At 50.0% G+C, this 57213-nt stretch overlaps 9 protein-coding genes across 9 annotated transcripts; 5 read left to right on the forward strand and 4 right to left on the reverse strand.

Moving 5' to 3' along the window:
• Positions 1-1655: 1655 nt before the first annotated feature.
• On the forward strand, positions 1656-3650 carry UCRPA7_3600 (putative aaa family protein; the record flags this gene model as incomplete). Its single annotated transcript, XM_007916101.1, has 1 exon — positions 1656-3650. One exon carries the CDS (start codon positions 1656-1658, stop codon positions 3648-3650), a length of 1995 nt encoding a protein of 664 aa, XP_007914292.1.
• Positions 3651-4056: 406 nt separating this feature from the next.
• UCRPA7_3601 (putative ribosomal protein s5 protein) lies at positions 4057-4800 on the forward strand (the record flags this gene model as incomplete). Its single annotated transcript, XM_007916144.1, has 1 exon — positions 4057-4800. The coding sequence occupies one exon, from the start codon at positions 4057-4059 to the stop codon at positions 4798-4800; it is 744 nt and encodes a 247-aa protein (XP_007914335.1).
• Positions 4801-5998: 1198 nt separating this feature from the next.
• UCRPA7_3602 (putative proline-specific peptidase protein) lies at positions 5999-7002 on the reverse strand (the record flags this gene model as incomplete). Its single annotated transcript, XM_007916128.1, has 2 exons — positions 5999-6207; positions 6276-7002. The coding sequence occupies 2 exons, from the start codon at positions 7000-7002 to the stop codon at positions 5999-6001; spliced, it is 936 nt and encodes a 311-aa protein (XP_007914319.1).
• Positions 7003-12444: 5442 nt separating this feature from the next.
• UCRPA7_3603 (putative fad binding domain-containing protein) lies at positions 12445-13590 on the forward strand (the record flags this gene model as incomplete). Its single annotated transcript, XM_007916132.1, has 3 exons — positions 12445-12681; positions 12735-12806; positions 12856-13590. The coding sequence occupies 3 exons, from the start codon at positions 12445-12447 to the stop codon at positions 13588-13590; spliced, it is 1044 nt and encodes a 347-aa protein (XP_007914323.1).
• A 259-nt stretch (positions 13591-13849) lies between these two features.
• UCRPA7_3604 (hypothetical protein) lies at positions 13850-14464 on the reverse strand (the record flags this gene model as incomplete). The annotated part of the gene is made up of 1 exon (XM_007916149.1): positions 13850-14464. One exon carries the CDS (start codon positions 14462-14464, stop codon positions 13850-13852), a length of 615 nt encoding a protein of 204 aa, XP_007914340.1.
• Positions 14465-16330: 1866 nt separating this feature from the next.
• UCRPA7_3605 (putative polysaccharide synthase protein) lies at positions 16331-16722 on the reverse strand (the record flags this gene model as incomplete). Its single annotated transcript, XM_007916116.1, has 3 exons — positions 16331-16375; positions 16426-16582; positions 16637-16722. The coding sequence occupies 3 exons, from the start codon at positions 16720-16722 to the stop codon at positions 16331-16333; spliced, it is 288 nt and encodes a 95-aa protein (XP_007914307.1).
• A 155-nt stretch (positions 16723-16877) lies between these two features.
• UCRPA7_3606 (putative glycosyltransferase family 2 protein) lies at positions 16878-17779 on the reverse strand (the record flags this gene model as incomplete). The annotated part of the gene is made up of 2 exons (XM_007916154.1): positions 16878-17694; positions 17748-17779. The coding sequence occupies 2 exons, from the start codon at positions 17777-17779 to the stop codon at positions 16878-16880; spliced, it is 849 nt and encodes a 282-aa protein (XP_007914345.1).
• Positions 17780-22041: 4262 nt separating this feature from the next.
• UCRPA7_3607 (putative alcohol dehydrogenase protein) lies at positions 22042-23244 on the forward strand (the record flags this gene model as incomplete). The annotated part of the gene is made up of 4 exons (XM_007916165.1): positions 22042-22106; positions 22163-22229; positions 22286-23185; positions 23236-23244. 4 exons carry the CDS (start codon positions 22042-22044, stop codon positions 23242-23244), a joined length of 1041 nt encoding a protein of 346 aa, XP_007914356.1.
• An 11039-nt stretch (positions 23245-34283) lies between these two features.
• Positions 34284-36146, forward strand: UCRPA7_3608 (putative histidine kinase group protein; the record flags this gene model as incomplete). The annotated part of the gene is made up of 1 exon (XM_007916174.1): positions 34284-36146. The coding sequence occupies one exon, from the start codon at positions 34284-34286 to the stop codon at positions 36144-36146; it is 1863 nt and encodes a 620-aa protein (XP_007914365.1).
• Between the last annotated feature and the right edge of the window lie 21067 nt (positions 36147-57213).

Below are 57213 nucleotides of genomic sequence, written 5' to 3' on the forward strand. Positions count from 1 at the left end.
AAACACTCAGAGATCCCTCCAGAGTTGCGACGCAAGATCTGGAGATTAGTGCCCAGAGCCCAGCGCATCTCAGGTCGTTTTCATCATCGGGTAAGAGCCAGGTAAATGTGAATTAGCATGGCTCTCTTCTCCTGCACAACAAAGAGACAGCACGACATCGCTGCCTTGATATCTCCAAAGCCCGCGACCAGTTCTTCCAATTCACCATACCGGTAGTGTCGCGCATTACCTGTCAACCTGTCAATAACAGTGGGCTAATTGGCCGGATCATCAAGGCACTATCAAGTAGAAATACACAGTGCGTTCGTCATGAAGCCAAGACCTGATCCTGTTCGCCGTTGTGAATGTTGATCGTTGAATCCTTCGATTGCCAATGACCATTAGGGTTGTTTGCCTTGTGTAGGCAGCACTGCTTCCTCCAAAACAGCCAGAGCTCCCTAGTCTAGGTCGGTAGTCTAGAGCTCAATTTCTGAACGCCACGTGAAAGGCTGCTACAAGCTTGATTAGGCTATGATATTCTCCCATCGTCGTCGACTAGCCGTGCCATAGCAAGGCCTGACCCTGCTGCCCAAAAACCCTGCATTATCTTGCCCTGTGACTGCAGTGGTTTGAGGTCGCATAGATCAAGTTGTTCTTGATGTTAGCGAAGATGGAGGGAGCGCGGCATTGCTTTCACAAGAAACGTTAGGGGCAATCGGTCCAGGCAGGCGTGCATGCATGCATCAAGCAGCCCCCAGTTAGACGCCTCCCAAGGCTTAAGCTAGGCAAAGCTAGGGTAATGAGCGTACTGTGTTACAGTAGCCGTACAGTAGCTCCCGGTGGCTCCCTCCCGCTCCGCCTCTCGGTTCCAGGGTTTGCCACTCAAGCCTCTCCGCAAAAGACCCCCACCATGACCTAGAAAATAGACATGGACAGCACACTTCACACAGCGCAGCGCAGCACATCACAACACCTAATAAACACCCAACCACAATCTCACACTGCAACATAAGCAGGCATGCATACATGCATACAAGCGGCGAGAGGCTCCTTGAGGCGGCCTCATGAAGAGCCTTACGACTATCCCCCCTGGTTCTAGACTAACTCACTTAGCGTTGACTGCCTGTTGGGTCCCCATTGGGCGTTGCTGTGGGGTATACCTACCTAGGTAATGTTATGTGCCGTATGGGATTGACAGCCGCCTGCTCAGGCACTGCTACACTAACGTTAGCCCCAAGCTCATGGCCGCCGCCTCCAGAGCTGGAGACGAAGGCAGCAGCCCGCCAGACATCTGCGCGGGCGGAGAGTGACTCACTGCCACAATCAATGAATGAATGAATAGACGGATGGATCGATGGCAAAACCCGGTATGACAAGTGGATGGGCCAGCCAGTAGGAGAGCTGCTGGTCAACAGGCATGAGGCCAAAACGTCTATCCATTCGCAGAGCAGCCAAGTGGGCGAGGTGAGACCAGGATAAGGTGAGATGCCCGCCTGCATACTGTATGGATATGGAGACCTACCGCTACCCACATGGCTGTGCAGATATCGCTGTCAACTTGATACTTAAAGGCCCGCCAGCCTCGCCGTTGGACTCCTGTCTCCTCTAAACCTCTCACTTCTTCATCCTCAAGGCAGTTTCATCTTATATATGATCCCGCACATACACACGACACAATGACTGCCAACTCCACTTCCTCTCACGAGCCCACCAAGGGTGGCTCGGAGCCCGTCACCAAGAATGGCGAGGCAACCAACAGTGCCAAGGACACCAACGGTACCACCGAGACGGAGACAGTCACCGAGAAGGCGGCCGAGACTCCTGTTGCCGCCGGGTCCATCAGCACCGTCAAGAACATCTACAAGTCTGCCAAGGATAAGGACGGCGACTGGACCTGGACGGAGAAGTACCCCGAGGACGTCGAGGAGGCGGCCGAGAACGAGGAGACGGAGAAGTTCGCCGTCCTCGTCCGCAACATCAAGAGCCAGGACAGCCGCAAGAAGCTTGAGGCCCACTCCATCGTCATCCAGTCTCCCTGGCTGAAGGACGCTCTCAGCGAGATCCTCGCCGACTACCCCGGTGTGGCATGCGAGCTGAAGCGCCTGGTCTTTGAGGCTCCCTTCGCTCCTTTTGTGCACCGGTGGGCAGAGTTCACCGAGTACATTGAGCGCAAGGACCTGGAGACCACCACCAAGGAGCACCTCGTCATCCTCCACGATATTCTCAAGTACGAGATCGGCGACAGCATTAAGGCTTTTGAGGACTACGTGCTCAACGGCGTTATCACCTTCGAGCACCTGTGGATGATCTTCCAGCCCGGCTCCATCATTCTCTCCGCTCACAAGGGACCGGTGTCTGCTTTTGAGCTCGAGGAGTCCGAGTACATGTCAAACCAGTGCGGCAAGTTCCTCCGCCTGCGCGCCGACTGTGTCGACTACAGCGGAAAGAACTTCGGTCGATACACAGAGCGGATCGACATCCCAGAGTTCCTCGGAACAAAGAAGATCACCGGCCTCAACGCTTTCCCGTGGGCATTCCATGAGGAGAGAGACGCCATCCGCGCCGCCTTGATCAAGCGAGGCAAGGTGTTTGAGGACCTGGCCGGCCACCACTACAAGGCTTACAACGGCCCCGCCATCACCTGGGACCGAGAGGGCAACGAGGTCCAGATCAACGTGTCGGGCCGGATTGTCGTTGATATCAACAGCTTCAACCGGTTCTCTCCGTACCGTAAGAGGTACACCAGCGAGTGGAACGCGAAGGACCTGGAGAGGCTCACCACATACAAGCAACAGCATGGTCTGAATAAGGGCAACCTGAGGCTGACGCCCTACCACCAGATGCTGGCGCGTTCGAGGACTCGTGGCTACAGCTTGACGCTGAAGAAGTGGCTTGACTTCTTTGTCGAGACCGTAGGCGAGATCAAGTGGAACAACAGCGCCTTTGAGAAGCTCGTCCTCCCTGAGGACCAGAAGGAGCTCATTCTTGCCTTCTCCGAGTCTCAGCTGGAGGGCTCTGCCTTCGACGATGTCATCTCCGGAAAGGGCAAGGGCATCATCTGCCTGCTGTCCGGTCCTCCAGGTGTCGGTAAGACACTAACCGCTGAGGCGGTTGCCGAGAACCTCAAGGTGCCCCTGCACACTCTCAGCTCAGGCGACCTAGGCTCCGAGCCATGGGAGGTAGAGAGCGGCCTGTCGCGGATCCTCGAGCTCGTCGCGCGGTGGAATGCCATCCTGCTCCTCGACGAGTGCGACGTCTTCCTCGAGGCGCGCTCGACGCACGACCTGGAGCGCAACAAGGTTGTGTCCATCTTCCTGCGCACGCTCGAGTACTACGAGGGCATCCTGTTCATGACGACCAACCGCGTCGACAACATCGACGCCGCCTTCCAGTCGCGCATCCACGTCTCGCTCGAGTACCCGGACCTGACGACCGACTCGCGCCGCCAGATCTGGCGCAACTTCCTGTCGGCGGCCACCCTCAAGGCCGAGGTCAGCGAGGCCGACATCGACGACCTCGCCCGTCTGCAGCTCAACGGCCGCCAGATCAAGAACATCCTCAAGACGGCGCAGCTGCTCGCCTCGCGCAAGAAGAGCGTGCTCAAGCGCAGCTTCATCGACACCGTGCTGGCCATCGAGAAGCGCCGCCCGGCTGCCATCGCGCAGGAGTGAGCGGGTCTCGGTCTGACGTTGGGGTGTTCTGGCGTTTTCTTCTACAGGATCAGGTACTCATAGCGCTCGCTTTCAGGGGGGTTAATGGCTGCCCGCAATTCAGTGCACCCAAAGTTGTAATCTAGGGAGACTGCAGTTCGGCACGGTTTCGGTCTAGATAGCTCACTCACGATATGATCACGATGCAATACAGTCAATCTTTCGCGTCTTCTCTCGCCTCTGTGACCCGTGCTGTGGTTCTCATTCGTCCTTGCGGCGCACACGAGATCACAACTAACATCATGACGTCAGGTTAAACGGGAATGCTTCGCGGGGCCAAAGTGAAAAACAAACAGCAGCCCAGACACACAATTTTACACCAATCTTTCTCGATTATCGGTATATGTGAAGTTCTACTACTATCGTCATGCCGCCAAAGAAGGCTGCCAAAGGTTCAGGCTCTATAGAGGCAGAGAAGCGGAGCAAGCCTGCAGCTAGGCCTACAACAGCGGGGAGGAAGCGCAAAGCAGTGCCTGAAGAAGAGGACGGCGCCGCGAAAAGCACCAAGGCGCGCAAAACACAAGAGAAGGAGCCGTCCAGCAAACAGACCAAACAGACTCAGATCTCTACCGAGTCAGCAGACAAGCTCGAGAAGCCTATTCTCATTAACCGCGCCCCGGTTCTGGAGCTATGGGGCGCCTGCGTCGCGAGCGTGTTGCATCCTGAGCTGTCGTGGAACTTGTGCCTGAGCATCGGCAGCAGTATATCCACCATCACCGCCATTGCTAAGGGACGATCGATTGGCAAGATCTCGCAGCCCGACCCAGACAAGAAGAAGGACGAGACCGACAAGGGTACAAAGGGAGAGTTCACTCTAGAAGTCATGGGTTTTCCAATGACGATTGAGGGCGATGCCGTTATCGTCAAGGGCAAGCCACGGACGACACGAGAAGCCAACCTAATCCGCAAGTACGGGGAGAAAGACTTCCGTCGCGTGAAGAGCACGATGTTGGAGGCACTAAAGTCTTGGCAAGGTGACGAGAAGGAACTGGACAGCCAGGCATTCCACATGTATGAGCAGTTTCGTCCGAACGTCGCAAAGGGACAGCAGGGCTGGGGACGGAAGGGGGAGCTGTCGTTGTCGAAGATAGAAGATGTAGTCCAAAAATAACCGTGTATTCAGATTGCACCTCATTACTCTCTCCATCTGATGCTCCAGTTCCCTTTGGCAAAGCTTGGTTCGACCACCTTGCCGTGCATCACAGCCTCGCATTTCATCCTCTCTTCTGGGTGTCCATCGCGCCCTTCGTTCACAACGAAGCCAAACACTACACCCCGTCTCGCTGCCGACCTGACCATCTCTTTCTCCTTCACAGCCTTCAAGCCTTGGCTTCTCTTCTCCTTCATCTCATTCGTCTCTTCGATTCGCTCGGCCCGCCCCTTTTCACCGCCTACGCTGCCGTTGACTTCCGACACTGTTTGTGCCGGCCGTATCCTCGACCCGCTCCGAATTGACATACGTGCAATGACATCGTAATCTGGAACCTCAACGGGATCTTCACTAGTATCTCCATTGAATTCTCTCTCAACGTGTAACGGCTGTTGGCTGTCGTCCGGTGCATCGCGCCCTTCGTCTTGAGCGCTTTCCGGATGGTGAGTGTCCTCGTCTGGTTTATGCCCAAACACATGCTCTTGCACATCATCCACCGGCACTAGCAAACGTTTGTCGCCCTTCGCTTTCGTGGGTGACTTGCGCGCCGTCAATTTCTCCTCCCCATTCAGAAACCTGACAAAAGCATGCTCAATGTCCCTGTCCAGCTTTCCAGGCTTGCTGTTTCTACACCGTGCAGAGCAGTATTTGACAGGGGTCTTCGACGCCTTGCTGGCGTCCGCCTTGCGCGTACTCATAACTCTTCCGCATGATTTGCAGTAAGGGGTGTCTTCAGCTCCGGGGATCAAGTAGAACGGTGCCGGTGTGGCCTGCTGTTTGGACGGCCGAGACCAAGAGTCCATCCAACTCATTGTGAATTGGCGTGAAGGTGATTTCCTGACGCTTAAGTACAATAAGGCTTTGCTGATGGTATAAGTGAACATGCGTATCCAGGTCTTAATTTGTGTGTGAAAATGACCAGTTGGTTATATCTAGGTCGATCGTGATGTCACCGGTCTTTCCAGCTTAGTCATCCAGGTACAGCTTCGAGAGATTCATCCAGGAGAATGACTCTTATTTTCTCCGGGCCAGATACTCTGGTTACTATTTTCTGCTTAATTTACCTAAAATGGAATCATATCCTTGACCTGCCGTCTCCAAAAATTGTTGCCAAAAAGATCGAATTTGCAGGTGCTACTTTTACACAGGACCTCGATCGCTATTTCAAGAAATTCCATACAAATTCAGCATATCTCTTTGGCTGCTCCAGATGAACCATGTGTGAGCCATCGGGGATCGTAATCCACTTGGCTTTCGGGATTCCCTCAAACCATGGCCTCGCGCAATCATCATCGCACTGATCGTACTCGCCATTGATGATCAGACAAGGTACAGTGATGGCCTTGCATGCCTCTGTCAAGTCGAAATCTGTCGGCACGCATGTGGTCAGCACTTCTCTGATTTTAGAATAGATTTATATGCGAATCTAAACATACCGCGCAAGCTGCCCGTCACGTGGATCTCGTCAGGTCCTTCCATGGTCATGTAGACCGTGTCGTCCGACTCGAGCTGCTCGAATGCGTCGAGCAAGATTTGTGGCCAGGGGTCTAGCCTGCACATGTGCACCTTGTAAATTTCTATGACGGCCTTCTTGTACTCGGGATTATTCCAATCTTCCTTATCCGACGCCTTGCGGATCGCCTCCTGCAGATGCTCGGGCAGCTCAGCCACGTGCTTCTCTCCCGCCTTCACCCAGTCTTTCATCCTGCACGGGCCGCTACCCAGAACTATCTTGTGGAGGCCGCTGCCCTCTACGTAAGATGAGGATGCATATTTTCCTGCCAGCATCGCGCCCCACGACTGGCCGTACAGGTCGAAGTTGTCGCGCACCTTGAGGTAGCGCAGCACATTGTCCAATTCAGCAAGAAACAGATCGACCGTCCAGAACTCCTCGTCCAGCCTCTTCTCCCGGTAGTGCGTGCTTTTCCCGTTGCCGATCTGATCATAATAGATGACCGGCGTTCCTGTAGTCGCGGCGTATTTGTCAAACGGCGTAGTCAGGTAGACAGGCCCCGCACCAGGGCCGCCGTGAAGAGTCACCAGCGGCCGGCGGCCAGAGGACAAGTCGCCGACGACCCGATACCAGGTGCGACATTCCTTCGGCAGGGATGGGTATTTGAAGGTGATATAACCCTCCTCCTCTGGGACTGTTGACACGATCATGGTACTATCTTTTGGATACTGTGGTGAAGACTTGAGTCACGCTATCTCAGTCAGACCGCAAGATGGTTTTGCGACGTAGTAAAAAGGGAGCTGGGGTTGTTGACAATTTATAGCTTTCTCCAATTGATATCGCGGTGAGAGCTGAGAAGGGGGGTTAAATAGGCTAACCGGGTTGAAGCATATCGTAACCTCCAAATAGGCAGTTGTGTAACACCCTGCTAACTGGCCAGAGCAGGGAGTGCGAAAAACGCCAGACAAGAGCTCCACGATACAAGGATTTAAACCCATAAGAACCTGCTCTCAAATCTTTATCGTAATCAATCTTGGGGGCAAAGATGTTTAAAGTGCTTATGTGAGAAAGGATGTAACGAGGAGTCGTCTTATGTCATTTAAGTCATTTGTGGAGTTCCGAACTATCTAGGTCGCGGCACAGCATTTCAAACAGATACTCATACAAATGCTCATACAATCCTCCCATCATGAAGCCAGACTTGAACTCTCACACAAACGACATCGAAAGGCCCAGACTTAGATCAATGATGTGTCAATCCTAGTCATGCTTTCATTCTCTAATGACATTCTTCAGATCTATTAGAACCGAGTAAATCAAGCGAAGCTAGACGCTAAACTTCACACCTCTACCAACCCAATATAATCAGGGACTCTCTGAGTTCCATGTCCATCCAAAAAGATGTTTCCCTGACAAATCTAACTTATCAGTTTCGGAGTGCCCTAAGCGGGCACTAGGCGTGACTGCCGGGGCACATCATAAATTATATACCAAGAATGTCGCTCAAGTATCGCTGAAATCGCAAGGTCTTTTCCAAACGCCGGTCATCATGATTAACTGGAGACAAGTGTCGCGCCGACATTGGTATTCCGTCCGTAATTATTCTGCTTTCCAGTGCCTGTCTTCAAGAAACATGTGCCAAAATTGTTCGGCACAATATTCTTCATGTCCGCACTGAACTCCACCGCGAGGCAGTCATTGCTGCCCCTGTTGCGGTTATACGAGGCACAGGCCTTCATGCAGTCGCGGAACGTGTACGTCGTCACCGCGAGGATGTCAATGTCTCCGTTGAAGTCATATCCACACTTGGCTTCGAATGTCCAGGTGTCGTCGCCCAAATTGATCACCTGGTTTGATCCATCAATGTTCGGGCAGTCAAGTGCCAGGAGCACGTTCGTAGGAGCAGAAAAGGCCGAGGCCGACGTGGATGTCCCTGTGCCGGTTGTTGATGCTGCCGTGACTGTCTCTGTTACTGTCGTTGTTGCAATGATTGTGCTCGCGCCTGTGCCAGTGGAGTTGCTGCTGTTGCAAGCGCTTCTTTGAAAGATGATGTTAACACTCGATCGTTGGCTGAGGGTGATTTCGGATTCACCTACTTCTTTGCATTGCTGACTGCCACAGATCCACCAACACCTCCTCCTACAGCAGCAGCAACAATCACGACGGCGAGTATGATCGCTAATATGAAAGTCGACCGCGCGATGCCGCATATTGTGCGGTGTTCCCCCGTCGCCGGACCATACTGATACGGCCTTGGTTGATGCGGTGCGACCTCTAGGCCGGCCTGATCTGTATATGGAACTGGAATTGGTGTCGAACTCGTTCCAGTGTGTGCATATGATGATTGCGGCGAGTACGGCTCGTATTTGATCTGCTGTTGCTGCTGGTGGTTGACAACCTCTGGACTGTCCATCTTGACCCGTTTCCCTGGTGGTCGACCTCACCGGAAGTCCGGCACGCACGAACAAACACAAGACGCCTACCCGAGGTCCAGTCCGAGAATCGTAGTCGCAGCCCCGGGTTTTTTTTTTTTTTTTCGCAATTGTAAGTAATATTAGGCCTCGATTTAACTTTTCAGAAGTCTAACGATGCAGGCTGTAGGAACTTGAAGAGACCGTGACAATACAACTGGAAAACAAGAAGGAAGAAGACACGGGAGAGTAAAAGGATCAAGAAGCGCGAGAAATGAAAGGTGCAATGCCGCGACCATTTCATGCTATGTGCTCCCATCATCTCACCCGTTTCTTTTCACGTGTCCGTATGAGGAAAACGCCAAGTTCGGACTGTGCAGGCGGTGCTCGGAAGGATGCGCACCCTGGCTATTCCAGGTAACACACCAGACGCGCATTGCCCAATCACCGCCGCGCCTCTGTATTACAGCCGCCTGCCGCAGGCCGCAGAAGGAATAGTTAACTCACTGCACTGTAGGGCTCTGCCTACGGGAGCAAGGCTCACTCGCTCACTTGCCTGAAGAGAGCTGGCCATGCTGGGCAGGGGTCTCACGCGGGTATCAGGATGGCCTGTTGGGGTCCCTTGGCGAACGAGAGGCCCCTAAACCGATTCTGGGTACTTAGACGGGCCCGTTGGCCTTTAGGTACGAGCATTGGCTCCATGCGCTCTGATCTCAATTTGCGCTGTGTTGCGTTTGAACTTTTGAGATGGAAAGAAGCTTATATGAGCCTGTTCAAGCCCACAGTACCAAAAAGTACCTAGTCCAGGTACCCTGGCATGGGTCCAAACTTCTCGCATCAAGATTGATTTGGTGCTCTTGTGTAACTATAAGTACAGCGCACCTCGACAATTTGATACACGGACATGATTTATCCACCTAAGTACCCTCGCGGGAATGATATTGTGTGAGTTGGTATCCCGTGATTGATGTAAATGTGTAGCTTTTCTACTCGTATGGAAGACTGTGATGAGGTTGACTGCAGGCATGCTCTTCAAGTTCAAGGCGAGGAGCAAGTTTGTTGATTTTGGACCCCGAACAAGCCATGGCTCAAGTAAGGGTGCAAGAGACGAAGGCAATAATCAACTCACAAAAGATTCAAAGTTTAATGCTACACTTTTGGATGACTGCACCCGTGGAACTTAAAGTTTCTCCGATGCCTTCTCATCTCAAACACAGTCTTGCTGTAGGTATCAGTCAGTGGCGCACTGAACGCTTGCTTGCGTTTGGATTTTGCAATTTACTGCTCTTCATTCAAGCGTCTTTTTCTTCCTCGCGGATTTGCTGTATTTAACTCCAAGCTACACAAGGAGTGCGAACGAGATGGACCCTTCGAAACCGAGGGACATGGTAAGAACGAAAATCCTTATCGTATCCGATCCGCATGGCATGACCCTCGCGGGGAAGATACCTCGTCACCCTGTAGACGTCGCAATCCACTGAGGTGACCTGACAGAGGAGTCCAAGCTTGATGAGATTCGCACAAGTATCCAGCTGTTACGAAATATTGAGGCGCCTACCAAACTCATCATCGCTGGCAATCATGACTTTACGCTCGATACTCCCGTCTTTAGGAAGAAGATAGATGAAGCGGTTCCACCACTGGAACCGGAACTTGTCGCGAAGGAATATGGAGACTACGGTCAAGCGAAGCATCTGTTACTAGAAGAACACAAAGAGGGCTTTCACTTCCTTAACGAAGGCACGCATCACTTCACACTACAAAATGGAGCAAAGTTGACGGTTTATGCAAGTCCGTACACCCCTTCACTTGGTGACTGGGCATTTCAATATCATCCAGATCACGGGCATCCATTTGTAATTGAAGAAGGAATTGATATTGTCCTCACACACGGACCACCAAGAGGCGTTCTAGACAGAACAAATTTGCAGAGCAGAGCGGGCTCTCCGGATCTGTTCGCTGCAGTGGCCCGAGCGAGAACCCTCATGCATTGTCTTGGCCACATTCACGAAGGCTGGGGCGGCAAATTGGTCACTTGGCGAGAGAGGTTGAACGAGAATCCCTCACATCTTACAGATATAGATAACGAGCGGTCTCATTCTATAGAGCTCCTCAGTGCGTTGCTACCAGGGAAGTTCGACGATGCAGAAACGATAGCATCGAAAAGGGGCAACTCCAAGAGGTACAGCGATTGGATGGTGTGCGATACAAGCCACTGTTGCGGTGATGCAAATCCACTTGAACGGGGAAAGCAGACTCTATTCGTCAATGCAGCAATTCAAGGCGATAACGAGATGCCAAGCCATTTGCCCTGGCTTGTGGATTTAGAGCTACCCAAGAGCAACACAACATTCGGGGTTGAGTATCAGAAGGGCGATGATGAAAATGTCGCTCTGAAAAGGTAGCTTAGTGACGATGAATGCAATGTTGCAATACTTTTTCCGAAACGAACACGTTTGGAGAAAAAGTCTTAAGAGACCTTCTGGGTAGCGGAATCCCTGTTAGACCACGATGGAGCATCCTGACAAGTCAGGAATTCTTCAACTCGAGAAGTCACAAGCGAAAATATGAAAAGAGTGGCTTAAATCCGATGCTGTCAGATGTCTAATCCTGCATATTGGGTACAACCTCATCCATGAGCCAATCTCATCGCATCATTTGTCATGCTCAGATTTTGGATATTTTTTCACCCGTAAACCGCCATAAGACAAGAAGCTTTCATCAAAGAAAGTCATTACTGTCATACGCCTTCAGAGAAGCGTGAACACATCATTCACATCAATCCTACGTTACAACTTGTAAATAGCAATCAGGACATCGAAGATAGAAATTCTTCTAATTAAAGCATATGAATGATTGGAAGACAGATGAGAGTGACATTTGTACCAGGTCAAGGTGGAACCCGGACTGGTGTCAATATGCGACTCGAGGTGTCGATCGAGTACGCATAATCCGTGACTAATCCTACAGAGTTCGGCAACCAGACCATGGAACCATATATCCTGCAAGCCAGATCTCACTTGTGAAAAGGTTACCAGATGCCAATCTACTAGTTGGAGTTAGATCGCGTTCTAGTGGTTCAGTCTCAGCCATGCGGACATCGCTTCCCCGCGTTCTCCGTCTTCTTTCCCCTCATTCCGCCAGTCTGGATCTCGGCATGGACTTTTGCGGCCGCATATCTCGAATGTCGTCGGCGTCCAAGTGGCATGACAAGCTTACCTCGGTCTGCATGGCGGGACCTACTATTATGCACCGAAGAGGTGTTCTTCATCCCGGAGCTGCCCTCCATCCCCGATTTCTCCAACCCCTACATGCATGATCAAATGGCATAATGGAACGTCCCTTCAAAAAGGTACCATGTCTCAGGCAGCTTGACATCATTGAAATTTGCATATATATCTAACATTGATATAGGTTATTATTGTAGGTGCAGGACCGTCTGGCCTGCTCTTGGCTCTCCTATTATCGAAGCATGGAATCCCCGTGCACATTCTCGAGGCTTCCGATCATCTGGACCAACAGCCACGAGCAGCACACTATGGCCCACCGGCAATCCCAGAGTTGCAGCGGGCTGGCATCTTGGAGGAGGTGCGGCGACGCGGCCTCACGCTGAACACTATGTGCTGGCGTCGATTTGAAGACCATAGCTACATCGCGGGTTTTGATGCAGACGTGATATCGGATGTGGATGGCAACGATTGGCGGACGACTTGCATGCCGATGCAAGATCTAGACCAGCTGATGCTTGACCTGTTTCTGGAGAAATACAACGGCCAGGTCAGCTGGGAGCACAAAGTCACCGGTCTAGGGCAAGATGAGAACAAGGCATGGGTTGACGTCGAAACACCGCAAGGCAACACCAAGGTAGAGGCGGACTACATAATTGGCTGCGATGGTGCGAACAGCCAAATTCGTAAGAGTCTATTCGGGAACGAGTACCCCGGCTTCACCTGGGATGCGCAGATTGTGGCGACAAATGTGAGTGCCGTCAGAATTCCAAGCCTATATTCAGCAATGCTAACTGAGGTCAGACCTACTACAATTTCGAAGAGAAGTTTGGCTGGGCAGATGCTAATTTCATCATTCATCCTGAGCATTTCTATGTGAGTTGTCTAGTCCCAAATGATGCTATCGATGCTAATGATCTACAAGATGGCGGCAAAGATCACACAAGACGGATTATACCGGATTACCTACGGCGAGACCCCGGGTCTTACTCTTGAGCAAATGGTAGACCGACAACCGATGAAATTCGAGACTATGCTTCCAGGTCATCCCAAGCCGGACGAGTACAAGGTTGTCAACTTTGCCCCATATAAAATGCACCAGCGCTGTGCACCGTCATTCCGCGTAGGCCGGTTCCTTCTCGCTGCCGATGCAGCTCATCTCTGCAACCCCTGGGGAGGCTTGGGCATCACAGGTGGGTTTGTTGACTGTGGGGGTTTGTACGATTGTCTTGCAGGCATCTGGGACGGGAAGGCGGACGAGTCCATCCTCGACCTTTACAGTGAGAAGAGGATCGAGAAGTGGAAAACCGTGATCGACCCGATCTCGTCCGAGAACTTCAAGCGAGTGTCAGACAGCGACCCTGCCACCCGTTATGAGAGAGACGACTTCATGCAGCTACTGACGAAAGCTGAGAAAGACCGGCCGTTTGCCAAGGAGTTGTTGATGGGACCGTTTGCCGTGCGATACGACTTCACGCAGCACTACAAGAAGGTGCCTGAAGACCCAGCTCCCGAGGTGCCTGCACAAACCACTAACGGGACATCAGCAATAGTGAAGGGAGAGCATGCCGAGAAGACGGCTTCACAGCGACAAGAGCACAAGAGTGTGTTTAAGCGAGCTTCATTATTGCTACGTCGCTTCAGTCTTCGCAAACCCTAGATACAATCATGCAATCTGCTGCTGAAAACACCATGTTCTAAGAATCCATGTACCATGCGTGTCCAGAACCCTCTTTGTATCCAGGTGCTGTTTTGAAAGGAAAATCATCATGTTCTCAAGCCAGTCAAGTCCATCGCTGAATTGATTCCATGCAGAGCGCCGTGAAACGTTACACAAACTGCCACCAAAAAAAGACCAGCCACTTCGTAAATTAACCCAAAGCGGTTTGGGTTGAGATCATTCCAGATCGCAATCGCGATCACTCAACGACATCGCAAGGGTCACGCCCAAAGTACACCTTCACCGAGTCGCCCCACTCTCTCTCCAACGCCATCTTGGCCGCCTCTGCCTGGCAACGGTAGCTGCCGAAGCGATACTCTATGATGTTGGTGTCCGCCTTCTGCGCGATCATGAGGATCTCGTCGACTTGGAACTCGAGCTTCAGGTGGAAGTAGGTGGTGAGCGAAGCCGAGTTGACAAAGTGCGAGGGACCGACGATCTGGAGCACGCGGGTGCGGGTTTTGCTGCCCGGCTGCTCGGCCGACTTGACTCGGTTCCAGACAACTCGGGCCTTGTAGCCGTCGATGCAAAAGCCATCGAACTCGCATTTCTGGAAGAACTTCATGGCGGCGGACTTCTCGAAGAAGACGATCTTGGCGGCTGAGCAGTAGTGCTCCTTGGACGGATCGGGTGCGTTGATGACTGTGGCGTAGATACGGCCCACATCTCGGACATGGGTGAGAAGACGGTTGGTAGTAAGTACAGGAGGCAATCCAACAATGAAGACGGAGCAATTCTCAGAATTAGGGATATTGGCGCTCATGTTTCGGGGTGTGTTTTTGCCCTTGTAGTCCTTAGAGAAGCCGTTCAGCATGTTGGAAACCTGTTCTTGGCTGAGGCTAGTAGGGACAGATGAAGACGCCCGAGTTGAGACAGAGACCGGCGGAAAGGTGCGGTTCACCTTCTCCATAGGACGGAAGTAATTAGGGGCAGGTGTCGGTGTGCCCGGCGACTGAGATAAGGAAAGCTTCTGGATATCCTCATGAAGAGGTGACATGGAACGACGACCAAAGAGCGGGACAGGCCCAGGCAGTCGGGGCTCTCGGATCGGGTTAAGGGGCAATTGAGCTGAACGAAGATTGGTGATGGGAGGGTATTGCTCAGTCTCAACTCGCTGGGTTGCAGTCCAGATTCTCTCAGCTCGAGGAATGGTTGAGGTACCATGGTTTTGACGGGGACGCTCGAACACATAGGGGATAGTGTTCGGAGAGAAGGAATGCTCATAAACTTCTGGTCGCTCAGGAGTCTGGTACTGATATTGAGATGGAATAATGTAGCTGGTTTGAAGTTGCTCATCTCTGTAGGTTACTCGGCCTGGGGCCATGGTAACAGGAGCCCAAGAGCGAACAGTATCTGGCGAACTGTCACTGACGAGAGAGTCCGCCGGTGCATCTGGGTCAGTCTGCGCCATATTGGAGAAGAGGAAGTTGTCGCTCATGACGGGATCCCGATCAAGGAGATCGTCTCGCTGCACTGGGGTCGAAGGTTGTCGCTGAGCATCCGAGCGAATGCGTTGGTGGAGGGAAATGATGATGAGAGCAGGAAATGGGTACAGAAAATTCGGGCAGACTAAATACGAAAGCTCAGCATCGTATCAGAAAGGCGAAGGGGAAAGCGATGGAAGATACAAGCAGAGGAAAGGCTGAGATTTCTGTTGCGAGCGGACAGCAGGTGACAATCGTGGGGGAATAGAGCACTGAGGCTGAAAGCGGAAGGGGCTGATTTGTCTAGACCTTCATTGTGCGCTGACTACGGGACTTCTATTGTTGGTTTCTCGAATGAGGATTGGCCAGTGCGCTTTTGTTACAAGCGCACTTTCAAGCTTAGCTAGAGTTAATCCAAAGTTGGTGTGTTAACTGGACAGCCAGCTTGGTCTATGACGGGTGCCTTGCTGGGATGCCTAAGGTAGGTAGACAGCTGGGCTGGAAGACACCAGGCACCTTTGCAGCTCGTCATGAGTGAACAATGTAAGTGTTTCCGAAGCATTCAATACTTTGAGAACAAAGGAAAGATCTCACTCAACAACTTGCATTGATCACTATGCTCCGACCTAAACTCCTTATTGTGGTCCTGGCTGCATCAACAACTTCGATGTCTTTGGCAACCTACTTATTCTATAGCCTTCCTCGACTCTTCTCATTCATATGGATCCTTATACTTGAATATTTCTGAATGAATGTGGTGTTCTAAGAGTGAAACTTCTCTGTCAGCATGGCTGAGTCTTGATTTTTAGGCAACCTTAGTTAAACACGTGAGTATTTGAGAAAATTAGTCAACCAAATTTCGAGATCGAAAATATAAACTTGCCAGAATTGAAAACAAAGGAAACAATACCTGACAGATGCCTTCAAACACGTGTGTGCCATTGATGGATATCTCATAGTTTCTCCCTCAGAGACACAACATAGCAGCATACATTCACCACTCATCGGAAAGAAAGTCCTCAAAGAATGTTTCAGATAGATGCTTCCCCTTGGGAGCTTGCACATTTGCCTTAAATTTCTGGTTTGATAGCTACCGTCCATGGCTGACCGTTGTGATGGTTGATTTGCAAAGCAAGCATGGTTGTATTGATAAAATTCCATTGATTCCACGCATTCCATATACACCCCCGTGCCCTGTCTGTGTGCTCGATCGTGAATGACCTACCTTTTTTGAGACACGACATCGACACAAAGACTTAATCCTCCTTAACAGTACCCAGATCCCGGGTGAGCCAGCCCATCTGTTCTCTCGTTAGATGGCAATTCAAAGACACAAGAGAGAGAGTCTCACATCATCAATGGTGGCCCAGGCGTACAGGTCCAGGATGGGGAAGCAGTAGTCGACGAGGAACGCGGCCAACAGCTGGCGGCGGCAGTAAGGGTACTTGCGCAAGAAGCCAGTGTAGGTGCGGATCATCGGTCGAACATAGAGTCCCAAGATGATGAATCTAGTCCACACTTAGTCTCAACTCAGCTCATCATGATCCCTAGAGACAACTCACCCAATCAGTGGGTACTGGTAGAAAGTCACAATCCAGGCATAGAACTGGATCGTAGTGAAGACAGGACGCAGAAGGCGCTCGATCATCTTGCGCGCAACGCGAGGATAGCTATGTCATTGAGAAAATGTATTAGATTTCTTCGAATGGCAACACGCGGAAATATGTAGGAGGGAAATGCTTACCGCCAGACGAGAGGGTTGGTGAAGACACTGCGGATGAAGGACTGGATGGTGTTGCGCTCCTAGCGGATCAACTGGCCCAGGAACTTGCGATCAGTGGCAATGCCGGTCTGAATCTCAGTCTCAGGGCGAGATTGAATGACAATCTTCCAGTTCTTCTCCTGCAGCCAACGGGTGATGAAGGTGTCGTCACCAGAATCCAGCAGATACTTGCCACGCCAGTAATCATGAGTGAACTTGTGAAGGAACTCAGGATCATGCAAGATCTCGGTTCGGAAGAGAACAGAACGGCCGGCCAGAATGAAGACGCCGCCATCAGCGGCATAGCTGGAGACTTGACCGTTATTGCGACGATCGAGGATGCGGATCGAGGCCACCTCCCATTTGTTGATGACATTCTCGTCCTGATGCTCTGGCAGAACATGGGCGCTCTGGGCGCCACCAGCTCCACCCACGTGAGGATTCTCAAAACAGGCAAGCATGTACTTCAAGAACTTGGGGCCCCAATAGGTGTCATCATCGCTCAATGCAAGGATCCTGCCCTTGGCAAGGGGGATACCAGTCTTCAGCTGCTCGCGCTTACCAGGCTTGGCGGAAACTGCGATTGTGATCTTGCCCGATTTGATCTCATCGTCAAAATCCTTAAGTAGGTTGACGACATGATTGAAGTAATCAGCTGTAGTGACAATCACGATTTGGAGAGGGTTGTTGGCGAGCCAGGTGCGCATTGACTTAGGAAAGGTGTCAGGAGTGTCGATGGTCGGAACAAGCAAGGTGACGTCCTTCTCAGGAGAGTAAGATGGTTTCTCAGGGAGTTCAACCGGCTTGTAGTCAGTTCCATAACGAGATGCGATGGCATTGTCGCCTGCACCCCACGCCCTGAAACAATTGTGAGTAAGGCTTTGAAGAAGAGGAAGTATAGCAGAACTCACCACATGGCGCCAAGGATCATCGGAGCTGTCATGATGAGATTGTCGTGAAGACGACAGTGACCGCTATCCTTATGATGTGTTCAAGGGATGAATACAAGGCGGGAATGATAGCTTGGTGAGAGTACACCAAAATATCAAATAGATGGAAGAATATGGGTGTGACAGGAGATGGATGAGTAGAATATACAAGTTTTCAGTTGAAATTGCTTGCGACGATAACCTACTTGTGGGTGGTTAACGCGTCGCGTCGTCGTGTGCCCCTTTCAATTGCTCACGTGCCCTAGCAGATTTCGGACGAAAACAACACAATCATCGCCATTACAGCTCAAACCCTATGAAAGCTACCTACTTTGACGAAGCCCCTACGTCATAGGGGAGAGAGCAGGGTCACTACAGATCCCTCCTCTTTGGAAGGTACGTGCAATCAGCCTTCTACTCTTTGAAGCTGTCGGCTGCTAGATTTCTTCGTTAAAGGAACAGTTCTTTTCGCCCGAAAGCTCAAATCAAGTAGACAGTTATTCACTTGCTGAATTTGTACCTACCAAAGAAAATGTTGCTGGAAACTCTATCATAATATCAATTCCAAGGCCATTCTATCTTTAGTATCTTCCCAACAGTGACTTGAACATTAGACCCTCTCTCTTTATTTGGAGTAAAGCTATAAGGTAGCCACATCCTCATATTCCAATCCCCCAATCCAGATACGTGCGATATCCCTTGTGTTTGTAATGTTCACGAAAGGGTCACTGTTCAGAAGGATCAAGTCTGCCCCTTTTCCTGGCGCAATAGCGCCACGGTCGTATAAATTCTGGGCTTTCGCGGGGATGCTTGTAGCAGAACGCAATGCTTCCAACGGAGTAAAGCCACCCTCGACAAAGTTAGCCAGCTCGCGATGAAGGGACAGGCCGTGCGGTATATAGAATCCCCTCTGGACCAGTACCAATGGAATCTGTTCCGGCGACAATGGTTACTCCTTTCTGGTGTAATGTCTTGACATTGGCCTGGACAATTGGAAAGGATTGATTCGTGGTGTTGGTTCCCTGTAAGAACTGGACAACTGCAGGGTTTCAGACATGTATCGGAAAATGGTCATTGTAGGCACAACGACTTGGTTTTGTTTGAGAATCGTATGAATCCACTTGTCAGCTACGACGGCGTCGCTAGAAATGTGTTGGATCATGTCACATTTGGACTCTATTGCTTGCTGAAATGGTTCGTAGAAACTGGCGTGGGTTGCAGCCGGGATCCCACGCTCATGCGCGACCTGGACCAACGCTTGCTGGGTCTCCAGCGAGGGACCACCGTATTCCGCCACAATTTTCAAGAAGTCCGAATTGTTGCCGACTGTCCAGGAAACAAATTCCTCAGCATCAGATGGAGATCTGACCAGCTCCGAGTCTGTGATAGGAGTCGTCATTGTGTGATATCCCTCAGGCCCGATTGCTGGGAGTCCCGTCGTAATAACAGAGCTCAACCCGACAGCTTGTTTGAGCTCTTCACAAAATGTGTAGTTGAAGTAGTTTATGTTGAGTATCATGGTAACACCATAGTTGCTGTGTTCTTCAAGATTCCCATTGAGATAGACATGCATGTGCGAGTCAATTAGGCCTGGTAAAAGAACGCGGCCGTGTCCATCGATCATCTCATCAGCATTGTGAACATCGGTGCCGATTGAGTCACCATCTATGACCACTGTCTCAAGTCCACGGAGATTGTAACCGTCGAAAACACGAAAGTTCTTCAGAATGATCTTTTTGTATGTTGGCGCACTTCTAACGACTCGTTTGGGCCAACGAACCTTGTCCCAAGCTTTGGATCCATGAAAGCCACGGGCCAAGATGCTGGTAAGAAGAGTGGCAGAGTAAAGGATACTTGAAAAGAAGTACATTGTGCAATTAAGAATTGATCAGGACTCCTTGAAGAAGAGGATGGGCAAAATGTGTAAGCGTATGCCTCATTTATATAATTGTATTTCGATATAGATGTCCCGGATCTACTTCGTACACTAAACTCGGATTGGCATTGAATGTTACTCCATGTTGGACTCCTAAAGATCTAGCTATAGAATTCACGCCATGTGATATCAATTTGTTAATGATGATCTTAAATAGACGCTGTATTTGAATTTTGTCGGGCCTTCCGGAAACAGTGCCTTTGTGGTCACGGTGCACATCAAACCAATGTTAAGTTGCCGCTTGTGTCACTGCGCCCAGCTCAGCCAGGATTGACCCTATCCTGTTCTCCCAACTTGATCCTAGAATTGCTTGGATGGAATGAACAGCTCTTTGGGAGTAACTCTCTGTGAACACCCACGACTTGAAGGCGTTCTCAACTATGGTGTACCAAATCAGGAAAATAAACAACGCCTTATGGTCTCTATACCGCTACAAAGTCAAATACCTTTCGGATACAATAGTTGGTCACTAAGGTAGTTGGTATCAGACGCTTTGGTTTGCTATCAGTGAGTGGTAGAGTCGATGCAAGAGCTCTATCGCATCCTGGCGTATTCCTGATTTTGAGTGCAGTCATCCACATCTTCACAAGCTACCATTTTGAGCATGCTCAAGACAGTGAGTGCGCGACAGTCTTCTCCGTCATGCCCAACATCCACAATGTATTCCACAAGAGGAACATTTTCCAGGCCCATAATTGAACTCCCTCTCAAGAAAGGGCTCAGCTTGTCCACGAGAAATGACGCACCCCGCAGGTCTATCAGCACCTCGTTAGCTTCGAATGATATTCCCGAGTTTAAGTTGGGCACATGCTTGATGTTTCCAGTTGAAACATCACGATGGCTAGAGAGAAAGTAAATATAGCAACAGAGTTCTCTGCGTTGATATCATGAACTGTAGCTCGAAAGAGGCTTGTTGAATTTGCATAGTATGTACGAGCGAGGTGTTGATTAATGTGTCACGTTTTGAGACTATTCTCGAGCTACATGCAAAGCAGCCAGTGCCGAGATGATATGTGCTAAGAACAGTTTTGACTGCGCCTGGGTGGGGATTTCGATGGACCAGAACGTTAATGTCTGGTCAATCAGGGCAATGGATGGGGCCGTATGTTCCGAGAAGTAATCTAGAAGCCTCGCTAACGCAACATGTGTGTCTGCTGACAGATCTACAAGGCCGGGTAGAAGCTCTGGCGATTGAGGTTGAGAAATATGCTGTGGGAAGGTCGGATAGGTTCGGGGTGGATTGAACGGATGAGAGATGTGACCTGACAAGGGAACCAAAATCTCCTGATTGTGCTGCTCATAATCACACACCTCCCGCCCACGCCGGCAGTGGCTGCACTTTGGCACTTAAAGATTACACTGAATGCTTGTGTCAGCGGGTCTTGTTCAGATTCTTGTGGCAGCCCACGAATAATTACCTAACCTTGACACGAAGTCGCTTACACTGACCGCAGCCATTGCGACTTTTAGCATGATAAGCTCTCATTGGCGATTGAACCCTCTTAACACCAGATGTACGAGGCCCCAGGGGAGCAAGGAGAGTTTAGTGAACGAAGTTTGCTTGCTATACATTAATTACATCGCATTTAGGAATCCACGGTTTGACTAGGCTCTTATAATCACAACTACTACCAAGAGAGACAAGACGCTTCAAAGATCGATGAGGCTGGATGGTTCGTCTTCTACTACGTCCATTCTAATTTAGTGTACGAGTCATTACGTATGTCAGTACGGGACATGATTGTGGGGTTGCCTTGAATCTTGAGCTGAAGGACCACACTGACCGATCCTTATCATGTATCCTTTAGGGAAACGGCGCGTAGATGAACATGCCCGCGCTTCAAGACCCGATACGAGCCGACGTATTTGCTTCCAGGGATTTGTCCGCGGCGTTTGAGTCGAGGTCTGAGTTTGTACTACTTAAGGTTCACCTTGTACGGTGACAACCTGGAGCGTTCGGCGGAAAAGTGGAATTGGGCTTTCGACCTTTGATTCGCGAGCCTTCTAGCGGCCGCTGGGGCTTTGCTAGTGAGCGGCATTTGGCATGCAGGTATGCATGCCGATTAGTCACCGCGCTGCTGGATTTGGCTAATAAATGTTCCGCATCGTGATGCTGTCACCGTGCATACTACAATCTTGACACTTAATTTTCCACAATCAAACCGAGCGATTGAAGATACATAAAAGCAGGAGATGCGAAGATGAAATACGTGTGTTTCCAAACGCTGCCAACGAGCATTTGAGCTTCTCTTCATGATCCTCGCGAGGGCTGTGTCTGCTTCTCTTGCTAAGACAGCCCCGCGCTCCAGTTGGCGATTACTGAGACACATGTCCACCGCGATGAACGAGTACGTGATTTGGGGGAAGCCGGACTTCCAGGGCAAGACGCGAAAAGTCGAGATTCCGTAAGAGTAATCGTATTCGTGTGTTCTCTTCCTAGATTCTGATAGAACTTGTGCAGGAAGCCAGGCCCCAAAGAGGTTCTCATCAAGGTGGTGGCCGCTGGTTTGAATCCGAAGGACTGGAAGGTAAGCCTTCGCCGAAACTCGCTTCATGTTAAGCTACTAATTAAACAACCCCACAGTTCGTCAAAGCCTGGGATGAGTCTCGCGCTCTGAATGCTGGCGATGATGTTACAGGTATCGTCGACGCCATAGGATCCGAGGTCTTCGAGTACAAGGCCGGAGACCGTGTCGCTGGCTTCCACAAGATGGGCCAGCCGGCGGGAACGTATGCAGAGTACGCCATCGTGCCCGTTGGCACGACATTTCCGCTTCCGGCCAACATCTCCTTCGAGGCCGGGGCAGGGCTTCCCCTGTCTTTCATCACCGCCGCTCTAGCCTTATATCAGGGCTTGGGTCTCCCGCTTCCCACCACCCCCGGCACGAAGAATATCCCGATTCTGGTCTGGGGCGGAGCCAGCGCCGTCGGCGCGTACGCCCTGCAGCTCTCCAAGCTGAGCCAGTTGGATCCTATCATCACGGTCGCAGGATCTGGTATCGACTTTGTCAAATCCCTGGATGCGGCGACGCACATCATCGACTACCGCAAAGGAAACGTCGAGACGGGAATCCTGTCCGCTCTGGGCGGGAAGAGGCTGACAGTAGCATTTGACGCGATCTGTGGGCACCAGTCGTACGAGCACATCTCCAAGGTTCTGCTGGCCTCGAACGGCGGGGGCCACATCAACATCGTCGATCCGCCCGAGGACGAGAGCTGGTCGTGGCCCGAGGGCGTCAAGATGTCGCGGACCTTCGTCAGCAGCGCATATGGCGTACCGCACAAGCACATCACGGAGGAACAGGCAGTGGCGGACGCCGAGTTCTCGTCTATGCTCTACCGATATCTAAGCCACTTGTTGGCCGAGGGGACATTCAAGCCGCATCCGGTCGAGGTTTTGCCGGGCGGGCTGGAGGGAATTGTTGAAGGGGTCAAGGCACTACATGATGGGAAAGTCAGTGCGAAAAAGTTGGTTGCTAGGTCCGTGAATTGCTGCTCTCTTGGGAGGAGGTGTACGTTTGCTGAACATTATAGGATTACTAATACACCTGCGCTCCCCTGAAATTTGAGAATGCATCATGAAAAGTGAATGTGGGATACTTCTGGCGTGAATGTATTCAAATGGTGTGCTACCAAGGCTCGGATGTCGTTATCTGTCCAATGCGCAGACTGCAAAAAAAAAAAAAAAAAAAAACTCACGATCTAATGTTCCGGTTCGATCTCAAGGGAAATGCATATCTAAACGCAAACACGAACTGAGAACTGTCATCCGGTGCTTCAATGTGCAAGTGGTATCCCAGCGTCCTTAGTAAATGAATTATCTTCCAAGAACCGCCGATCACAAGCGAACGCAATGGTATCTATCAATCCTTGTAAATCCCAATTCCATCCCTATATATGTTCATATCATTGCAAAAAGTCATCAATTATTCTGTGTCATATACCTCCACCGCCCCTCATAATCTTTGAGATATCTACATCCACCCATTTGACCTCGGTTTGTTGGGGATGACTGACGCCACCCATCTGTATCTGTGGAGGTGGAGGCTGCAAGTGAGGCTGCATCTGGGGTTGCATCTGAGGTTGCATTTGCGGCTGCATCGGCGGGGGCATCGCAAACTGCCCTGGGGGATATGATGGGTACTGCGGCCGCGGCTGTGCTTGTTGTGCTTGTGCATTGACTTGCGCCGTCTTCCGGATTTCGCGCTTGGTTTTCAAACTCTCGAGGAGATCTGTGCTTAACCTCTGAAAGCTATCTGTCAATGACATCGCATCGTTCCAACGGTCGCCATATTTCTTGAGCGTCAAGGTCACCTGCTCCAAGCATCTGATGCTGCGCTCAAGGTTATCCCCACCACTCCGTTCAGGCATCGGTGGAGGTGGCGCTCGGCCAGGTAGTGACAGCGGAACGGGAACAGAAGTCCCAGACAGCAGTGCGTCACCAGTGTCTCGAAGAACAGCCATGAACTGGCTGCCCATGAAGAAAACTCGTAACGCATCATGGTAGGTGTAGAATGCAGAGTTCAGTGGCCCATGGGCCAGTTCAAAGATTCGATCAAGATATCCGATTGCATACTCGAATATCAACATCCTGCCATACGCAGTCATATGCGGTGCCTTTGCACTTGGCGCAAGACAGTACACATAACTGTACTTCAGCTCCAGGTCGAACAATTCCCGGATACCAATCGGCAATGTGTCGGGCAGCGACTCTGACCATTCACGCATGTCATGGCACATCTGCCAGACAAACGAAGCTGCGTCGTCGAGTGTGTCGGATGGATCGGACTGGAAAAGTGTCTGGTACCAGTGAGATTGGATACGGCGAAGTTGGAAAAGGAGAATGGCAGGATCAGCAGATTGGGGACCTGTAATGGTGCCAGAGATGGATGCGATGCGGCCAAGGCCAGACATCGAGGGAAAGTTAACGTTTATACCGTCGTCAGTGAATGAGAAGGCACGCGTATACACCATGCTTATAGCCCTGACCAACAATATATTAGCATGAATGGAGAAGGCGAGGGCTGTGGGGTCACGTACCTGTCTAGTGAGTAGACGCAGTAAAATATTTTGCGTCTCTCATCGAGGGCCCCCCTATCAGCCTGTTGCTGCATTGGGGGGTCTTGATGGAACCCAAGATCGACAACAGCTCGACATGTGAAGCCGATAAGATGCCAGCTGTCAAAATGAGCTGGATCTATCATGGCATACTGAGTCAAAAGGAGCAGCGATCGAATTTGAGTGACATAGCCAGGCATTAAGGAGCGATCAGCGAACTGGAGTGCACGAGATACGAATTCCACGCCATTCGTGTAGAAGTCATCCTGGCGGCTTCGACTTTGAGCCGTCGAACCGATCGCAAGCACCATGTATAGTAACCATTTATCTGCAGCTTTGATTGGTCGTTGATCCGGTTGATATAGGTCGTCAAGTACAGAAAGAAGAGCAGTCTCTGAGAATGATGGGAAGAGCGAGTAAATGTTGGCCATATAGTACTGTACGATCGCATACGCAGCCTGCCTCGACGGAAGTTTTGTGGTCTTGGGTTCTGGGACGGGATCATTCATAGCAGCCGCAAGAACCAGACGAGCGAAGGTCATGTTACTTAATGACGGCTCGAAGTCGCGTGTTGTAGCATTAACAGAACTGGATCATTTATCAGTTCCGCATTTGCAAGCACTCGGACATTACTCACAGATATCCAAAATCCGACACCAAAGAGTTGACATCAGAGTTCTCTCGTTTCCTTGCAGCTTTACGGTGGATAGCTGCTCGAATTGTGGCCAACGAGTCCTTGCGATCTGCCTCCATGGATGCTGGGACCTCTTGCTCATGCAATGCAACAGATGCTTTCCTTGACCGAGCATATGCCAGCCTCCGTTCAAGCTTCTCGATACGTAACTCTAGAGCTGCGACATAGCTGCACATCATTAGCAACAGCCCCGGACAAAAATTAGGATGAGCGAATCCGAGCGAACCTTCTTTCCTTTCCACGGGCGAACTGGTCATTGGCGGCAGAGCACTCGCTCTCTCGTCCGGCCTTCTCGCAGGCCGTGCAAGCAGGTAGCTTGCCATCGCACTATTCAAGGTTCAGCATTGTGTTGAGAAGAAAATTCGGGCTCGGCAAGTGACTAGTCACCTTTACTTTGGCAGCACGACCTGGGCGAACAAGCGTCAGCTACGACAAAGAACAATAGGGCAGTTTGGGGGCTCACATCTGGAGCAGGCTGACACGGGCCTCGATACACGCAACAAAGGATTGTCTGAAAAGCTAGACCGAGGCATCACACCTGCGCAAAAGGGGAATGAACGACGGGTGAAAGGCTACCGTCGTACAGCCACTGGGCTCACTCGAGGAGGGAAGGCAATGCAATCAGTGATATCGGCTGGGGCTGGGCGCAATCATGGCCTTCTGCAGCGGCGGGCGTTTGTCTTGCGAGTCCTACGATGCTCGCTTAGCCGTGGGAGGGGCGAATCTCTCAGGAAAGCAAACAGGCGCCTCGTTTGCTTGCGCCCGTCGCTGTTCGTGTCGAGAATGCCGTCGTCGTCGTCGTCGTCGTCGTCGTCGTCGTTTGAATTGCCACGCGCTATCGACTTGAGCTCCTCTTGTCTCGGTGTTCTCGCCCTCCTGCTCCTGGATCGATGCGCCTCGGTCTCTAACGATTTACGGTTTCTTTTGCGACGGCAGGCGAACGGTTTGCGATTGACAGAGGCAGGGAGTGACAGGTCGATCGGGTGCGACGAGCCGCCAGTCAAACGGTCTTCTCGGAGCTAGATGGGGGGATTCGCGATGATCGACAGAACAAAGGTGGGGTAAAGGAAAGTTCGTCGCAGTGACGGAAAGCCTGGAACCTTGTAGCGCGGGCCTCCGAGCCTCCTGCACATACTATGTATGGTACTGTACAGTACTGGCGCGCACGGCAGGTGAATGCTACCCTGCCTCGAGCCTGCCTTGCCTTCCTTGCCTACCTACTCCTCTCTCATTATATCCTCACGTATAATTTAGCAAGACTAGCTACAGGTCGACCGTTTCGACCTTGGTAGGTGCCAGGACACTAGTAACCTGCATGCTGAGGACCCAAGTGGCTTTCTGTCATATGAATTGGAGGCTGAATTCGAGCGCGCGGCTGTTTCAAACATCGATAGCCTCCCTACCAGGAGTTCGTGGGATTGCTCAGGGCATGCATGCCGTACCAGTATGAAGCAAAACGATTCTCATTGTGTCTTATGGATTTATTTCTTGCGGCCTTCTTACAGAACTGTGAGGTGAGGAGAGGGGAGATCTCATAGAGATGAGCAACAGTAACTTTTACTACAAAATTCATTCGGCCAGATGGAAATAAGTTTCTCTCATTGTTGCACGTTAGGCATGCTTCGTAGGACGTGGAGAGACTGAAACAATAGTTGGCCCAGAACTATCAACGGAGACTGATAGAGAACGGCCCGGTGTTGTGGTTTATCTACTTTGGGTAGCCATCGCCGTTCCCGTTTGACCTGAACTGCGGGTCATTCTATATTCCCGTCATGACACCGCGATTGCTAACGTTGGCTCCCATGGATGTGCCGACCATCAGAAACGCTAACGGATCTACGGCCGGGTGCGGCCAGCCCATTTTGAACTTGTGAAGCTCCTTTGCAGTAGGGTCGTTCGCTAGATATCGTCGGGTAACGCCTGTAACTTACCTACACATCAATCACAAGTGTCTTTTCCTGCATAGGAGAAGTGCCGTCGTGCGGTCTCGTGGCAACACTCAGTTGCCTCAAGCCTGTCTCACCCTTGGGAGCGGAACTTTATAACCGGATACTGGCCAAAGTGCATTTATCATCACTCAATATCTGGTTGAGGGGCTTCAACCCAGGCTTAGGCCGATATCTTCCGTGGTCAATTCCTGAGGTTTGCTAGGAAATATGCGCATCCATGTTAAAAGAGCCTTAGAATGTGAGGGGACCAGAGGCAGCCCTGGCTGGTAAGTAGTTCGTTGGCGTAGACGGCTAAAGCCAAACGGGGCAGGTTTCGACGAGAATTTGCCCAAATCGTGTACCAGTTGGGCAGGTAAACGGTATGCGACCCTATGTCTATCCCCGGACGCAGCAGTAAGACGGCGTCTCCAGAACCCGTCGAGGTCGTTTTCTTGGCATGTCAAAGGCTTTGTCTTTGTGGTGGATCCCACTGGCCGTGTCGCTACATTGAACCGGAAGGATGCAGGAACAAGGCACATTGGCCGCTATAATGCTAGCCTTCTGCGTGAAGAATAGCACCATGAATTCACGTACTCGACTAGAAGTCGAAGTCAGAACTCAAGGCTTTGCCAATGCATTTCAAGCACCAGTCTCGGATCAATGGTGTGAGCACTGAAGAGTGGCCTGTGGCAGGACATTGCGAGGTGATTGTGGAATCGATAGCTTGTCGATGGCAAACGTTTGGGGGGGGAGTTGGTTCTGCCTGGCGCGTAACTAAGGAGAGCCAGAAAAGGGAACGCCTTGCAAGCAAGTGAAGGCAATTGCTATCAATGGCGTGCGTGTGTGCATCCCCGCTTTAGAAGGATCAAGTCTGGCTGGCCATCGTGCAAATTTGCCATATGGTCCAATAAGGTATCAGAGGCAGGTGATCATGGGAGATTGAGACTGCCTGCCAGCGCACCGAACATATAGCCCGGATATCGTCTTTTTGACAGGTAGTTTGTACGACGATCCGGCAGCCCAGGTTGTGCACCCACTGGCATATAGTTTAGCAAAGTTCTGCATTCTCGATGTCGGTTCTCTGAGGGCAAACGGGATCGCTGAGACATCCACCCTGCGCAACTGTATATTTCCTCGTTCCGCATTGGTGATCGCATCCGCTGTCAGGACCAGACTGGCGAATCATAGCGGCAGTAGTTCCCAGCGACCTTTGTAAGTCGATAGTGAGCGATGATCATTTCGCCTTCTTCCTCTGCGACGAGAGGGGTTGACTACCTGTGCTCAAGTGCATGGGCGATTGCTGTAGGAGGGCGTCGCGGACAACGCTACTGCACAGTAGGTGACTGGGGCGTCGAGACACTGGAAGCCGCCAGCAGACGCGAACTGGTCGCTAAGACTGATTAATGCAGGCGCCGCGTATACGGGTGGATTTGGCGAACGGACAAGCTACCGAATCTGCAATTCACGAGAATTCCGGGTCTGCAAGTGGAGGATCTGATGCAAATCTCCCTTCTGCTGTTCGTGGACTGTAGAATGTGGTCCTCCTGCTCGTGTGATTTCCATTTGTAGAGGCATTTACCACTTGGCAGGATCCATGCTGTTCTTTCCTTGTCACGAGGCAATTCTACCTTAGATAGAGAAGGCACGAGTTACAGCACCTTCTATGTGAAGTGTACCCCTCCTTCCCCCAAACTCTATTTGGCGGCGCATTGCAGGTGAAGAGAGAAGGGTCAACTCACTCCTACCTGGACAGCCACATTCACTCATTCAACCAAGCAGCCACTTCCTGTTCCGTTTGCCGTCGCACCCAACACGAGCCTTGCCTTAGCCTCTTCGGGGAAAACATCCTTCCATCCCACATCCCTATCGCGCGCAATCGCACTTGTAGTAGGCAGTTAAAGTGGGCATTCCAGCAAGGTAGTCACGCTTCTAGTTCTATCTTACTAGGTAGGTGCTGTTGCCGGCGTTTCGCACCGATACTCGCCTCCAACACCGTTCCGTGAACTTTCGAATTAACGTCTTCTTATCACCGCCCGCCGTACCACTATCGAACGACAATGCCTTCACTGGCCTGACCCCTGCCTCGATTAAGTGAGCCGCGCGTTTGCAATTCATGCTCGCCACAGCCATCGGTTTGTGAATTCGACCTTTTGACGTCCCTCGCCGAACGACGCTCCCGATTGCATACTACGGGCTGGCGCAGCACTGCATCGTCGTGAGCCCTCAAACGAGACTTTGCATACCGTCTTTCCTGCTCTTCGGGCGTGCATTTGTATGGTAGAATACTGCAAAGAGCATAGGGTTACGTACACATGGACGCCGGCGATGTCTTCCGGCAGGGACTCGGCTCTGTCATTCCCAGGCCACCGGTAAATTTCCAGCACCATTCTCCGCCGCGCAAACAGCCGAACCACCAGCGCGATGATGTCTCCGAGAGCGACAGCTCATCACATCGCATCGCCCATACGCTGACCGCATGCTCTCGATGTCGGCAGGTGAGGAGCCCTCTTCCCCTATTGCTCCAGCATCACATAGCCTCGTTATCGCACTGTCAACTTCCCTGCTCAGCCTGTTTAGGCATCTGTCGTACTCATGCTCTACTCTTTCATATGGACTCTACTGATCCGGTCGTTGCTCTTTTCGATAGCGGAAAACACGATGCGACCCAACCTTGCCACGATGTCTCCCCTGTGAGAGGTCCGGATCCACATGCGAGTACTGGGATACAACGAAGGGAAAGAAGATCAGCCGTTTCTATGTCGTGAAGCTTCAAGAGAAAGTTAGGCAATTAGAGGCGGAGCTATCTCAGTATACGGATGAAGACAATGAATTTCCCCGAAGTGCGGAGGACATGATGCGTCCAGGGGGCCTTGTACGCCTCAACGAGACCGACGAGACCCCTCGATACCTAGGCCCTAGTTCGGGAATCGCCATGACGAGGCTTCTCATGGAGCAAGCGAAGAGGTACACGGATTCTCAGCGCATATCGCAACTCATACCAGAAGTGCGCGCGAGGCGAATGGATCGGGCGAACAGGATGCAGAGTATTGTTAGTCTAGGAGGAAGTATCAGCGGTCCAGCTGGCGCAGCAAGTCGAAAGAAGAGCTATCCCATGATCAGTGCAGTCCCTGCGCAGCAGCTACCGACAAGGCAAATAACGGACAAACTGGTGGATGTCTTCTATCAGAGAGGTATGACCAATCGACTGTGCTATCTGCCGAAGGTCGTTTCGTGCAAGAATTCTAATAATTCTATAGCTCAGTTCTTCACCCCAACTTTGCACGAGACGGTGTTTGCACAAGACCTCCAAGCTGTGTACGACGGCAATACGGACCCCTACAAGAATTTTGTTGTTCGGATGGTCCTTGCAATCAGCCTCCAAAAATTGGATACTCAGTACGCCGGTCTGGCTGATAGCTACTATCTGGCCGCTATGCAATACTTTGAAGATGTGATCAGACCCAAGAATCTGGATACTCTTCAGTGCTTGATATTGATTGGCCTATATTCACTATTGACTCCCACTAGGACGGCCGCTTACTTTATTGTTGGACTCGCCACCCGGATCAGCCAGCAGATTGGTCTTGCGGACGAGAAGACAATATCTGCAGGCTATTCAATGGGGCTCGTGGATCCTCTGACTATGGATATGAGGCGTCGTATGGCGTGGATAGTGGCTAGCAACGAACTTGGTCTAGCACATACCATGGGGCGTCCGAACGGGTTTGCCAAGTCTGATGACTTCATGGATGTCAAGTTCTTCGATACAGTAGACGACGAAAACATTACGAAGGAGGGGATCAAGCCTGGGCCTGCAAGCGAAAAGAAGCTTGTGGCAATTCATTTCTGCAAAATGCGACTCTGTCAAGCAGAGATCCGGAGGGTACTATATGAAAAGAAACGAGCCGAACCGAGAGACGAGAATAGCCCCTTATTTCTGGAGATGGAGCAGAAGATCCAAACCTGGTTAGACAGTGCACCAGAGAACCCTGCATGGTGCAAGCCTTGGTAAGTATCTGCGCACATCTCTCCTTCAATTAACTTGGGGCTGACACAGCATGTAGGTTCACTGGCCGCTTCCACGGGATGAGGATCTTCATCAATCGGCCCAATCCACAGATTGCGAAGCCTTCAAGTAGATCCGCCTTGAAGTGTTACGAGTCAGCTGTCTATATCATCAATCTTTCCAGCCAGCAAGTGAAGAAAGCCGCCGTTGACATCACTTGGGTATTTCTCATTACTCTAAACATGGCTGTCAATACCCTTCTTTGGACCGTTTCCTATAGAGAAGTCCGTGAGGCTCATCCACGCGAGGAAGTGGAGGAGTTTGTCAACATCTCACTCGACATAATTGATCAGTGCTCGGAGAGATGGCCGGGAACCCAGAATGCATCCCAACTCTACTCCATTTTTGGAAAAGCTTGTTTACAAAGCTACGACGTGAAAGATGAGCCCATTGAGTCGTCCATACGCAGCAATTTTGCCTCGTCGCCTTCTCTAGCCGATACGAATTCTCCGTCTGCCTCGGAAAACTCTATCCCGACCACGATATCGTCACAGTCTCAACAACAGCCACCACGATTTAATGCTCCGCAATTTGGGTATGTTTTCGACGCTACCCCTGAGCAGATGTCAACGTTCAACTTCGACGATGACGCCTTCCAGCATCCTACATTCCGCTCCAACTCTATATTCTTGAATCCGTCGACGGAGCCAACCGGCAGGAGGTTTTCTTATTTTCCCCCAGACTTCACACAGCCAGGCGATTCGCCGCTGATTGAAGAGCCAACGCCACCAGCGACAAGCACACCCCATACCACCACACAATCACCTCCCGCTGTCACGCCGCTAGCACATCAACTCCCAACTCCTCCTGAATCACTTATCGTACCCGGTTCGACAAATCCTAACCTCTCACCACCCGTGTCAATGGGTCCGAGGCATGATGGGAGCCCGGCACCGTCAATGCCGCATACAAGCCCAGTGCCAATGAATATGGGTGTTCATCCCGGCCATCCTATGAATTTGAAATTTGAACCATCGGAAACTCCAAAGGCGCAGCCAACTCCACAACATACTCCTCAACAGCCACAGCGCGGTCGTGGGTTTGCTGTACCGCCTCTTCCACCCCATGTTACTAGTGGGGTACCGCAGCAGCGGCCGTTACCACCCAGTACCGTCTCTGATTGGTTTTCGCCCCCTCCTCCGTTTATATCGCCATACGCCTTTGGTGGTGTGGGAAGTGGTCCAGGCTTTTGGGACAATACCTCTACCAGTAATCCATCAGCCGCATTTTCAGGGCTTGGGTTGACCAATGGTTCCTACGGAAACAACACACCTAACGTGGGGGGTTTCAACGGCTCTGGGATGCAACAATATGACTTCCCAATGGATCGCCAAGGGAGCCTGACTCAAGAGCAACAGATGGAGCTGATGAGTGTTCTTGAAACTGAAGGAATGGGTGAAATTAATAGCTTTCTGAATATGGACATGGGTCTCAGCAGTGAAGGTCTTGACGGTAGAGTCCGTTGGACTTGAGCTGCCACATTGAGCAAGAATTCTTGATTGTGCCTTGATATACATGGGTGCATTGGCTTAGGTGTGCGGGAACGGTTTTTGGGGGGTCATATACCAACTGGATTAGACATGGGTGGAAAGCTATTGTTCACAATGATAACCACAATGAATGAATGAATTTATCTCAATAAAGAAATATTACTGACTATTCGACAATCCGTCAACGGGCAAATCTAGTGTTCTCTTCAATGGTCAGTTGTTAGAGCACAATGCCAATCTTTACACGACTGCGTCAGGGGTGTCGGCATATGTGTTTCTTAAGCAACCTATGCCCCTGACTCGGCCCCAGTTGTTATAATTAGTGCTTTTTTTATGGCAGCGATTGACGAGAGCCGCAAAACCTAACAGGGATCTAGTAGTGGAGGAGTCATGAACGCACTAGATTATTATCATGATATAGCGCCGCGGCGCCTTACCAATGTTAGTAAACTATCCCCACAGCGACAGCAAGCTTGTGGCCGCCTGAGTACCCATCCCAGGCGGCTCCAGATCGGAAACTCGTCAATAAATTGTTCGCCTGCGAACGTTATTTGGCATGCCATTGCTTGTCGGCACACTACTACTAATGATATAGTCTCGCAACAGAAGGGCCATTACCATGGCCAAGAAGAAGAATAAGAAGGCAGCAGACACCGTGGATAGCCCGGAAATCGACGCCACTGCCGTCCCCGGGGAGGTGCCGCCGCCCACGACCGCAAACCGGAAGCCATCGGCCCCCGACTCGAGGTCGAGGACAAAGACGTCGCCCCAACAAGCTGCTTCAGCCTCCTCTGCGCTCATCATATGTCGCAACAAGTACGTACCCAGTTTCCAGGTGTGTTTGCGCCGGAATTCGTGCCATGAGAGGCCATGGCTGCAAGATCCTTCTCTTGACATGATCCCTCATTGCTGCTTTCTGCCACATGCCAGGTGCCTTTTGAGCGGCGCATAAGCTCACCAGAGGCAGACACTGGCGTTACATCTCGTCCTTCCACGGTCCATGGCTCCAATTGCCTCCCGATATTCTCGAGACCCTTGCGAATGCAAACTACAACACCCCGCGCCCTCGCCCAATCGACCCGGCAGTCTTCTTCGACCTGGTCAAGATTCGGCGCCATGTCGACGAGGCCACGAACCTCTCTGTGCGCGCAGCCAGTGGGATTGCCTCCTCTCTCTCGAGTTTTGGCTCCTCGCAGAATCATGCGGCATCGCTGGGGTTAGGTATTGGCGGCGGGGGAACGACAATGAAATTGAGCCGGCAACGTATAGAACGGTTGCGGGAGCAGGCGACACAGAAGCTCTCGAGGGCGTACCACCTGGATGAGATTGCGTGTAGCGTTGCGACCATGCAGAGCGCAAGCGCATTGGAGGACGTGGCGAAGCTGGTGCTTCAGAGAAAGAACGACGACATTGATGCAAAATACGTGCACTTTTTCCACGAGAAGATTCCGAGTAGGCAGCTTGCCGAATCCACGAGCCTGCGGCCGCTAGATGAAGTTATTGCAGAACGACCTACGGATCCGGAGCCGTTGCGCACAAGAGCTACCGTGCGTGTCTTCAAGGACGATTATGTTGGCGCGGCGGGAGACTTGACAACGGCGCTGCAAGTATTGCGCTTGTATCGCCCGCATAAGAATGTTAGCCAGTCGCAGGACCTCCAACTGTATGATAGGAAAAACCGGCGACAGGACATCATATTGGAGGAGGACCAACAACCGAGCAGTCTTGAGGCTCAGCTGCTATTCCAGCGGGCAGGCGTGTATCTGACAATGGCATGCCAGCATGTCCCGGATGCACTAGCCGAGCCACCTCTACAAAAAGATTGCGAGGCGATGGATCAGAGTACTGCGAATGGTATTATTGACACTGACGACGAGCCTGGCACGCCTGCCACGGATGTGCCACCTGTTTTCGAAATGACAGGAGAGGAGAAGGCGGCTCAGAAGAGGCTGTTGGAGGCGCGAAAGGCCGTTAAAACGAACGCCAAGAAGGCACTCCGTGACTATCTTGCATTTCTATCCAACTTCGACTACTCACCCAATCTACCTATCGACATCACAGAGGAGTTCACCCGGAAGGTCAATTCGGCCGCTTATGGAGGATCGCGCCCTCCTAGGAACAGCAGTCAAGATGTCTCGAATGGCGACAAACCGCATGCTGTCTATGCTCTTTCTGAGCTTTTCTCTGCATCGCCACCTGCAGACCTGCCTCCTTATCCCTCCACAGATCTAATCATCCCAGCACCAGCATCTCAGTCTGACCCTACGATTACGAGCTCGACTACCACAGAGACACTCACGTATCATCCTCTGTTGACCGATGCGCTGCATTCGGTGCTTCTCTGTCATTCTCTGATTCAGACGTCATCCAAGGAGCTTCTGCGCCATGCGTATATGGTGGCACGTCTGGCACGCCTGGCTGATGGATATCCTATCTTCCAGGCTAGCCGCTCTCCTGCTCGCTCGGACTGGATGGAAGTGCTGCGGAAATCATCCAACTGGCTTCCACTTTCCGGAACATGGGAGTCTCTCTGTGCACCCGCACCCCTGCCAATGTTCCACACCTCATCACAATCCAACAGCAGCCCTTCGCCAAACGGTACAAGGCCAGCTAAAGCGCTCCCATCACCAGATACGAGTCCGAAAGACAACCAGCAACTGGATAAGGAGCGCCGGCAGCACAAAGCGATTCTCGAAGCGCTCGAGGATGAACGAGTGCATGACGAGGCGTCTTTTCGCGCCGCTATTAACGCACGACAGAAGCGGGCTGAGAGCACCTCTAGTCCTCCAACGCCGACGATCAGTGACAACGGCCAACTAGACTCCCTACTACTCAATCCAAACACGGAGGAATCGAACGCTCTTACAGAGTCGCCCAGTCTTCTGCCTGTTGTCAACGGCGAGAGCAAGACTGCTACGCCAACAAATGGAACTACAATAGCCATCAGGGAGAAGGAATCTCGAAACGGCGCAGCTGTTCACCCCATGGCCAAACGCTGGGCGACGAATGATGGTAGGGAGTACCCTATATTGACAGAGCGGGCTGCGGCGGTGGCCCGCTGGGTCCGCGAGGCTCCTGCTGGTGCTGGAGCCACTGGCTCGAGCGGCAAGCGGAAGAAGAAGCCTAAGAAGGCTGCAGCTTCTTTGAGCGCCTCAACATCCGCGTTGGAAATCAGCGCTGTTGAAAGCGCGACGGAGCAGATCACGTAGAGTTTGCGGACTATTTTGGGCTAACATACCTACGCCCTCCCGAAGTTCCCACATCTGGATAGGCAGCTTCAGCGACTACAGGTCGCGAAGGAATAGAAATGACTTCTGTAAATGATAACCTCTCATTGTGAGGCTGGCAATCTTTCTCTGTCCCATTCAAGTCACCTGCATGCGACTTTAATCATGCTTCTGACTGCGTGAACATGCGGGTCTCATTCAATGGATCTTAACGTGTATTAAAGTTCATCGATCACACGTCTGGAGGGACTTCACAGTAATATCATGATCGAAACCCTCCCTCTAAGTCATACTAACATGCTATATTCCCTGTTTTGGAATGCCGTCCGCGACACCGTAAGCATTGTTCACGGGCACAAAGGAATTGCAAGTCGCATCAACTCGTCTGAACAATGCTATTCAGTTATCCACTCTTTGTACATGTAGCCCGCATTGAAGCAAAATGTTACGGCTGTCAATGTAGAACAATGCATTGTTATATCACAGCGACAGCTCTGACTGCCTATAAAACGATTATAGAAAGCCGCTGCTCTAGCAAGATGTCGCGTCCTCACAAGGCATCACTGCGTCCTAGAACTCAACCCTTAACCACCCCGTCTGTTAGATTCATTACTTCCGTAACCTTCTGCTGTGTTTCACCACCAATACGCGCAACTTCGAGAAGTAAGATGGTGCAGTACGTCGCAGGGGTCAGGACAGACCCTCTGCTGCGAAGCCGGAGCAACAGAACTGTGGGATCAGAGAGCTCAGGATCCTTTCAGGATGTTCACGTGAAGAATGATGAAGTAACGGTAGGTTATGAGATGGAGATGTTGGTCGCAATACTCAACGAGCCCAAAGATCCACACCCAGACGATACACGCTGGTGCATTCCGTTTGTCGAGCACAGCAGCCGCAGCCAGTTGCCGGAATCAGCTCTAGCCAAGAAATCCATTATCGAGGTTATCCGAGAAGCTAGTCTTCCTACGATGCTCAACTCCTCTGAAGCCGCCAATCCTGAAGGTTTGCCCTCAGGGTTGCTAGTTTCACGTTACTATCGAGTCGTCTACGATTCGTCTCTACATGCAGACCAATGGGATATTGAACAAGATTGCTACGACTGGGTAGGTGCAGAACTCGTTTCGAGAGTTCTTCATTACCCTGAAGAATCGGACAGAGAGGTAAGGAGAATCTGCGGCGACCTTCGCGACAAGATGCGCTTACATCTCAACAGGACGACGGGGTTTCACGTCCACATTGGCGTCAGCGATCTCAGTCTCACACAATTAAAGAAGTTTCTGACCCTTTATTGGGCTGTTGAGGATGTGCTCTTCTCACTCTGTGCCCCTCATAGACGTGACAGCGTATACTGCGAGCCAGTGCGGGAGTCAGCCGATGCAGTCTTCGGACCAAGATGCCCCTCAGACATGATCGAGCCCTCGAAGATGACAGCACTATTTCCAGATATCGTTCCAGAAGATATCCGCCACGAGCTTATTCCAATTTGGAAAGCCAAGGAACGGCACGATCTCGTATATCAGCTTCTCAAGCCTCCTGCGATGGACGTCATCAGTGACCGAGCTGCTCTTGCTTTACGAGCACATGGCCCCTTCAACATTGGTACCGATGACTTCGATGTTTATACCTTTGAATTCCGTCATCTTCAAGGGACTGTCAATCCAAACCTCATCAAGAACTGGACAGACGTGATTGTCGCCCTACTACAAGGCGCGCGCAGACATCGCAACGACTTCAAAATGCTGTTGCAAGATCTGCTACAATCTGCGACCCTTCCACCAACGCAAGCCTGCAACGCTATGCTAACAGACCTGAGCCTCGAAGCAGCGATATCTTTCTGGGCACAGCAGCGTGAGATTAACTCCGTAGAGGCAGGCCGACGGACTGAAGGACTAGGCCCTAGAAACCCTCTCTTACCACCCATTGACGCAAATGACATTGATGGCCATGACTGTTGCTACGACTGGGATGAGCTTGAATTCATATAACAAACGTAGAATATATTCAAGGGTAGGTTCTTTGAATTGACATGTTACACGTACGAATGCGTTCATTTCCAAGTCTGGTGAATTTGAAAGTGTTTGTAAACGGTTAAAATTTGACGTCACATTAAAATCACTTCGACCCGTCAAATACTATGTGATGCGCAAGTATTTTCCATATGATTCCACGTAGCTTTCTCTCGTCTCTCTGCTGTAGCTTGCCTTCCCTGTGGTTATTCGCAAGCATCGTCGCTATCCGAGCCTTTCTGCGAAGGAGGAAGCAGTCAACCATTTGAGCGAACACAACAGCAAACAAGCCCTGGGGCCCACCCCAGAGCAGTGCTGTTACGAAACTAGAGGCATTGTTGTGTAGCGGTGTTGCCCACCAGATGATGGTTATCAGACCGACGAATCTAAAGGATTGCAAAGATGAGCGAGACAATCAAAATGCCTAAAACTGAATATACTGACAGAATGCAAAACACAATCACCCCAGGAAAGCTATTGCTCAACTTCTCCATTGATGTTTGGAGGATTTCGTCGAGTTTGTCTAGATCCCTTTGCAGGACGAGGCTTGTCTCTTCAACAGACCTAGGATAGATGCCATTCGGCTGCTCCATCACATCAACAGGGACTACTGATTCTTCATCTAAAACGCCTCTCAATGGAGCCATAGCCGTGAGGTGCTCATGCATATGAGATCTGATTTCCTTAAGAAAGTCAAGAAAAGTATAGGCATCCTCTTGAGATTTGGTGGCCGGTGGGTCGTCATGTTGAATTTCTGGCGCTTGCTCTGATAGGTTACTGTTCGCCATGGTTTACATTTGTAGCAATAGCAATGCAAGTCCTATCAAGCCGAGATCTTATGAAACTTTTAAGGGGCTATCCGAGTCGTTAAGCTGGATCAGAGATGCCATTACAAGGAGTGTGAATGTGGAGGAATTCGGGAGGTATCATGACCTAAATGAACGTCACGCGTTCGGTTCTCGTCCTCAGTGTGCCTGCCGTAAGGCATAATCGTGCGTCGATGCGGGGCATTTATGTGCCGTCTTACATCGCTTCTACCGTCCTCTATCATGCCAAGCCGACTCGCCTTATTCACGATGAACGAGCCAATTCCATATTCATGACAATCTTTGAAAACTATTCTTGGTTGAACTTCGTGAAAGAAGGAATTAAGCTCCTCTTATGTCATCCAGAGGAGGCGTGACTTGTTCCCATATCACCCCTCTCTCATATCATGGTAAGCCTTCGGCTAATTCGCACAATTGATACATGTGACCCAAGATATTCCAAAAAACGAATGATTGATGTAACAAGATCAGAGTGTACGAGGACTAATATACTATCTGATGCCATACCTGCTTGGAAAATTTTATACCTTTTTCAAGTTTGGGTATCTGGAATTGGTAAAGCTCATATCTTTCAGCCAGCCATCCAATTTACTCTTTACTGCGATAAGTTTAGCAAGGCGTCTTCGATAGTGGTGGCTGAGTCGCATGTTATCATCTTGGTGACTTCCATTAAACCGTCCCTGTTACTTCTGTAGGAAGCTCAACTCTTTAGCTATGAAAAGTGATGACCTTCTAAATTCATTGTATCGAAATGGCTAGCCTCCTCTCGTGGTGCTTGCTGGTGGTGCAGTGGACATTGAAGCTTGGAACAGGTCGCAAAGACTTTGACTAAAGGGAAACTTGGTTTAATCCACGGGCTCTCTTGTGTGTTTTCTTCATTCGTGCTTAATAACGTCAAGTAGTGGAAGGAAATTCCGAGCTACCCAGGAAGTAGCTAGCAGGATATCAGTAAGCTTATAGGAAACCACAACATTAATGTTAGACATGATCAGGATTTGCATGTTATTCAGGCTTTTACGCTTAGCCCCGAAATACCATACAATGTAGGACTTTCCTCGCACCAAAATAACGGACAGCAAAGACATAAAGATATTCAACAAGTCGATTAGCGAGTTTGCCGAGTTGTGTTTATGCATGCCTTGACGCCTACCGATGCATTACAAATTAGAACCAAGTTCAAAGTCAAGGGTGGAACATGCCTACGGCTTCCATGCGCCATGATACCTTCTTAAAGAGTACAGTAAAGATAGAACTCATGACTGCAGATACTGAAATGTTGCAGAATCAAACCATACAAAGAGAATATGCTAGACTAAATCTCACTCCACAGCCCGGGAAGACCTTCCTTAGGGAGTTGGACTTCCGACATCATCTCGATCTGTCTGTCCATGTTGAAGAGGCCCTCCTCTTGGTTCGTGCGAGCTTGTAAGAGGCGTTTCAGTGTGGCTAAATTCAGCGTCTGCCGGTGGTCCTATCGACGTTCCACGGTAGCTGGAAACTGTTTCCGCAGACTTCTGTCGGCTGTGAGATATCGATGTCTCGCTCATGGCCATATCGATTGCATGCTGTGAGTCGAATATAATTTGATCACGGCTGCTGGACTTATCGTTGGCTTGAGGCTCATGACCGTCTTTCGTAAAAGCAAGGCTATCGGTGAGATTCTGAGAATTCCGTGGGCTCGAGAAATCAAACTCCCGAAGTCGGGGTGACGAAACTGAGCCTGCAGAGATTGGTGGACTAACGACCGGAGCTCCTGGCGTGGTTTTGTTGTCTTGTTCGTCATTCAGACTTCCTAGAAGCATTTTGTATGCATCACCATCACAATGTTCCGTGTCGACAATATCTCTGTACAGCAAAACAAAATTAGTTGTGTGCTTATGGCCATCATTCATGGACAGTGGCATACCGGATGGCTTTCCCCTCGAGCTCAAGGCGGTATTTAAGTTGATTATCGAGTCGATCAAGTCTTTCTATCGCTTTTTGGTCGTGACCAAACCTAATGAATTCAACGCTGATAGGCCGATCCTGAAACTTCGTAGCCGATGTACCTGGAAAGCTGGTTTCGTCTTCGTCTACTATTGAGTCGGAACTAACGATTTCGTTGAGCTTGAGGAGGACATCAACAAGGTAGTTGTCAACCTCATGTTCACTATTCATGCCTTCCCAAACCCCATCCGTCAGAACCATGAGGAGGAGCTTTCTCTCCAATCTAGGATGATCTCTTATATGCTTGTCGATGATCAACGAAAGATTGGCCTTCATGTCGGTTCTAGTCGCTAAGCCCTGGGTCGGTCGCGCCTTGTCCATCTTTGCCTTGAAATCATCAAGCTTTTGGCTCTTCTTAGGGCCAAGGTTAAGGCTTTCTTTACCGTATGTGAATCTCAGCTCCATTCCATTATCATCATACTTGTGTACTCTCCAGACTAGGAGATCTAAAAGCCATGTGACACGCACCCAGAAATTTACCATCGAGGCTGCATTGTCAACAAGAAAGACCTGTTTCCATTGTTAGAATACTCATACAAGGAATCTTTTTTTAAAAATAAAAAAGAACTGACTATGTCACGATTCTCGAAATGATTTCCGAGTGGATCTTTGTCACCGCCAATGGCCTTCCCTAAGACAGACCTCCTTCTGCCAAACGTGGATTTTCCAACCTTGTTGAGCTCATGTTTTAAATCTAATGGGCTAGTGACAGGGCCTACATGCTCGCCTTGTTCCGAGATATTCGCAGAGATATCAATTCCTGAGAAATACTTGACATTTGAGGACTGCGGATTTGGGGTTTCGGAATTGATGCTCGAGATTGGAACGCGTGGGATTAAATTTGATTCTGAGTTAGAGTTAGTAAGTCGTAAAATATCTGTGCCGTGAGTTTTGAAAGATGGTGTTCGCCCTTCGGAACGTCTTGATGAATAAAGAATAGGTTCGTGGAACAAAGACTCGGTTCCGCTCTGAGATATGTCTCTTGGAACCTCATCTAATGGTGGAACAGTCCTCTGATCCGAGCTTGACATCTGCGACAGGAACTCCATAATGCTCGCTGGGATCTCTTGGCCAAACCCTTCCACAGATTCGAGTATTTTCTCAAGTTTCTTGGGTAGCTCTTGGCCTGATATCCTCGATTCTCCAGGGACAATCAGCATACTTTGATCAATCAGATCAAGTACTCCTGCAGTGTAGCAGTCACACCTCCGGAGGACTTCTCTTAGGTATTTGTGCCATTGAAGCACTTCTGGAAGAACCTTGTTTTGGTTATGGAAAGGGTCTCCAATACCAAGGCCAAGCCTCTGAATGGCTTGTCTTCGTAAGAGTCGGTACTGTTTCACGCCCTCCTTCCCAAGTACGACATATGTAGCGGCGACGGAGAAGACGCAGCCTAATGACCATATATCGCTGCCTTGAGTTATCATTCGTTCTCCAGTTCGACCATCAGCATAATAAGATAGCTTTTCTGGGGCGGCTATAATCATTGCAGAGGTTAAGCAAAAGTAGTTCTTAACAAGTAAATAGTTAGACATCCAAAACGACATGATTACTCACCAAAAGTTCTTGTTCCCCCAGGAACCGTAGTTGACGAAGTTCTCCCCGGCTCTGCCCTCACCATTTTAGCCTCCCCCGGATCCGCAATTTTGAAACGATCCCCAACGCTAAGAATGTTTTCCGGCTTGACGTCACCATGCCAACTTCTGAAGTCAATCGAAGCTCGGATGATTCATGGAAGGGGCGACATCGAAAACTTACACATGAAAAGTAATACCATCATAAGGGGTGTGTATTTGAAGTGAAGAGAGCGCTTCCGCCACTTGGAACATAGACTGCCAGAATGCTTTGACCTCAATCAAAGCGACTGGCGGATTCTCCTTCTGGAAAGTGCTGTATAGATCTTGATCTCCGAGTTCAAGTACAAGATTGTTACAGATCTCCCAATGTTCAGATAGCTGTTCATGGCTTTGGTACCAGCCAACACATTTGACTAATCCAGCCTTCTCCCCGATGGCATTAAATATGCTCTTTTCTTGTATAAATGCTTCCTTTCTGCTTGATCGGAATTGCTTAACCACGAATCGAAAGTGCTATTGAGCAATAAGTAGGCGTGTTGACGGGGAACGCCGAAAAACATACAGATATTTGTTGTTGATTTGTTTGATGAGTGTTATCACTAACAGGTCTCAACTTTTCCTTTATGGGCTCTTCTACCAGTTCTGTTGGAACTTCGACGATCCATAATGCAGCTTTTCTGTCCGATTTTGGCAATCCATCACGAGAGGGCTCGATTTTAGTTCTCGCCACAATGGGTACGATATATTCCTTGTATTCCAATCTTCCATACATACGCCACCTGAATACCATAGGGCACCAGCGCCATTGTTGATCGAAGAAGATGTCCATGATCACAGGGTCTAGAAACTTCTCCAATTTATGTTTCGGAATCGGTAAATCTTTGAGGTTGTCATCGAGGAACTCATGGATTCGATGGCCGAGATCTAGGTCCAAAAGAGCATAGAAGACGGGCAGATGGCCGTGAAGCTGGGTTGCTTTTACTTGAGGCGCTTGGCCATCTATCTGGCCATAAGCTGCCCAAAGCAATCTCGTTAATTTGTCTTCGAATGTAGGGCAAGGTTGTAAAAGAGCATCCGTGACATTTGGAACTAATACGAAGGCCCGTCCACCAATGTCTGATGCCTCATAACGTATATTCGCATCTCGCAGTCTGTGGAAATAATCAATCTCTGCTTGGTAGTCAATTGTGTCGTCGAGTGCCATTAGATCTATTCAACTCTTGAGACCTCTGTGAACCGATGGATCTACACGGAGTTGTAGAGCTTGTGGTCTCAGGATCACAACAATTGTTCGGTCGCTAAAACTCCAGGTAGGCGTCTGTGTGTGCTGGATAGCTACAATGCGCGTCTCATCGGTAGAACGGCGAAAGTGTTTATAAAGTGTGTGCCGTCGAATGTGCAGGATAAGGCTTCGCAACACTGAATGAGAATAGGGGGATGCAGGCGGGGAGGCAGCCTCGGCGCCTGTTGTCATACCACACCTAGCTCGACCGATAAGTGTAAAAACTGTTTCACCTACCCTGTTAGGTCTCTTTCAAGCCTGATTCAGCCTTTGTGCATCAAAAAATCTCCTAGATTGAAGTAACGACTAATATTACAAGGCTCGACGCCACGCTGAAATTGCCGATAATTCAGGCGGCATTCTCGCGAATCGCGGTGCTTATGGCTTTTCGATCTAATTATGTCGATACCAACTTGGTAGCTAGTCTATGTTGCTGGAGCGTTTCGGAGAACCGCCCAATCTGTAGTTCGCTCAGTGATTTTGTGCCCTCGTTTAGCTCTTGCTTTGGGGCTTGTAAATGTACAGGAGATGTCACACAGTCACTACCAATTTTGCTTCGAAAAACCCAGAGCTCCTCAGGTCATATCACGTCGATTCATAACCAAGAATAATTCATCAATTGCCTTCTTCGATGAGATGGTCTTTAACTTCGGGATACTTTTCAATGAGCTGGTGCGCTCGCTTGCCTCTCTTCCGAGACTCTCGCTTGTAGAAGATGATCGCGAAAAGGGTTGTCAAAAATGATAGTGGAAGGGTCACATAGAGAAAACTGCCCAGCGCCTCCATCGAGAATCCTCCATTATCCTGATATTTAATGACATCTGTGCTGAAGAATGTTGAAACAAATGTAGGTGGGAGGTATATCAGTGTTATCACTGTCACAACTCGCATAGCGATAGCCTCCTTCTGCCCTTTCTCTGAAAACTCCCACATGCTTGACGCAAGTGCTTCCTGTTTCAGAGCGGCTTGAGTTTGGAGTTGTTGAATTACAATGCCTTTCCGATCAGCGGCTACCTTGGAAAGAACTTTGGCCCTTGCAATTTGCATATTGAGATCATAGGTGAATTCGTGAATGTGGGTCGCAAAACGTTGAACTGCCAGCTTGCACACTGCCTGGTCATTTTCCGGAAATTGTGGCTCGGTTACCAGTGAGTTATATGACTTTGCGAGAGAACTCAAATTGTTGACATTGGATTCCATGACCATTATTGCCTCATTAACTTTATCCTCGTACTGTTGAACCCGTGTTGCTGCGCGAGGGACAATTCTCAGGGGGTAGGGCCCATCGTTATCGTGGAGTAGTGCCAACTGTGTCTGCAAGACAGAGGTGTCAGTTGCTGCATCCAATGATGAGAATGTAAGAGGTCCGCCGAACTAACCAGCTTGTCTATAGCCTCTTCTAGCGATTGAATATACCACCGCCACTCTTCGGTAGTGGCCTGTGTTAACACGAGGTGTGTATCAAGACAAGATTTGAAGGCGTCTGCCATAGAGTCAAATTTCAAGTCCTCGGGTGTTGTATACTCGGCCATCACCTCTCCAATAAGTTTCTTAACTTTTTCGCGAGGATCGGCAATGATCCAGAGTACACAACCAGTCCCAAGATCGAACCGATGATAAACCGCATATTGGCGGATCTTCCATCTTGTATTGATCAGGCGGTCCTCGCTTGAGTCCTTAGGGTTCACGGCTTTGAGATTGTAGCATATTTCATAACGCCTGCCACTTCGATTAAGGTCCGGAATGATTTGTCCGGCATCAGGGTTAACAAAAGTTGTTTGTGTTCGAAATCCGCAAAATCTTAGCTCTCGGTCCTCCTCTTCAGCTCCGTATACCAATAGAAAGTCTATGTAATGAGGCATAACTTGATAATAAGAGAGGATACGCATCAGCGAATCGTGCGTTAGCCTAAGAGGCGCTAGTTCGCTTTCGAGAACAAGGAATCTGTTCCAAATTTTTGTTAGTCTTAAGAGTTACAATATCGGTGATTAGCTGTCACTTACATGAAAAGACACCTAGGGTCACGATTGGGTGATAATGCGCCAGTGATCATTGCTGGATCAACTGGGTCACTCTCATATGTATCCCCAAGCCAAGCTTTCAACTTCTCCTCACTCAAGATGTTGCGTTTCGAAACTATCCGGTGTCAGATGTGTTCTTGAATGCATTTCATTGACTTAGCGCCATTGTACCTTCCAATTGGCCATTGCTGCCTCTGTCAACAGATCTAAGAGGAATGACAAAGTCGTGGGGGTCTCGTAGAAATAGCTTGGCGCTCCTTCTCTTCAGGCGTTCACGATATCCCCACAAAGCAGGACCGTAGATCGCTTGTGCCTGGAGAGACTGAGGATATTCTCTAAAGGCCCGATAGGACTTGATGAATTCTTTTGGAAGTTGAATTGCCATAGCGAAGACATGGAGAAATTGATTCAAGCGAGAATCCCGAAGTCGACATGCCGATACTCTGGAACTTTCAGACGATCGTTTGTATTATCTTAATGTATTTAGACTGCAAAGTAGGAATTCGACGAGGCTCTACTGTAGCAAGTTCGTTGGGTGACAGCATCGCCAGATTCCAAGGCGAGAGAAAATGCCCTTGGTCGAGCCTGACAACCCAGTAAAATTGTGTAAGGTGATAATTCGATAATCCTTTCGACAGTCTTGTTCTTCTTTGCTCATGGGCTTTATTCGTGTCACCAATCTAGGGCAGCCAAGGGGGAGAAGTAAGGCATGATGTAAATTAAGTAACATACATTTTGCGCCCATTTATGCGGGCAATGGACAATTCACCAATAGAGATCCCCCTTTTTTACACTTCTGCCGCTGTGTGCTATGTGTGGCAGCTTGAGAATGGTGGAAATTAGCACTTTCTCAAGATGGCTGGACACAAGTACACAAACACAAGTGGGGTTAGAAAAGCCACGAAGTCCCCTCCCGACCGCTATGAGGCTTGCGAAAGCAACTTGCCGCCAGAAATCACTTTTTTCGTCTTATTTCGTCCCATTTCCATCTCGTGGCGGGGGATCTGGGCTGTGTTCCCGTCTGGGGATTTTCAGTTCAGGGTTTTTTCTTGCCCTATGTTGGGCTCTTATCTCGTTGATTTTATTGCGATCCTCCTATCATAAGCGTTAGCAACAACAGCCTCATGCTTTGACTTCCTTGGACTCACGTCAGTGAGAGGACGTTTCTCAGGTACGTCAAACACGTAATGGTCTTCAATGCCGAACTGCGCGCAGCCGTTAGATGCATCCCTATGCCGAGCATTGCTCACTCGCCTCCGCGTGCGCATTGTCTCATACCTGACTCTCCACAAATTTGAGTTCGGGGTATTTCTTGATTAAGAACGGACGTAATTCTTTCCAATCTAGATTATAGCTGCTGACTACTTCTTGAGTTAATGCGGGTTCGCCGGGAGGTGCTGTTCTCGCTGTTCTCAAGATGTAATGAGATGGAGGCTTCTGCAAGGGAGGTCTTTCGGCGAGGACTTCTGTGCCATTAGCACTCCCATTTCCGGTGCCTTCCCCGCTTGTGGTGCTGTTCTTGGGGAACGTAAATCTTCTGGCTTTCTCATACCAGGTCATCTTGCCGGAGAGCCTGACACCAGGCGAGACCCGAATTTGACATAGGATCTGCCCAGAAAGCCTTGGAGAGAGCCTTGAGAGATGATGCTACTGGATTATTTCGAGACACGGGGAGAGGAAATCTGCCTTGCTTTAAGAGGAGGGCGGGCTAGAACAATGTCATGGCGGCGCCATCTTTGAGCCTCCCTCCGGCGAGTGGTTCGCCAATCGCCTTACAAGGCAACGGCAACGCTAAGGTACAGTACAAGATGCTTATCATAGCGCTTTCGCTCGACTGCCATGATCTCGATGGTTATCTTTCGAGGCTGCATGCATGCATGTCCTACCCTGTGCAATAAATGACGCATCAAGTATGGTTCTCACTGCTGGTAATGCATCTTGTGGGCCAATCACTATTCAAATCAGTCTACACAGAGCCTCATATCTAAAGGCTTAACGTAAGTCATGTGCCCTACCTGCTCATTCTTGCAAGGTCTGATAAGATGAAGGCTGCTGTCCCGCATTTCTTTTTTTGAAAAGGGGGGAAAGGCATCTCATATGCCTGGGTGATGGATTCTGATGTTTTATCATCTGCTCCGTCCCAGATTATTCGCAACCTATTGGGTGAGGGTGCAAGGTTGTTGCCATCTGTTAGCAGAGCTTTCTTTCCATGACTTTGGGAGTGTGGCTGCCGGCAGGAGATGATCAGACTTTATGCGGCCCAAGCGATAACAGCCTTTAGACGATTAGCGGTATTCTCGAGAACTCGAGAGCAATTATCATGCCCAGCCGAGGAAGTAGATGATAGCTGCATGTAGACTCACTCTGTGACCTTAGACGAAGAAGACAATTGTCTCAAGATAAGGGTTTAGAAACGGACGTTGGAATCAAGCGGCTCAAGTGGAGCCTATCTAATTGCGGGAGCCTTGGAGCGGGAACGGTAGCACTCAAGCACTAAATTTGGCTAGATTCGGGGCTAACTGTATCGTCAGCAACCTGTAAAACAGCTCCTGTAGGAGCGCACATTGGTCTAATCGTGAAAGTAGACCCTCATTAGATCGGCGTCTGAAGGAGCGCGGTGAGTCTAGTACTTCGGCTGATTGAAAGACGCCATCACTTCAGTACGTGATAGGTGATTCCGATGCAGGCTGGAGGGACAGCAGTGCTTAATCTTATGAAAGCTCTGTCCAAGAGTGCAATCGTCAAATGCCCGGGTCAAGACCGGCGAAACGCGCATTTAGCACATAGAAATCTCGGTCGCGCACGGCCAATGCTGAAGTAGGGGTTACAGCGCTACCGTGCCCTCTGTTCAGACTTGTTTCGGGGTGTTCACAGTCCCGTGGCGGAGTAAACCAAGATCTCCCATTTTGATAATGACCATCCAACGAAAACAAAAGTCATCAGTCAGCCTACTCGCCCGACATAGTATGCTACTCCAGCGGCTACTGCCCTTGAACATGAGATACATGTACAAACTGCAGCCGAAGGTGCTGAATTATCATACCGAGCTCTTGTTGAGCATTTGCTGATCGTGAGTGTGGCTCGTCTATACTGTTCGTCTACAAAAGGCATGCGAAGGCCATTGTCACCCATCTATACAGTCGGAGACAGGCCTCTTAGGTCGGGCGCAACAGCGGCATTTCCCGCTGGGTGTGTGTCAGATCTGCAGGTAGGATTCTGGTCCAAATGCAAGCGAGTGTCAGAAGAATGGTGTGGTATCAGGTTACGTAGATTCGGCTGGGCAGGCATCTCGACAAATTGGGGCCAATAACCGGCTGATAAGTCGGGTAATTTCTTGGTGTGCACTGTAAGGTACAATCTGGAGTGCTGGGAAGCGACTCACCGGTGGCCTAAGCAGGCTTAGGGATGTCCCATTTCATGGTGCACGACCGCTGTCGTCGTCCCGTCCTGTTCGTTGCTACCTGTCAAGAGTGGAATTGAGGTATTCAGGTTACTTTAGCTGGCCACAAGTGGGCAGTGTTCTTTGTAGCATATGTCAGTACAGCGACCGTGGCACTAGACACTGCGGATGCGTCAACATCATAGGACTAGACACGCATCACCACAACTTTATGCCCAACATAGTGAAGTATTGTTTCTACGGTAGTTCGAGCTTCTATCCAGATGAATTGTTGAGGCTATTGCAGCTAGTTAAGCAGCATCCGGGGCTGGCGTCCGGTGGCTCAATTTGCCGAAATTGATGGATGCCGTCACTCAATCTTTCTCGAATGCAGCTCTTCGGAGCGATTCACAACCTAAACTGGGTATACTCCCAGTTCGTGCTTTGGTATTCCTGTCAAGGCAAGCCGCCCCTGCCCTCACGGGACGGATACCACCTCCTCAAAGCCCCTGCCAACTCCATTGAGCCAATTGGCATCTCTGACTGCTTGGGCGCCTGTCAGTGCGCACTACCGCCCCCGGAGGCTTGTCAGACGAACACATCCCCGAAGGGACGTGCATTGCGGAGAAGGACTCCCTGACACAGACGACCCGGCGAGATGAGATGGCTGAAGCTTTAACGGCACTTGGATCAGCTGCTAACGTCTGGGGATCGACCCTAGATGCTACATAACCATGGTTGCTTGTCCCAGTCTCTCCCGACGCGGCATGGTGCAAGATTTTCAGCACATATCATCTTTAAGATTGCCTTTATCGTCGTCTATCTTCTGATCGAAACATTAACCGATTTGCATCGATCTCTACGGGGTTCCTTCCTACCATGACTTGAACAGCGAGTTGTGTTCTAAACGCCGAGCGGTCAGACCTGAAACGAAAGGCTTCGACCACAACAGACTCATGTCTACTGAAAGCTCTTTACCCACGGTAGATGTGTCGAAACTACCGCACGACAACATCCAGCCGAACATCATTGCTTGCGCGGTCGTCACATGGGTAATCGCAGCTGTCTTCGTCGCATTACGCTTCTACACCAGAGGCTTGATAATTCGTGTCCTGGGATGGACGGACTGGTGCATCTTCCTTGCGTTGATATGCTCTGCCGGCGTCACTGCTAGCTCTATTGAGCAAGTTCACGCTGGCATAGGTCTGCACGCCTGGGATTTTGACCTCAATGAGGTGATTCCGCTCAGCAAAGGTGGCTGGTATACCTTGCTCTGGTACTCGCTATCTCTCTGCTTCACCAAGATCTCCATTCTCCTGCTATATCTCGCAATCTTTTCCTATCACTGGGTGCGGATTGCTGGCAAGATCATCCTTGCGGCTGTGGTGATTTCGAACGCTTGGATCTTGGGTGTCGTATTTACGGCATGTATACCACTCGAGGCGTATTGGGACTACACGCTGCGTGACTCGGCCTGGTGTCAGCCGCAGCCTTCATGGTGGGCGAACATAGGCTTACACATAGCCACGGACTTCCTGATATTCTTGCTTCCGATGCCGGTCATCACGACACTCCGACTACCCCGACGGCAGAAGTACATCCTGATCGGAGTGTTCACTCTAGGCTTCTTGTGAGTGAATAGCCTCTTGTGGTCTAGAAACCTTGGTGTAAGGGGCTAACGAGAATCTCATAGTGTATGCCTTGTCTCCATCCTTCGACTTCTCAACATTGTCGAGAGTGGGAAGCATCCTGCGCTCGACTTCTCCTATGCTGGCGCGACACTCGTATTCTGGACTTCAGTGGAGGTTAACACAGCTATAGTCTGCGCCTGCACCATGACACTCAAGCCCCTGATTGGGCGATGGCTACCTCGATTCATGTCGTCGCAGTACAACCGCAGCTACCAACGACGAGAAGTCTATCAATCTGACGGAAATGGCCCGCCGCTAACTGTTGGGAGGAGACCTAGCCGATATCCCCTACGAGATATGCACGATAGAGACAGCTGGATCCATTATCCGGGGAAGGTAGTCGGCACATCCATATCAGACGACGTAAAGATCGATCCGGCTACAATAAATTCGACAGGAAGCGAGACGGACGCTGTCAAGACTTCGAGAGACGAGGACGTTAGTGATACCATCAGCGACGACATATCTCATACTTATCTTCAGCCACCTCAACAAAGCCGCTCTCGGACGACGCCCGGCAATGTTGCCAGCGCATTCTTTGACCGCCACCTGGATCGAAGAGCTATATCGCCAACTGAATCAGAGCGCGAGCTACGGCAACCGTCAAGGGGGCCAGGCTCATACGATGCCTCATCGGACAAGACTGATTGGGTATCTGATCGCCCTATGTCAACTGGACAAGAGCATAAGTGGAGTTGATCAGTATTTCATCCTCTTCAGGTCTTATTATTTTCGGCACTCTTACATTCTCGGCTGTCTGGTGAACGCATAAGGGCGGGTTGGGATGGAAATCATTGGATCATCAGCAACAAGGACATGTGAAGAGAAAAGGGTCATGGGCTTGGACTAGCCAAATGGGAATCATATCGGCGTTCAGGGTTTGTGTGTTTTAGCACTCGTGCATATCAAAGCGTATTGGCACGGTGACGAGAACTTTGAGTCCGGCAAATGTACTGGTCCATACCTACTGGTAGGGATTGCGCCAGTTTCTATGTATATATGAGAGTTATACCCCAACGAGCATTGTTTGCCTTGCCCTAGCTAAGGTATACTATTCATACCAAACATGATATCATTTGGATCAAACCCTACGTCTCTCAAGAAGTCTTGGAAGTAAGATGGTGATGACATGCCGTCCGTCAGTAACGCAAACGCCTCCGCTGACTGGTGCGTAGTTATCTTAGACCACAACCTCTCAAATGTTGATACGCATTGAGAGACAAATGGGCTAAGATGTTCGTGAGAACGGAGAGCGGTCATCATTCTTCCCCAAGAGTCTGATATCGCCAGCGTAGTGAGGCTTCCCTGAAATTCTGCTGCAAGGAGCACTGTCCCCGCAACGTGAAGGTAAAGAACTCGGAACCACCACGGCAGAAGGCCGATACCATGGCTATCAACCACGCAGCAATCATCCACTAGAGATATCAAAGACTGGGCGTTCTCAACGCAGAGCATTGCACAGTCCTTGACGAGAAGACTGCTCAGCACTCTGCTAGGCGATATTCTTTCGGTTTGTGAGAGACAAAATTGAGCCAGCATTGGCCGAAAGAGAGTTATACGCCCATGGAGAAATCTAGCACTGATCAGCTTGCAAGTCATGAAGAAACAGAAGGGTCGCCTACCTGAGCCGCAGGTAGACAGCTTGTCTGTATGATGGATCTTTCACATTGCCACGAAACTTCTCATATTTCAGTGATGGAATGAGCCGGCTTTCCCAGCGCTCTAAGCAAGCATCCAGCTGCGACAAGTAGGTTAGGGGGTCTTGTGATTGTTGTAAGGGTGGCAGGCCAAGCTTGCTTGAAAGCCGACTCTGGATATGAAGATGTTGCGAGATAGTGATATAGTTGTAGATCTCATAAAGTTCCATGGTTTTGTTGAAATACCCCATCGACTCTTCTCCTTCTCGACCTTCAGTCGTCAAGAATGTGGCTTGAAGCACCATTGGCGGTCGGCCAGTTACCCATGACACCATCCTGAAACTTGGTCAGCTATCAAGGTCGGAGTTGAGGTGAGTACATTACAAGGGAACTACCTGTCCATGTAAATACAGCATTGCCACAGCTGTCTCGTGATATTATCAGTATCGTCGATTGCTTTATGGAGACCGAGACTCTGTGCGGTACGAATAGCCAGACCGACCGCCATCCAAGTCTGGTGCATATTCTTGGTGCATTGGAGATATCTTCCCACAAGCAGTAGACATCGAACGAGTTCAGGGGTTGCTGGCTCTGACAATGTATCTGCCTCAAGGCGTAAAAGTGCCCATGCTCTCTTGAAGTAAGCATCGCTTTCCACGTCCCTTCTTTCCACGGGTAAGGACTCCTGCAATTGTATAGATAGTGCGAACACTGTATTAAGTGTACACAGAAATATGCGTTCGTTTGCGGAGTCCAGTGGTTCGCCTGCGAAGAGTGCCTGGTACGCCCGTGGAAATTGTTGCCTATCTAGAAACGGCTCTAGAGGGTAGATATGCTGCCAGTATAGTTCTACCAAATGATCCGCATGTTTCCGTTGAGGCAATACCAGGTTTGTGTATTGGGAGGTGCGATTGTCAAAAGCATCCCGGTGCAAATCCAGCTTGAACAGCGGAGCATCGGTCATGGGAGTCAAAGAAGGCCTTTCCAGGGATACAAACCCGAACCTAGCATCAATAGCGGCCTTGACCTCGCCCACAAATTCACCATGGACGGTCCCTATTGGAGCTTCCAAAGAAGCTTTCTTAATCGTAAGCTCCGGGGATCCCGGCGTTTGGCTTTTTATGTACTCTCCGGTGACAGCCTCAGGCCGGAAGGAGCAACTCACGCCTCTTTTTTGACAGTGCGTGCACCCTGTATCGTTATAGATGCATCAGACAGAGTTGGCTCGGGTACACTTGTACGAAGAGATAGAGCCATTCATGAATACATACCTTGTCGTGAACCATCGCACTTGATCTTCCTCCTTCGACATCGTTCGCAGGCCAAGGCAACTTTGACTCTCTTGCGGGGCACCCCATTCCCCGACAGGTCACCGATTTTGAGAGGGCCTTGAGACTTGAGAGAAATTTCCTCCATCATGATGGTAAAAGTCATTGGCGGAACGGAGCTTGATGTTGGAAGATGGTATCAAGAAGCCTCGATGAACAACGGGATTCGAGCGGAAGCCATGACGGAACGCAATCTGATTAGTGGATTCAAGCCAATAATTTGTCTCCTAAGGCATTGAGGACCCATTTATTTCTGCCTTCGGTTTAACAATTACGGAAGCACATCCGCACTTTGTAAGTACAAATGTCTGTTGTTGTGAAAATAAAAAGGAATACATCTGTGTCTCATCAATTTGTAATTGACAGTTACTCAAGATCTTTCTCTTGTGTTTTTTCGGAATTGCCCTATCATCTTTGGCATGATAAGTGCTGGCTCTTACAATGACAGCCCTCTCAGTACTCGAAGACAGCCAAACTGACCAAGAGAAGGGATCGCAAACAGACAACAGCAATGACACTCTGGATAGCAACCCCGCTCAAACTCCGAAGATAATTGAATTTGCACATAATGATCCCGCGAATCCGCTGAATTTCTCTATGGCAAAGAAGTGGTTCATAACAGGCCTTGCTTCGACCTCAGTTCTTGCTGTCACATTGACTTCTTCGGCTTATTCCTCCTCAGCCAAGCAAATAATGTCAGAATTCCACGCCAGTGATGAGGTTTTTGCTCTCGGAATATCTCTCTTCGTTTTGGGATTTGCAGTAGGCCCATCCCTTTGGGCCCCGCTATCTGAACTTTATGGACGTCGAATATTATTCATCACTACAAATGCATTCGTTGTGGCCTTCGTTGCTGGCTGTGCCGGTAGTCATAATATGGCATCACTTCTCGTCTTTCGCTTTTTGGCCGGTACGTTCGGGGCTTCGCCGATGACAAACTCTGGAGGCGTCATCGCAGATCTATTCTCCTCAGACACGCGGGGTGTGCCCATGGCAATGTTTGCAGCTGCTCCATTCATGGGTCCCATGCTAGGTCCTCTCATGGGTGGCTTCATCACAATGAATGCCAGCTGGCGCTGGGTCCAAGGCGTATGCTGCATATTCCTCGGCGTCGTCTGGATTATCGGTAGCATTCTAGTTCCTGAGACGTACGGCCCCGTGTTGCTCCACAACAAAGCCTTAGCACTATCCAGGACAACAGGTCACCCTCACATCAGTGTGCTTCATACAAGTGGCTTGAAGCCGTCCCTTGTCTTTGGAAAGGCATTAAAGCGGCCGTGGATCTTACTGTTCAAGGAGCCAATTGTGCTAATTGCCTCAATCTATATGTCAATTCTCTATGGAATCATCTATATGTTCTTCGGGGCTTTTCCAATCGTTTACCACCAGATACGCGGATGGAACGTGGGCATCAGCGGCCTAGCTTTCCTCGGATTGACTGTTGGTATGATCCTCGGGCTTTTATACGCCATTCTCGACAGCGACCGCTACAAGAAATTGGGTGGAACTCCAGAAGCTCGCCTTCCTCCTGCCATTGTAGGAGCCATCTTGCTTCCTGCAGGCATGTTCGCCTTCGCCTGGACAAACTCGCCCAGCGTTCACTGGTCAGTCAGCATTATCGTATCGGCGCCTTTCGGCCTCGGTTGCGTATTAGTATTCCTCTCATGTCTCAACTACCTCCTCGACTCCTATACAATCTATGCTGCTTCAGTTCTTGCAGCCAGCGCCATGCTGAGGTCTCTTTTTGCCACAGCTTTCCCACTCTTCGTTACCAAGATGTACCAGAACCTTGGTATACACTGGGCGAGTAGCGTGCCCGCTTTTTTGACCGTGGCCTGCATGCCATTCCCCATCTTGGGCTACAAATATGGTGCAGTGGTGAGAATGAAGTGCAAATATGCTCGAGAAGCTGCAGTTCTCTTTGCTCGAATGCAAGGAGGCTCTGGTCGCGACGCCGGTACTACATCGGCTGAGAACATTGAAGCATAGTACACGCGGCTACACGCGGCTGTACAGAACGATAGACCATTTAGAACGGCGCAATTCTTTAGCACCATATTACTAGATTGAACTTATCATACCAACATATTAGATTAAGTTAGGGGCAGAAAGCGTTAGTTGCTAGAGAAGCTTTCAAATATCTCCATGGTTATGGTCTCGCATCTAGATAGCTTTGTCTCTATGTTTTCCCAGATTACGAAAAAGTGACTATGTGTTTCAAAATAAGCTTGCACGTAAGAAATAGCCTATTAGTGTCTGACACGAAGGAGTTTTATCACTACCAATGTTGGATGATTGTAGAAGACTCAAGGTAACCCATATGCGAAGCATGTCTTTGCTCAACAATTCTCGTGGAACATAAAGCCGTTGAACATTGTTTTGACAACTTCTTTGGCTATGCTCACTTTGGTTTCGTGACAGACAGGGATCGGCACTGGAAATTTAGGCGCCGTGAGGCGCTCTACTTAAGACGACTTGCGTGAAGCTAGCGCTGCAGTGCAGCCAGTGGTTATGGCTGATCCATTCAGCTCATGGTGATTGCGCGCTGGCTATGCAACTTTAGTTCACCTCGTAGGCCGCCCATACAGCCCTTGCATGGAGGCTTGACTGCGCCACCACCTCAGGCAGTGCTCCCGTGAACACCACCAGAGAGATCTGGTGTATTGCTAGGAAACACCACACGACTCGCATTTCCACAGACATCGTCATGGTCTCTAGTCCTTCACAGTTAGTAAATGGATCCGTTAAGTGTTACGGCATCTGTCGTGGGCCTCCTGACAGCGGCGGGCAAGGTATATACTCTTTTGGAGGGGATAGCGGCCATCAAGCAATGCCCGACAACGATCCACGAGGCTAGAACAGAAGTCAAACATGCCGAGCTCGCGCTGTGTTCTATGCAACGCTATCTAGAACACCTCGACCGAATAAATCCGCAACGGTCTGCTCTGATACAGATCGATGACTTGAGAGTAACCTTGGCCGACGCTATGTTGGCATTTTCGAACTTCGAAAGCCTATTGCAACTACTGAGTGGGTTGGCTAGGATTCACGTAGCAATCACTTGGGTGAGATACTCGAAATTGATTGAGGAGCACCTGGCCAAAGTTCAAAGGTATAAAACGTCTTTGACTCTTATGTTGAGTATACTTCAATGGTACATAACTTCAAAAGACCCATTTGTCAATATTAGGCTCATAGAAAGGCAGTCAATCGGATCTAGAAGCCTCGCAAAGTCAGGCCACTTTACGGATCCTAATCCAAGAGGTCTTAAGTGAGAACAAAATATTGAAACGCCTTCTTTCTCAGTCGGAGGAC

This window comes from Phaeoacremonium minimum, assembly GCF_000392275.1.
Source record: "Phaeoacremonium minimum UCRPA7 unplaced genomic scaffold PA7_03_scaffold_288, whole genome shotgun sequence".
In the NCBI taxonomy this organism is placed as follows: Eukaryota; Fungi; Ascomycota; class Sordariomycetes; order Togniniales; family Togniniaceae; genus Phaeoacremonium; species Phaeoacremonium minimum.